Source organism: Acomys russatus, chromosome 25 (assembly GCF_903995435.1).
Source record: "Acomys russatus chromosome 25, mAcoRus1.1, whole genome shotgun sequence".
In the NCBI taxonomy this organism is placed as follows: domain Eukaryota; kingdom Metazoa; phylum Chordata; class Mammalia; order Rodentia; family Muridae; genus Acomys; species Acomys russatus.
In genome coordinates this window covers 1839374-1911462 of record NC_067161.1, presented here as the reverse complement: position 1 = coordinate 1911462, position 72089 = coordinate 1839374, and the positions used below count along the sequence as shown (strand labels likewise).

General features: G+C 43.1%; 1 protein-coding gene across 1 annotated transcript; it reads right to left on the bottom strand.

The window, feature by feature from the left end:
- Positions 1-47958: 47958 nt before the first annotated feature.
- LOC127208597 (sperm motility kinase 4A-like) lies at positions 47959-64886 on the bottom strand. Its single transcript, XM_051168089.1, has 2 exons — positions 63443-64886; positions 47959-48137 (listed from the first exon to the last, which is right to left on the bottom strand). Exons 1-2 carry the CDS (start codon positions 64884-64886, stop codon positions 47959-47961), a joined length of 1623 nt encoding a protein of 540 aa, XP_051024046.1.
- Positions 64887-72089: the final 7203 nt, after the last annotated feature.

Sequence of the window (72089 nt, the reverse complement as noted above, 5' to 3'; positions counted from 1 at the left end):
TTGGCTCAGTTTCTCGGTGGTAACATGCTCCCCAGTTCTGGAAGAACTCAAAACTTGTTGGAGAAACTGACGAGAAACAGAACTGTAAGCCAATATAAACCTTCCCTAAGGTACTGGGAAGATAGCTCAGTGGGCACGCTGTCGTGCAAGCAAGAGAGCCTGGGTTCAAATCCCCAGTACCTTCTTAAAAAGTGAGGCATAGTACTGTAGGTCTATTGCTCCACATCTGGAGCAGAGACAAGGAGATCCCTAAAGCCCACTGGGCCAACCAGTCTAGCCAATCAGTGAGCTCCAGGTTCAGTGAGAGGCTCTGACTCAAAATCTAAAGTGAAAAGTAACTGAGTAAGACACTTGATATTGACCTCTGTCCTCCATACAGAGGTACACAACCTTGCACACACATACACATACACACAGCCACATACATATACATACTGCATGCAAAAATACACACATATACCATAATACAACTAATGAACAAATGCATGAATACATAGATAGATAGATAGATAGATAGATAGATAGATAGATAGATAGATAGATAAAGCTTCCCCACTAATAGTTCTTAGATCTGGAAGAAGAGAAGTTGTGTGGCCAAATGAGTTTAGGAAGGTCTGGGATCTCTGCTATAGAGCTCCACCTACTTCAGTTGCCCAGGAAAGAGAGGGAGGGTGTGTGAACTTCTTCAAATACTTCATATCATAAGAAGCTTTTAACTAGGACAGATTCAGGACCTTGCATTCTGTGGAAACCACAGTGCAGTGGTAAGTTGCAGCTGTATTATTGAATAGAGTCCCACACTTGTTCCTCCAGAGTGTACCGTGGTATCACTGAAGAATGAAACTCCAGAAAACCCTGATTATGTCTCACTGTATCTAAAGCAAAGAGGCAGCGGATGTGATGCTGTCCAAACATGCCCAGCCCCCAGAACTGGGGTACTGAATTCTGATCCAAGCAAGCTGCAGTGCCTCTGCAAGTCTTCCTGCCACCTTCCAGCTGCATGCCCTGGCTTTTACGTTATATCTCCCAGCATGCACTAGGACATGAAATACAGAGAGAGATGAGCAGAGCTTGAATTTCTATGGTGCCTGGATATCCTGTTCTATTACTGTCAGTTCATGAAAATTAAGAACAGAGAAAAACTGACGAGAAAAAGAGCACTTTTATCAACGAAGATATAGTGTGGGAAAATGATTTGACGGGCTGGGAAAAGGCCTCATTAATCTTGACCTCTAGGCACAAGCTGGGCACTGCTAATCCCTTTCCATCCACTTCTTCAGTGGCTATCCCACAACAGCCCTGTCTCAGTCATTCAACAGAGAGATCATCTTAATCATACTCTGGGAAAGGAGTGTTCCATGTGTGATTTCTGCCCTCTACAGTGGTCTGCCTCATCGTTTTCTCAGCTACTTCATATGCTGCCTTCCCGTGCTGCTCCTCGCTTGGTTTATGAGTGCTTGTCCAAGTCTGCCCTCTGCCAAGCTTCCTCTAATGAGCAGCGCCAGGAAAGCTCCTGTTCCCTTTGTGTTCCTGACCATCCTCCACCTTATGTTTGATCTCAACATCTCATTGAAAATTGGATATTGGTAGTTGCCTGTGACGATAATGAACCATTCATGTCTCAATTTGAAAAGGCATTTGAGACACCTGTTTTCATTAGTAATTATAGATAATTGCTATGGTGGAGAGTTTTTTCTTTAATTATTGCACAGAAAAAGGTCTTTAAGAAATGGAACAATTAATTTCCTGAAACCTTACTGAGAGCAAATTACGCCGTTAGCCCTCACTTTGTGAAGTATTTGCAGGCAATAGAGCTTGGCTTCTTGCACCAGGAAGAAGTAAATCATGTTTTAGAACTAGCCTCCTGGCGTCTCCCAGCCATAGCTAAGTATTTTTTCATGTCTTCTTCAGCGTTCAGTCATCCCTTCTGTTACTGGATGACTGCATCAGCTGCCCTGTTAAATGCCAGGATTGCATTGTATTCATTTTATTTTATTGTTCATCACTTTATTCATTCACTTGTTCATTCGATGATTACATAATCACGGTGTACATGGCACTGGATATTTGAAACACATGGTAGTTATGCAGCCACAGTAGACAACGCAGGTCTGCTCTACTAAAGAAGTGTTCCTGTTCTCTAGCCTGCTTCCCACATCTGAGTTTGCCTAAATTGTATGAGTCAGAAGCAATCCAAATATTTATCAAAAGTAAGAAACTGCTAAATGAATCGTAATAATCTGTAATCATTAATAAATGTATTTCTCAAAAAAAAGATACAAGGAAGTGATTTTTGATACATCGAAAGGCGTTAAAAAAAACCTATTGAACAATTTCAATTCTGCAAAATAAAAGAAACTGGAAGAAAGACCAGGGAGATGGCTCAGTGAGTAAGTGCATATGCTGTGCAAGTGTGAGGACCTGAGTTCAAATCCCCAGCACGCTCATAGGAAGTTGGCATGGCTATGCACTCCAGCCTCAGGGGTCAGAGATAGGATACCGAGAACTCACTGTCCTGCTAGCCTACTTGAGAAGGAGAACTGCCAGTTCAGTGAGAGACCCTGTCTCAAGGAAATAAGGTAGACACACACAGGAAGGTAAGAGACTATAAGTGGAGAAGGGGGACGGCAGCAACCACCTTCCCATTAGCAAGCCCATATCTAGATACTTGAAATCAAGATCTTGATGAGTGCCTGTGATTCAGAGCTTTGGAGGCTGAGGCAAAAGGTTCTCAAGGCTGCCTGGGAAGCACAGCAAAACTGTCTCAAATAAAGAAAAGTAGCATAAAAGATTTAGAAGAGATATCAACATTTGGTGTTAATTTCATCAAAATGTGGGAAGTGAGAAGAATGGAGTAATCTGAATCTCCTTCATCCTGGAAAGTGACCACAGCCTCCAGGAGGAGGGGCACACAGCATGGATTAGTGCTGCAGAGGTGACATAGGTGGAATAGGCCCATCACAGGGTGACAACTACTGCATAGTCTCAGTTACTCACAGTGTATAAACTAGTCAGGTTCTCAGAGCCAAAGAGTAGAAAGATGGTTACCAAGGGTCTTAGCGGAGGAGAAATAGTAATTAAGAAATTAAGAAATAGTAATTAAGTAATTAATATGAATTTTTAATAAAGATAACAACACTCCAGAGTTCTGCTATATGAAACTGTACCATGGTCAAAAATAATAATAAACACCTTTTGTTAAGAAAGGAGTATTTTACTAAGAATTATTACTACAATAAAAGAAGATATAAGCCAAAATTAAAGCTGTGAGTATATCCAGCAACTACTGCTAAGGCAGCAGTTGCATTTGGGGTTCTCTGGGGTACACTTTCCTGTACTTCTTAATTCCATACAATAAACAGGCATTGCTTGTACAACTGGGTAGAGAGGTTGAGGGGTAGAGAGTGAGGAGGAGTGTAGAAGTTAGGGCCACAGGTCTGGGGTGAGGACATCATGGTAAGAGCATCCGGTATGCAAAACCAGGCATGGCCACACATGCCTGTATCCCTCAGCACTGGAGAAGGGAGACGGTGGGTGAAGCAAGCTCACTGGCTAGCCAGGCTAGCCCACCCGTGAGCTTCTGGTTCAGTGAGAAACCTTGCTTCAAGGGGATAAGCAGAGACTCAGCGTTGTAAGATACAGAGCTAAGCTTCCAGATGATAAGATGCCGAGAGATAACAGTACAGTTCCCCAGGACCCAGAGCTGGAGACAACAGGAAGTCAGGTCCTTCCACATCTTTCAGTGGAATCTCGTTACAGAGCCTCAGCCTGGAATTCTTTTGTGCCATGCTCCAAGCACACACTTCTCAAGAGATTCATCCTCAGATGGATCCAGGCACTGGACTGATCAGATTACCTGCATGATTGTAATGCGTAGTCACCAGGACTGATTCTCAACCTGGCTGTGCATCAAAATTACCCGGGAGATCTTCCTGGTGCCACCCGAACAGTCTGTTTTTATTTATCTAAGTGCAGTTTGGTTTCCTGAGTTTTTAAAAAAGCTCCCCAGATTATTCTAGAAAGCAAACGATTAGGGGGATTGTCTCTCTTTATCCTTGTGCAGAAGTGGCTCAGGGGCCAGCAGCGTTGGTACCACCTGGAGCTTGCAGGCCATGCAGACTCAGCCCCCTCCTCCGATGCTCTACTGTGCAATCTCTGTATTAGCACACTTGGGTAGCATATGTGTGAAGTAAACAATTTACATCATCCCAGACAATAAACTTGGGATCTCCAGCACTCTTTTCAGTCAGAGTCCACACCCTTTCATCTCTAGGGCACCTCCATCATCTTGAGGAGAAGGAAACCTAACTTGAGTTTCACAGACGACAAAATAAGACTTTGTTCTCACCAATGAAAATCCAGACTTTTAGCCACCTCCCCCAAACCCACCCAGCAGGCATGCGTCTGCTCCTAAAAGCTGCAGGAGTCTATTGGGATGGGCAGAACAGACCCAGAAGAGGACATTTCACCACAGATCAACTTCAAAAGCTCCCTCCTGCTCCAGCTCAGACTTCCTTACAATAAACCAGCAGCTGCTAACGTATCTGCACTTCAGGGTCATGGAAGTCAGCCAGCGTGCATGTAGTCTCAAGGAACTAGAATAATCAGCCCCTTTGCTCTTGACATTCAGGGCTGCCACACTCTGAAGGTGCAGTTCCTATCTCCAGCATCCTCATGAGGGATTCAGGTCACACCAAACACCCTGAACCTCCTGCATTAGAACAGGATCAAAGGGAGGAAATGGCACGTCTTCAAGAGCCCAGTGTGCACTGTGATTACTTGCTAAGACTAAATTTTCTTCTGTGTTTGCAGCATCTCTGGAGAGGAATTCCTAAATACCATTTGTGTCATTAGCCTTGGGTCAAAGCAGTTCTGAGCCTGCCCTGAGGTAGGAGATAGGCAGGTGGTACTCCCTGTTCTGTAGCCATCTCCATCTTCAGCATCTTCAGAGGCCAAGTGGTGCAAGCAGAGGTACAGGCGAGGTCTCCTGCATCCTGACATGTTCTCCAGAGCAGACATACATGTCACCAGTATTCTTGCCTTCCTCCCTCTGGAAGGAACCCCACCCCCACCCCTATTCTGGCCAGATACAAATCTGTATGGTTTCAGAAGAAGTGACTGGACTAAAGAATGAAGGCAGGAAGTTAACTCCTGAGAACATTTTAAAACAGTCCGGCAGCATATTCCTCCTCACAGGAAGATCCTGTCTGACTTAAACCATAGAAAGAACAGTGGCACTGCAGGGCGATCCGTACCTGAAGCCCCAAGTAATGTATGACTCCCTTGAGTCCTTTAAGCCATGTGAGTTTGGCTTGTTAGTTGCAAACAAATGAATCCTAGTTGGCTAATGGGTATTTCTGTTCAATTCTTGTCCATGGCACCACCTGAGCTCTGTTTGTCACATCTTCTGCACTGGAGACAGCATATCATAGCAATGCGCTCTTGCCAGCACCAGTGGGGAAGACCTCTTCTGTGCTTTTATGGGCTTAGGTTACAAAGGCTTAGGGTGAGCTTCGACTCTACAGATGAAGGAACCAGTGCTCAGAGATGTTTATCAAGCTCTCAAAGCCACCCAAGAAATAAGATAAGACCAGAATTCTAGTCTAGATCAATGTACTTTATCACCATGAACCTAATACCCACATCTCAAAAAAGAAAAACCTTGGCCAGACTACACTGGGTGGGAAAAAAACATTAAAACTTTAACCATCATTAAATTCAATTTTACACAGATCCAAATTTCTTGTGTGTGTGTGTGTGTGTGTGTGTGTGTGTGTGTGTGTAGGTGCTCATGGAGTCCAGTAGAGGGCAACAGATCCCCCTAGGGTCCAGGCAGTTGAGAGCTACTCAACATGGGTGTTGGGACTGGGTGCTTGGGTCCTCTGCAAAAGCAGTAAGTACACTGTACCACTGAGTCAGCTCTCCAGCCCAAAGCTTGAAATGTTGAGAGTTCTAAAAACATCAGACTAGGATCCTCACATGGCAAGGCCTTGCTGCCATGAGGAAAAGCTGTGCCCGTGAACCACAGCACCTTTGCTCACCTCCCCGGTCCCTTCCTGGCTCCTCTTTCCCACTTTAAGTTTGCTTCTTGGCCCTTTTAGACACTTGTGCTTGCAGACTCTGTTGTGAGTGCTGGGGTGGGCGTGGGAGGCTATGGTGTTCCTCCTTGTCATTGACTGTGCTGCTAATTTTGTCAACTTGACACAAGCTAGAGTCATCTGAAAGGAAGAAACCCCAGTTGAGAAAGCGCCTCCATAAGACTGGGTGTAGGCCGGACTGTAGGGTACTTTTTTTTATTAGAGATTGATGGGAAGAGCCCAGCTCATTGTGGGTGGGGCCATCTCTGGGCTGGTGGTCCTGGATTCTATAAGAAAGCAGGCTGAGCAAGCCATGAGGAGCAATTCAGTAAGCAGCACTCTCCATGGCCTCAGCATCAGCTCCTGCCTCCAGGTCCCTGTCCTGATTTCCTTTGATGATGAACAGTAGAATAGAAAGTGCAATCCAAACACACCCTTTCTCCCCATCACCCAAGTTGCTTTGGTCTTGAGGTTTTACCACAACAACAGCAACCCTAAGACAGCGACATATCCTCCAGTTTCCAGCACAAAATTAATGGGAAACCACTCCTTTTTCTACCACGTGGGAAGGAAGATGAGGAGATAAAACCAACCTATCTTCTTGACATTGCATATGACTGAGTCTTCAGGAAGGCCCAGATAGGGACAGAGGAAAAAGTGGAACCAGTTCTGGGACACACAAGCCATGTGGGTCTCCTTAATCTCTGGAGAGGAAATGCAGAGGCTATGGCACAGTTTGGTATAGAGAGATTGCTGTGATGCACAGAGCAGGATTTGTTTGGTTCATAGTACTTCAAGAGAAAAAAGAAAAAGAAAAAAAGAAAGAAAATGCAACCCATGCCCCGGAGCAAGAAGGGAGAGCTAACTCAGAGATAGAAACAAGTCAAACATCCCTGAGACAGATGAGATGATGCAGCAGGACTTATTTTCACAGAGGTGGTGAGGAGTTGAGGGGAGTGCACAGTCTGTCACCGAATGTTCACTGTGTGCCAGGCTCTGTGTGCTCTGGACGCAAACATGAAATGCCATCCTTGCTCTCCGAGAGCTCACACTCTACAGGGCTCCAGATGAGATGTGCTCACTCCAAATGCTGTACATAAAAAAGTATATCAGAGAGTGAGTGCTGAAGTACCTACAGCTGGAGCACGGAGAGCAACGGCGTCTGAAGGTCTAGATGATGAAGGTGGCAGAGGCCAGATAAGAGAAGTCCTATGTTCCATATTGATTCTAGCCCTCATAGTGAGCTCTGGCACTATGAGGATCTGGACTCCATTCCCTGGATCTTATATGACTTTCTGGTTGACCATAGGCAAATGACATGATTTTTTTTTTTTTTTGCCTCAGTTCTTCCATCTGTGGAATGAGAAGGTAACAGGAATTATCACACAGGCCTGTGTTCAGATGCTATCTTGGTTCACATATGATCTGTCTCACCTAAAACGGGAGTACTGAAAACTTGATCCCCAGTACAATGCTCAGAGGCAGGTCTCTGAAGAAGTAATTGATTGTAACGGTTCTGGCTTAATCAGTAGATTCATTCATCCATGGATTCATAATTTGGTGGCATTCTTGAGAGAAAGTGGAAACCACGAGATGGGGCCTAGTTGGAAGAGTAGGTCCCTGAGAGTGTGCCCTTGAGGCATAGACTTGTCCCAGGCCCCTCCCTTCCTCTTTGCTTCCGGGCTACCATGAGGTAAGTACCGTTGTTCTACCATGCACCTCCAGCCAAGATGCTGAGATCCAAGGTAATGGGACCAAGCAACCACAGACTGCAGCCTCCAAAACTGTGAGCCCGACATATGGCCCCCCATTTAACTTGTTTTTCCCAGTTCTTTTGTCATGGAGTGGACAAACACAGATGCTGTTTGTGTCTTGCACTGAACAATTTTTAAAGACAAGTCCTGCAGAAATTCAGTCCTTCAGCTCCCATTGAAGATCTCTTCTGCCTGCTTATTCCCACCCCATTCAAGAGACACATCAAACGCCTAAGGAAGACAGTTTCAAGAGTTCTAGACTTAGAAATGAAGTGTGCGACTTATTTCTCAATTTTCACTTCTGTGAATGTGTTGATGCTGTAGGTCACTCTGAATCACTTGGGCTCTCTATGAACAATGCCTGTGACAAGAGGGGTGCTTTGGAGCGGTGTTTTCAGGGTGATAGCATTTGGAAGCTATCAGAAACACTTCCTCAGACATACCAGAAGTTGCATGGTTAAGACCAGTGCTAGTCATTTAAGCCTCCTGCAAACAAGGAGGGTAGAAGTAATGGAGGTAGGAAGGCACTGGTGTGCACTCGTGGCTCACACTGCAGCAAGAGGTGGGTTGTGTGACAGCTACATCGGCTGAATTTGAAAGAGTGGAGACCATGGAGAGAGGTTGGTCAGTCATCCCACCTGTCCTCTCAGACTGGCACTGCGCCTGTCACTCCACTGTGCCTGTCACTCCATTGAGCCTGTCACTCCATTATGCCTGTCACTCCACTGAGCCTGTCATTCCACAAGCACTTGAAACCTGACAGCTCTGTGACCTTTTTTGAAATTTTCAAATTGTAGCTTACAATATTCTTAGCATTTAGTAGTGTATGTGTGTTCACATGTGTGTGTTCACATGTGTGTGCATGTACATGTTGAGGCTAGAAGTTGATGGCAGATGTCTTGCTCAGCCACTCCCCAAGTTACTTATCAAGGCAGGGTGTGGTGTCCCTGAAGATGCTATGGTTGGCAGAGAACTGAACTGTGAGATCTGGTTCAGCATGACTTAGTTAACCTGGCTGCTTCAAAGTTCCAGAGCAGCAGCCCTCTGCCTGTGGGTCATGACCCCTTTGGGGGTCAAACAATGTTTCACAAGGGTCACATATCAGATAGCATGCATATCAGATACTTACATTATGACTCATAACAGCAGCAAAATTAGAGTTAAGAAGTAGCAATGAGATAACTTTATAGTTGGGGGTCACTACAACGTGAGGAGCTACATTAAAGGGCAGTGGCATTAGGAATGTTGAAAACCTCTGGTCTACAGTCTGACATCAGGCGGTTTATTTTACATACAGTATGGGTTTGGACAAAAGCCTCCTGGTGACAGTTATCTCAACCCCATGTATGCAATAAAGCTTATGGCCCGATGACATCAAACCCTGTGCAAAGTGTGTGGCTCTGCTGTGAAGATGAGTTCTGTAGCTCAAGAGCCTAGGATCTGGCATGGTCTCTGACTGCGATAGTGTAGAGGTCACTAGGGTAGAAAATACATGTGAGAGTGCTGAATCCTGACTACTGGACCGGGATGCTGCAAACGGGGCACTTCAGGGCTCTAGGAGGGCGATCCTAGCAAAGACCCCTAATAATGGGGGATGCAGATCTGAACCAGCCACCTTTTGTAACCAGGAATCTTAGTTGGAGTTTCTATTGCTGTGAAGATACAGCAGGCCCATGACATCTTTTCTTTTTTAAGTTTTTATTGATTCTTTATGAGTTTCACACCATGTACCCCAATCCCTCTCATCTCCCCATCCATCCCTTCATGTTCACCTACCACCCCTGCAACCTCCACCCAAAAGGAAAGCCAAAAGATTAAACACACACGCATGCACACACACACACACACACACACACACACACACACACACACACGCACGCACGCACGCACACCTCCTAGGTTGTCATATCCAGCCTTAATATGAGGCGAGGTACCTAGCCTTATTGGGCTTAATAGGCCATATTTGGTTGATATCCCAGGGAGGACTGTCCTTTTCTGCAGGAAAATTGAGAAGAAGTGGATCTGGGGTAGGGGAGTAGGGGGAGGGACTGGACAGGAAAGAGGGGAAATGTAGTCAGGGTGTAATGTATGAGAGAAGATCACATTTTAAAACTGTGTACATGTGACATCTCCCCTAAGGACGGGTTCTGTCGACTGAAGAGCAATGTTCAGGATAAAGGTCTAAGGAGGAAGAATTCAGGATAAACATAATAGCCTGGGGGGTTCAGGTATGACCGGGTCCTGTAGATAGCACAGCCTAACAGGCTATTAACTGCGTGTACACCCAGGCTTCTGGGTGGGAAACAAGACTCCACACCCCGTCTGCTGGGGAGGCAAGCTGCGTGCCTACCACTCCTGCTCTCCCTGTGCTGCTGGCAAGCTTGCTCTCTCTACAACAGGCTCTCTCGCTTAGCCTAGAGTCTAGTGCAGCCAGGCCAGCTTGCTTCAGGGGTCGCTTGACTCTACTTTCTGCCAACCTTGCCTGACTTGCTGTGACTTCTTCAATGCAAATTTAATAAGCTTCTGCTATGTGTCAGATCCTTATATTCATGATTTTACATTTTAGTATAAGCAAAAGAACATTTAAATTCATTTTATGATTTTATGTGTATGAATGTTTTGCATGCATGTGTGTATATGCCCTTGAAGGTCAGAAGAGGGCAGCAGATGCCATGGGGCCAGAGCTACAGATGGTTGTGAGCCGCCAAGTGGGTACTAGACGTCAAACCTAGGTTCTCTGCAATAGCAACAAGTATTCTTAGCTGTTGGGCCATTTCTCTAGTTCTCAAATTAATTTTTATAAATTAAAACTAAATCTGTAATATGCCTATTGGGGAACAACCTGATACCTTCTCAGCCACTGCTCTCCATGACTAAATCTTATGGAAAGAATGGGGTATCTCTTAGAGGCAATGTGTGGTTTGTAACGAGCTGAGTTTGCTAGCTCAGTGAAGGACTGAAAGTGATCCTGTGGCTCAGATGTTCTCTTTCACATGTAGCTGTGTGTGTACATGAATGAGTGAGGGCATGTACATGTCACAGCATGTATGTGGAAGATGGAAGGCAATCTCAGGGAGCAGTCCTCATTTCCGGCCTTGTGTTTTATGGCTCCCGAGTCCTCACCTCACATTCCGCTGCAGGAGAGCTAAGATTACAGATATGTATCCTGCTCACACATTCCTGGGTTCATGAGAGCTCCTGCTTGTGCAGAAAGCACCTTACTTGCTCAACCGTGTCCCACTCCTCAAGTATAGCTTAAGAGACAAAAGTCATTCTTAAATGGATCAACAAAAGGAGTAGAGTCTAGAAATATACCCATGTAGATATGCATAAATGATATTTTACGAAGATGCCAGAGCAAGTCAATGAAAATGAAATCACTCAAGGAGAGGAAATATCTGTAAAACAGGATGCAGAAAAACTATCTTATGTAAAGGAGTCTCACCACTCAACAAGAAGAACACAAACCAATATCAATATCTGAGAAAACAACCAAAAAGGCATACAGAAAGTAAATAAGGAATATTTTTATTATTAGTGGCACACAGACACCCTCTTACACTCACTCTAAGATGGGTAAACTTATAAGCACAGGCTGCTTCGCATTGCTGTGGCAAAACACCAAAGAAAACAACTCGAAGAGGAAAGAAGGTCTGTGTGCCTCCTGATTGGAGAGATTTCAGTCCTTGGTCAGCTTTCGGGCTGTGCTTAGAGCGGTTGCCATGGTGAGGAGTATGTGGTGTAACAGAGCTGCTCAGCTTCTGGTGCTCACCAAGCAGAGGGCAAGAGCAAGTGAGCAGAGACAAGACACAGCCCTGGGCGCGTGGACCCATCGCTTCCACATAGAGCCTACATCCTTCGTCTACAAATTTACCAATAAATCAGTCCTGTGATGAAGCTGGCTCCTACTGATCCAACAACCTCTCAATGCTGCCACCAACTGGGGACCAAGGCTTTGGAGACATTTAATATGCAAACCACAACACAGGACATACCAGGTTTGTTTGTTTGTCTGTTTTTAGTTATCATTAAATAAACTTGTTTTAGACAAATTTAGACATGTATGTAATGCATTGTGATTCCTCTCCCTCTCCATCTTCTCCTATCTCCATCAACCCCCCTCCAATCCTATCCCACATGTCTTTTCTGTCTTATGAGCCACGAAGTTTAAGCAGAGCTGTCCCATGGGTCTATAACTGTCTCCAGGAGCTTGACAAGTTCACTAGTGGGCACCCAACTGATGACCATCATCCCACCGCCCCCAGGATTCACGTGGTAATAGTTGGCAGGGATAAGTGGAGTCCTGTGCCCCATCCCATCCATGACTGACTGCTGACTGTCCTGTGTAACACAGGGAGCTACAGCTGCTGTGATGTCACACTGGTGATGCTGGAGTAAGGCCAAGAGGACAGCATTTCTCTCCTCCCTGTCTCTCACCTCGCACATGTTCTCCAACACCTTTTCCGTGATGCTCCTGAAACTTAGAAGAGATATAGATGCTTTGTTTAGGACTGTGCTGTGTGAGGATGTAAAGAAACTAGAATTTTCAGGCTGGAGAGATGGCTCAGAGGGTAAGAGCACTGGCTGCTCATCCAAAGGTCCTGAGTTAAATTCCCAGCAACCACATGATGGCTCACAACCATTATAATGAGATCTCATGCCCTCCTCTGGTGGGCAGGCACACATGCAGACAGAGCACTGTATACATAATAAATAATCTTTAAAAAAAAAGAAAAAAAAAAACAAACAAAAAATGAAACTAGAATTTTCCTACACAACTGGTGAGAACTTATCAAGGTACAGCCATACTGAAATGTAGTCTGGCTGGTTGGTTAAAGATTTAGGCATTCAACATATTTACCAGAAGGAGAGATACACACCCTTATCGGGAGTAGTACACATGCAGGCTTAATCTGCTTTCATTTCAAAATTATTTATTTGTGTGTGTGTGCATGTGTGTGTGTGCATGCATGTGTGTGTGTGTGTGTGTGTGCCACAAGAGTGTGGGTACCCATGGAAGGTAAAAACATGGCTTCAGATCTGAGGAGTTAGAGTTATAAAAAGTTGTGAGCTGCCTGATGTGAGTGTTGGAAACTAGAATCAGATCCTTTTGAAAGCAACAAGTATCCACTGAGCCTTTCCTCTAACCTCAACGTTTTGTTAAAACAAACAAAAACAAAAAAACAAAACAACAACAACAACAAAAAACAACAACAGAAAATGTAAGCACCCAAGCTCGAGCTCAGGCCCTCAGGCCACCTCTGCAGCACTTTACTGGCAACCTTTCTCCCCAGCCCCACGGCACCAGGGGTTTGGTTTGCTTTGTTTGTGTTTGGCTTTGTTTTTGGAAAAAGTTTCTACAGATGTCTACTTTTAAATGCACAGGTATGGTTTTGAAACCTTGACATTTGAGGCCAGAAGGCAAAGTAGCACATGCTGTATGAGAAAACAATGTTAGAGGAAAAAACAGTAATGGTTGAAGAGGAAGAAAAGGCTAATCACACACGCCTTTAATCCTAGCACTCGAGAAACAGAGGCAGGCAGATCGATGTGAGTTCGAGGACAGCCTGGTCTACAAAGGGAGTCTAGGACAGCCAAGACTCTTATACAGAGAAACCCTGTCATGACAAAGCTAAAATAAAACAAAAGCATAGCTTTTTAAATGCCCCCAAAATCGCAACTACAGTCAACAAAATTTACTATGTCAGTAGAAAAGTTTGTGTGACTCAAAATGTCTTTTGTTTGGGTACCTTTTGTTTTCCGTTTGTGCGTGCATGCGTGTGTGAAGCATGTAGTGTGTGTGTGGCGACCAGCACGTGTGTGCCACAGTAGGCATGTAGTATAGAAGTCAGGGGAAACACTTGGAAGTTGGATCTTGCTTCTTTCCACCGTGTTGAGACTGGGTCTCCTGCTCTGGTGCTCCGCTGTGGATTCCAGGTCAGCACACCCTGGAGCTCCCAGGAATTCCTCATCTCTGCCTCACACACTGCCACCGGGGTTCAAGGATTACAGATGCTCACGGCTCCCACATCTGGCTGCTGCTTCTTTGGTTTAATGTGGGGTGCAGGAACCAAAGTCCTCAGGTTGTCAGGCAAATACTCTTCCCCACGGAGCCATCACCCCAGCCTTGAAAGAGTGGATCGTTTAATTAGCTGGTTGGTTTTATTATAAAATCATTTCTGTCCATCCTGAGACATTGCTGACTTGCAGGTATGTTTCACTCTCGCCTGCCTTTCCTACTCACTCAACTTCCTCTCTTGCTGTGGCCTACCTTAGCCTCTGTTGACCAGGAAAGCTGGCTGGAAGGTTTCCAGGTCAGAGGTGGGGGAAGTGTTGGTGCACTCAGAGCATTGTATTCCTTGTCTTTGTCTCAGAGAATGAAAATTCAGTTTGGTAATCTTCCCCAGCCTGGACTTTTTTTTGTTTTGTTTTGTTTTGTTTTTTTTAACTCAACCAAAATTCTATTTATATAAGTAATGACCATATTCCTGTAAACAGGACTGGTCTAATTTTCATATTGTTTCTAGGTCCATTACGGTATTGATAGCAGTTGGACTGTGTGCTGAAAATACCCAGAATTGTCAGTCCATAGAACCAAGCAACATAAATAAATAACGGGGGGAGGGGGGATGGAGAATCATCTCAGCACACTTGCATTACAAACATAAAGCCCTGGGTTTGAGTTCTAACACTGAATAAAACTGGATGTGTTGGTGCACACCTGCAATTCCAGGATTTCAGGGGTGGAGACAAAAGGTTCAGAAAGTTAGGATCATCCTTGGCCAACCTGAGACCTTGTTGTCACACAAATTGAAAATGTAAGAACAGCACTATCTTCAGGCATTCCTTGATTTGGGAATGGAGTTGGGGCCTTCTTTGTTTCACTTCTTGGCTCTGCCAGCCTTTGGGGGCTTTCATTTTCCCAGACTCTTGTTTAGCCCTGACTGTTCCAGCCCATAATCTCATAAAGCACAGAAAAGACCATGCAGCTGACTTTAACCCCTCCCCCAGCAAAGGCTTCTTGTGCCTCACTTTCTCTCATGATGTCACATGATCATCCTTGACTCTGTTCCAGATCTGATACTTATGGCCCAGGACCAACACTTACCCTGTTAGTTGGGGTCTGCCAGAGGCAAACCACAGTACACTACAGTAGATGACACTGGTGCCCTGCTGCTGAGTCCATCTCAAGTTGCTGGGGCTTGATTCATGTGACATCCTTTGCTGAAAGATTAGCTACTTCCCCAGACATGCTTGGGGAGGGAAGGCTTTCCATGGGGGTGGACTAGCTCACATGGGGATGAACAGCCCAGCTATCTGCCCTCCAAGGAGGACACTCTGTACCAGATCCATGCTCTAAAGCATCCCGTGGGATCAGGCTCAGTGGGACTTTCCTCTGGAACCATTACCTTGTATTTTCCCTCTACTATCTCTCCTACGGCTCCTTTATCCACGGCAGGCGTGTCTGGATAGCAACTCTTTTGAGAAGCCATTACTCACGCAGCTCTACTGCAAGTGCTGCTTTTAGCCAACCCAACTCAAGGCATAGTACAAGCATGCCAGGAACAATTTAATTGACCCAGATTATGATGATACCGTCATACATCAAGGACTATATTATGTACTGACCATGGTGATCACACACACACACACATACACACACACACACACACACACACACACACACACACACACTATTCCTCTACTGTCTCAGAAGATGGCCATCTTTAATCCCTATTTTGAGAGGAGGAAGCTGAAGCTTGGGGAAGGAATCAGAACTGACCCACCTCTCATTGTTAAAAGTAGGCAAAGCTGCATACCGAGCATCCCTCCTTTACCCCAGCTGTTGCTGACAGCAGTCCCATCTGCAGGACTGTCCTATAAATGTATATCGGACACTACTAGCCCTAGACAGGCCACCTCCTTCAGTCCTCACAGCTGCCCCATGTCACAAACAGAGATGAGAAAAGGTTAAAGAGCATTCCAAGGGACCACAATCTGGGCTTGAAACATCTACCTGGAGGTTCAACATTCTGCGTGTACTTAGGTCCTGCTAACTGAAGGCCTTCCAAATGGCTGTAAGAAGCCAACTTTTATACAGACACAGGAAAACTGAACAAAGGAGTTTTCAACCCTCTCTGAGCACTGACTTCCTAAATAGGTAAGAAGCGCTGAGAAGCCTGGGTCATTAACCACACCTCAGTCAATTTAAGTCAATTCCAAAAATTGCCAGAGGCAGATATCATCTATCTCTTCATGCTTTTGAACTGAGGGAAGATACTAAAAAATCACATTTTAAATTGTGAACCATTTTTCTAAGTAAACAGAAGTTAGCTCTTTTAAAAAAAAAAAAAGTATTTGTCACAATTTCCCTATAGTTTATTTATGGTCTAGATCTCTATTGTCTTGGCTCCCTGAAAACACGGTTGTCTCTGTCTTGTTCGTCATTGTACTCCCACTGCCTTGCCCCAACATGCCAAGAACTTGTGCTGTAAAGATCTCTTTAAATGAGTACATCTTCTTCTTCAAGGAAGGGCAGAGCATCCACACCAGGCTCGGTGTCCTTGATGCCGAAGTTCCTTTTAAGGAGAAAATTAAATGATCAGGTTAGAGGTCTGCCAACTCCCCACGGTTCTACCAGTGATTAAAAGCCAATAGTTCCATTATTTTGTTCTGTTCTGAGCTTTCTAGAACTTTAATTCCGTCTTGTAAATTGAGGTCAGAAAACTGGTAGAGAATCGAAATCCTCTGGGCTGTTTCTTTCTTCCGGAGACCACGGGAGCCATCAGCGCTGTCTTAATGAATCTCCACTCTATTAAACCGCTATTTCCTTCTGCGGCCTCTCTTGCTCAGAACAGAGGCAAGCTGTGGAAAGGAACGGAAAACAGAAGGCAGAATGAAGCTGAGACACATCCTCCAAGGGGGTTTCTCATTTAATTGATTTTTTTTCCTGAACAAAATGCTCTCAGATGGCAGGCTTACATTGTCAAGGGAGTGACAGGTGGGGAAAACATAACATCCGATAATGGTCCAGTCTAGAGAAACTCAGGTATACACTGTCTGTTTGGAGCACCAAGTCTCTTGCTGCTGCTGGGAGCCTGGAAAATTTAAACTTAGAAAATCAACTTAACTCAAATGGGAATTAATTAATCATCTTCGCTCCAGCCTCCTATCACTATAAAGTTCCTCATTCTATTGTTTCATTATCTTCTGCAAACTGAGGTGCCCACCACTGGTCCCCCACCACCCCTCCACTGCAGTGTAAAAGGAGTGCTGATGTGATGGGCTTGCTCTGCACCTGGATCATCTGAGCATGCGACAGAGATGAATTCATTTCAGCCGCACAAGGACACCACAGGGCAGGGGGGACCGCCACACTGGTTTTGCAGAGGAGGAAACAGGGGCTTAAACCAGCAAGTGGTGTGCAAAGCCTCACATCCTAGGCAAGGGAGGGGGCGAGACCCCAGCTCTGGCAGCTCCCCTCCATCTGGGATACCAGCCTCTTCTTCTTTTCCTCCTGGAATCCTGAGTTGACATCAGCCTGCATCCTCTGCGAGGGCCCAGTTGACTCGCAAAGAAAAGGAGAGTAGCTCCTCTCCTGTGGCTCCCAGAGTGCTCTTCAGACTCTTCCGGTCACAACGTGAGTTCTTCATCATCACTTTTTACGTGTTCCCCATGCAACTTGCTCAAAGATGGAAAGACCTGTTCTCCTTGAAGTATGCAGGATGTTTCTAGTAATTCCTGTCCTACAGCCTTATGGGGTTTTATCCTTCTAGGGGATAGTTAACAGTATCAAAAGGCTTTTTTTCCTGTCACTGTTTCGGGAGAGAGGGAAAGCTATTGGCTTCTACAGAGTAGAGTTGAAAGAGCTAAATACCCAATAAGACAATATGTAGGACGAGCCCGACAAGAAAACATTGTCCAGTGCTGGCACTCAAGAAAGCTGATAAAGCTGGAGAATCAGCTTAAGTTCAAGGCCAGCCTGGGCTACATAGAAAAGCTCCTGTCTCAAACAACAAAACAAGCCAGATGTCATGCTCAGCCCAATAACTCCATCTATTTGGGAGGTTGAGACAGGAGCATCACTATAAGGTCAAGGCCTGTATAGACAACAGATGAAGACCTTTGTTTTAAACAACAACAACAACAAAAAAGGCAGAAAAAATGCAAAGGCTCCAAGGTCAATCTCCAGTTGTGAAAATCAAAGACAAGAATTGTTCATTCTATCAGAGAGACTGGTTCGATTAGACTGTTATTACCACTCCGGGGGTCGGGGGGAGGGATGCTGCCGAACCCCAAGCTCACCCTAGAGCCTGGTCACGGCATGCACATTCAGTGCTGTGGCTTTCAGGTCATGTATGGCCTCAGGTTGCCAGGGGGATATTTGAAGGCCCAGGCTCCACCCTTGAGCACCCAGCTGAAAACTCAGACAGTCAAAGATGGTAAAACCATCAGGAACCTGCTGGGGGGAATCTGAGCAGCTGCAACCTTCTGCCTTTTGTGCATATGACGTGTGAAGAACACAGACAAAGACAGGAAACCTTATGTGGCCGAATATCATTCCAAAGAGAAGCTGCACGGATTCCATTGTACTGCAAACGCTATACCCACTGTGGAGAGAAAGTATTGTCAGAGATATAGGGCTGCTTAAGTCCGAAGAAAAGGAAGTGTGAATCGTGCATGGCCCTAAGCAAGCAGAAGATGTGTTGTTAAGCTGTTTAAAGTAGACTATGAAGAAAGCCCAGGCTCAGAGGGAGGAAGATTACACTCAACAGTGATTTGGGAAGGTCTAGGAAGAAGCAAATGGACTATCGATAGTTACTTAACATTTATTACATAATTTGGGAGACTTAAAATAATGAAGTGCTGTGCATAGTTTGTGACAATTAATAGTTCTGGAAGAGTGTCAGTTTTCTGTCAACTTGACACAAGCCTGGGCATTCTTAGGATTGGCCTGTGGCCATGTTGTCAGTCATTTTCTTGATTGCTGACTGGTGTGGAAAGTCGGACCCCTTGTGGGTGAAGGTGTCCTGGATAGGTGGGCCTAGGATCTGAACACAACGTGGGAGACTGAAGCTTCAGTTTCTGCTCAGACCCGGCTTCCCAGCTCCCACCACAGCTTCCCTTGATGATGGGCTGACACCTGTCACCCAAGTAAACCCGTTCCTCCTGCATTGTGTTTGGGGACAGTGATTATCAGAACAGCAGAGAAGCAAACCAGGACAAAAGAGTATCAACTGAGACTGTGCCAGGGAAACTGGAAACTTAAGAAATATCCTATGACAACATTCGGTGTTATCCAAGCTGCACATGCGCGGCATGCAGACAGCCATTTCTTACTCCTGTGTTTGCAGCAGACATTAGTAATTGAGTGCAGATCTCTCCCTAGTTTGAACTACTAGACTGTTCTCAATGGAACATCCCTACTATTGCCTATAAGTTGAACAGCACTGCATGAGAGCAGACTGTTCTCCCAGCAAACGGTCCACGGTCCCATTTGCTTAGTTTATCTCTGTCTTGTTCTTCCCCCATGCCTCAGCTCTCTCAAAAACTGAGAATCCCCCCATTTTCAGATCCCTGTACAGAGGGAAGAGCCTATCCTCAACGGTTGCTAGACAATTTCCTGAGTTATTTTAACATCTGTGCTCTTAAAACGCTTTATGGTGTTTTATCAATTTAGCGTCTCAGGTCAATTAGGCACAAATATGACACTTGCTTTTCAATTAATAGCTAATAAGCTAGAACCCTCAAATGAATTTCTGCATGTTGGAAGTTGTAAGGTTTGATTAGCATAGGGATTTTTTTTTCCAGGGAGAGATTCTGGTTTCTATCTTGGGAAATGCACTGGAGAATCCCAGTGTGCTTGACTAACAACGACTAAACTGAACAGACCTAACTAAGGACAGTGATGGATCAGCTCAAAGTCACAGCAATCATGGGGCAGTTTCTCTTTATGAATGTTAGTATTCTTCCTGCAGCAACTCAGGAGGACAAGGTCACAGGGTGGGACAGGAACCTTCTCAAGGACGATACACTAATTTGGCTATTTCAACCATAAAAAGCATCAGTTACCTAGAAACAAGGTATCTATCTTGTGTGGTAAAATACTGGGCCAATTTGCCAAGGAGTAATCTAATTCCATATTGCTGTCCAGGGAACAGTATGATGTTTCCCACTGAAGTTTTACATCAAGCTCCCAAATTGGACTTTAACAGAATCCCATCTATGCAGTGCAGTTTGCATGCTCACTAAGAAATGAGGTACTTCGTATTAATCAGTTTCATTCAGTGTAAATTAAATGTTTGTTGCAAACGAAATACTATTTCAGCTGTAAAACATTCTCTGTTTCAGATTGACAACTTATAACTAGCCTGAAAATGTGTTTTATTTGGTTCACACAATATGGTAGAAATTGTGTTTTCTAAAGTCTTGAAGTCTAAAAATTATGAATGCTTACACATTAAATCATATTTTAAAATAATAATTTTTAAGAAGCTGAAAGAGTAAACCTAGCAACACTGAGTATCCTTTCACCAGAAGACACTGGGCATTTTCCAGTTACAACTAACTTCACTTGTTTGTCATGTTTCCTTCTAAACCCTGAGGTATTGTGGTTTGCAATTTCTGGTTTAGCTTAATAAGTCAATCACAAAGGAATCAAGCATGAAATTGAAGATGCAGTCACCCAGGAGTGTATTTTAATTTAAATTTAACATTAACCAATGCTCCAGGCTAATGATGAACATTATCAAGGTACAGAGAGAGAGAGAGAGAGAGAGAGAGAGAGAGAGAGAGAGAGAGAGAGAGAGAGAGGAAAGGGGGTGGGCAGAAAGAGAGAAAGAGACAGAGGAGGAGAAGAGACTTGGGTGCCTACTATGTGCAGAAGTGATGTCATGTGTTTTCATAACAACAGGCTCTTACTTGGTTTCAGATAGCCCAGAGACACACAGAACAAAGCCATAGGAGGGTGCACTGCAGAGAGAGAGTCACTGGCTCAAATTATAGGCCTACTGATGGGAAATATTTCTTTCAGAGTTTTTAAAGGTACCTTTTACAGGCTTAGGCTGGAGAGAATACAGATGAACAATTTTCCTTTTGAGTTTGAAGAACTATTTAGGAAAAATCACACACACATTTAGAGAGACAGAGAGAGAGGGGAGAAGGAGGGGGGAGAGAGAGAGAGGGAGAAAGAGAGAGAGAGAGGAGAGGGAGAGAGAGAGAGAGAGAGAGAGAGAGAGAGAGAGAGAAAGAGAGAGAGAGAGAGAGAACTGTACTACATATTTTTAGGAGAGATACTAATTCTGCACAGTGGCTTGAAAAAGTGGGTCACTCGGAAGACACTAGGGAAGGCCTGGAGGGATGGCACGGTCAGTAATGTGTTGTCTTGTAAGCCTGAGAACTGGGAGCTCACGTTAAACCATACTATCCAAATTCTGGGGAAGTGGAGACAGGTGGTGAGTCTCTTATGCCTGCTGGCCAGCCTGTCCTGCAAGGCAAGTTCCAAGTCAATTAGAGACTCTGTCTTAAAACAAACAAACTAATTAAATAATTGTTGATGCATGGTACCTGAAAATGATAACTAAGGTTGTCCTGAGCCTCCATAGTCACGTGGACACTGGTTCACTTGCACCTGTACACACACACACACACACACACACACACACACACACACATACACACACACACACACACACACACACGCTTAGGGAATACTTTGCTTTGCTTCCAGCCACTATTTACTAGCCCCTAATTCCAACACCTTCAAAATCATGATGGTAACAAATATGTGCTGAAAGTGATTTCCATCCCATGGACACCCATCTAGAGAATGTCCCCTTGCACAAGAATATCTGTGCTTCGGGAGAGGGTCAGCCTAGATCATTGCATCGCCATTAAGAGCTCAGAAGAGTCTCTCTTAGTTGTGCTGATCCAATTCGTGTTTGACAGGATGCTGAAGAAACCTCTATTCCTCAGAGTGAAAGAACCAAATCGAAAAAGAGCTCACTAGACTGGAGCAGGAAGCACAAGGCAAAAGATGAGTACTGGCTTGTCTAAATATTGCTTTGCAAAAAAAAAAAAAAAAAAAAAAAAAAAAGAAGAAAGCCATCAGAGGTAGGAAGACAGTTTAGTTTGGTGAAGTGCTCGACACACAAATATGAAGACCTAAATTCAGATCCCAAAAACATCAATAAGGAGCCAGGCATGATGGTGCATAACTGTAATCTCAGTCCAGAGGAGGAGCCTCTGGGGGCTTGCTAGCCAGCCAACCGAGCTGAAAGGGAAGCTCCAGGTTCAGAAAGAGACCCTGCAGAGAAAGTGGAAGACACCTATGTTGGCCTCTGGCTTTTACACATGGGGACATAGGCAAAAGACCTAGAATACTGGAGAAGTTTGTATGAGCAAGAAGTGACACATAGGGAGACACTAATAGAGAAATGGTGCTGGCTTATAATAACAAACACGTACCACACACTAGCTAAAGCCACAGAGGAAATGTGTTAGATCACATGTACCACAGTCTGGGGAGGAATTATTAATATTACCCAGATTTTTAATAGTTAAAACAAGTGTTGTCCCAATCTAAGTGGCTTTCAACAACAAACATTCATTTTATTTTATTTATTTATTTCCTATAGGTCCATGGGAACCTGGACTTGGCTGAGCCAGAAATGTTCAAAACTTGTGTTGATTATGAGAGCTCTACCCACATCAAAAGTCTGCAGCAGCTGGAGCAAAGTCACCTCACAGCTGGAAATACAGACACTTTGAGGGTTCTACTTGAACACAGACTGTGAAGGTCATTTCTACCCACAGGATATTGGCCATTACAGCCCTGTGACTAAGGCCACCATAGAGCATTCTATCCTGCTTACAGATGGGTACAGTGGCTAAATGAAAATGTACATGCATGTGTAATTGTGTGTGTTTCCCTGTATGTTTGGTTTTGTGTGTGTGTGTGTGTGTGTGTGTTTTGTGCATGTGTGCAGCTGCATATGCCCGAGTGTGCATATATATGTGGAGGCCATAGGACAATACTTAGTGCTGTTCTTTAGGTACCGTCCACATTATTTTATGACAAGATCACTTGCTGGCCTAGAACTACCTGACTAAGTAAGAGTGGCTGGCCAGTGAGCTCCAGGGAACCTCCTGTCCCTGAATACTCAGGCTTGGGAATTAGAAGAGTACACACCCACATTAGCTTTTAGTGTGGGCATAGGGTTGGTTGTTTTGTTATCCATCCATCCATCCATCCATCCATTCATCCATCCATCCATCCATCCATCCATTCATCCATTCACTCATTCTTCATTCAGGTCCTATGCTCATGAGCCAAACACTTTACTGGATGAGCCATCTCCCCAGCCCCCATGGGTATATGACTCTACTGTAGGGAGCTGAACTGCCTTCTGGCTTCAGTGTGTCAGCATTCATTAACTCAAATTATGCTAGGTGAGATCTCTCTTCCTTCTCTTGGTTTTCCACCATGCTGCCTTAAGTCCTGAAATCATTCACAGCTCTTGTTCATATTATTAGGAATTCCTATTCCAATGTCTTCATTGTTATAATCTTACTCTTCCAGAAAGATAAAAAGTACATTTGACCTTATAGTTAATTCAAGCACCTTTCATAAAAAGACCCAGGAATTCTTCTACCCAAATCATTAAACAGCTTAAACATTCACCCTCCTTGTCTCAAATCACTGATTTTTCTATATGTGTCCATTCTTTCACTGTAGTTGTGCCAGCTTAGTTTTTAACACAATGTCTTCTTCCCATGTGGCCCATACTAACTTCAAACACGATCCTCATAACACAGCCTCCTGAGGGCTGAGACTGCAGGTGTCTACCAATTATCACCTGCTATACTGCAATCTTTACCAAACCTATTGAAGTAGAAACTTGCCTTAAATTAGAATTAAAAAATATCAACACCTATATCTTCATTTTGTTAAACCATCTCCGGAAGCCAGCGCAGACGCCATCAAAGCAGTGCCTCCTCCCTACAGTAAAAGTCAGCTCAACCTGATGATATCAAAAGGCTGTTTTGATGATATTTTGGGGAGCTGGCACTCAATAACCCCATTCTGAGGTACACGCCATAAAGAGGACAAAGCGGCCATCACACCTTCCAGGTTTATCTTATTAAAATCTGAGCATCCCTTAAAGAAAACAAGGAAAATCTGTTTACAAGTTCCTGCCAAAGTCCTGAGTAAGGCCTCGGCATATCAAATGGAGTGTCCCACCATAAAGGGGTGAGGCCAGAGAAATCTTGGGCTCTGATGGTTCACACCTGCACCTCTCCGCCACTGCTAGTGGTGTGGCCAGACTATATCCCTTCCATGTCACTAAACTGAGAACAGGGATATGGGGTTCTCAGGAGGAAAACATGGCATTGCATGCCATAAAGAGGAGTGGAGGTTGAGTAGGTGAAAATGAATGTTTGCCTATGTTCATTACAGAACTTAGTGCATCCCAAGTAGGAAAAAAGCTGTACTGCCATGGTTAATACTGACCTGTGACTGCTGGGGATTGGATAAGATCAACAGGCACCAAATGAATGGTGATGCTTCTTGTGTTTGCTCCGGATAAAGCTATAGTGTCCTAAAAATACTTTTGGCCTTTGGCCCTGGTCTGGGCTTAGCCTTCCCTAAGCTCTTGGAGAAGTGCCCAAGGTGACAGGTGAATCTTCTTTCATAACAAGATGATAGGTGCTTTAGAAAGCTTCAGGTTGAGGCTGGTCACCAAAAAACAAAAAACAAACAAAAACAAAAAGCAAAACCTACATTAAAGTAAACAATACTCAGGGTTCTCAACTGTGGTACCTATGTGCAAAGGCCAAGAACAAGAACCAAGTTATGTCATCTGTAGAAAAATGAGTGCAACCAGAGATGATCATACTAAAGGAATCAAGCCAGTCTGAGAGAGACAGTCACGGTGTGTTTCTCTGCCATATTATTCTTGGGCTTTACGCAGGTACATAGAATTATAGTGTGTACATGTGGGGGGAACCCTGAAACTGTCTAGAAACAAAGGGGAATAATGGGAAGGGGGAACAGAAGAGGGAAAGATGGGGTGCAGGAGTGACATGGCTAGTGTCATACCTGTATAACATGTTCTTGTGTGGCTCCATCGTGTATAATAAATGGATACAAGGGAAATTACAAGGCAGGAAGCACCATTTAGTTCCCCAGCCCACCCTCCAGCTAAGGAAGGACTGAAGACCAAATTAGCCACTGGTGGCCCATGGTTGAATCGCTCAGCCTCCTCTAAGGATCCTAAACACGCTGACACATGGCTGCAGATTCTGGGATGGGAGCATTCAGGAACGCACTGGAAGTTCTTTGCTCCTCCACCAACATGGCTTTTCTGTTTAGCCATTTATGAGTCATGTTCTTCATGGTAGAATTGGTAGGAGTAAGCAACATTTTCCTAAGCTATGTGAGCTGTTCTGGAAAATCATTATGTCTGTAGGAAGGGTTGTGGGAACTCAAACGTGAAGCTTAGCAAGTATGTTTAGCTAAAGGCAGGATCCTCACACCTGGTGTCCCATGTCAGGGCAGTCTTGTAGGACAATCTATCAGCCTATAGGATCTGACTGACTCAGGGTAGTTTTGTTAGACAATTGGAGATGGGGGCATTGGAAATGACACCATATGTTAGTGTCAGAACAGAAAGAAAAGATGTTCCCATGGAGAAAACCTTACAGGTCTACCCATACAAACTTAACTCACTCCTGACTCACCTAACTCAGTGCTACTGAAACTGGATTTCACATGAGTTTTCTGCACAGCACTTAGGACTTCAGCAACATTTGACAAACTTCCTCACTAGATTTTGACTGTAGCAAAAATCCTATTCTAAGCACTGAGACAGATGCCAAAACTATGTCCCAAAACGGCCCCAAAGTGCATGAGTGTTAAGAAAAATGACTCAAATTTAGAAATAAGGCTGAAAGGAATTAATAAAAAGAGCACAGCACAGCCCTCAATATTATATCAGGGCACTATGTAGCATTTTATATTTATGTATTTGTGTGTGTTGTGTACTTTTGCATGAGTGTGTGCCTTTGAGTATTCCCAGAGACCATGAGAGAGTGTCACCCACATGTCCTCCTCACTCACTTTCTCTTTCTTTCTTGGTGGCAGGGTCTTTTCTTGAACTTGAGACTTGTATTTTTCTCAGCTAAAAAACAACAGCAACAACAAAAACCCAGAAAACAAAAACAAAAACAAAACAGAAAGTCCCACTGATGTCCCCGAACATGGGTTATGTGGGTGCTGGGATCTGAGCTCTATCCTCATGACTATATGTCAATAGCTACTTAAGTCATCTTTCCAGCTCAGGGCAACTTAAGTACTGGCTCAATTTTCTTGGAAGATATATCTGCTGGGTATAATAATCTAGGTCGGCAATTGTGGTTTTTCAGGACTTGGGATTCATCTTTTTATACCTTTCTGCCTTTAAAACATTATGTTGAATAATTCAGTCTTCTGATAGACCTGCCCTTGTTATTGTAAGTGATGTGATCTCCTCTCCCCCCCCCTCTCTCTCTCTCAGAGTTTAATGTAATTACAATATTTCCCCTTCTTCCTTCCAAATTTTCCCATATAGTTTTCTTCATTCTCCTTCAAATTTCTGGCCTCTTTTTCATTAATTATTATTTCATGCATTTATATTTGTACATTCATATATATTCATAAACAATGGCTAATTGAGTTTATATATTATTAGTTGCATGTGTATTTTCAAGGCTGACCATTTGGCAATGGACAACCAATTGGTGTACACTTCCCTGGGGAAGCCCAGCTCTACTGCTTTCAACTTTCCTCGGTTGCTTGTAGCTCTTTGTGTAGAGTTGATGCTTCATGGACTTTTCCCCATCCAGTTTGTCATGTTAGTGTCATCCTTGTTAAGCTCACATTTGAGCTGTCATGTTGGTAAGACTTTATAGGTATAGCATATGATGTCACTAGAAGACACGATCTCACAGCCAAGTCCCTGCTCTGCTGGCTCTTACAACCTCCCTCAACAATTTTCCCTAAGCCTTGGGCATAGGAGCATTTTGTAGATGTGTCCACTGGGACTAGACCACACCTCTGCGTTTTGATTAGTTGTATTTCTATTACAGAGAAGTTTCCTTGATGTGAGGTAAAGACTGCACTTATCTGTACATATAAAGACAAATGCTTATTTATTATTATTATTATTATTATTATTATTATTATTATTATTATTATTATTATTGATTATACTAATTTAATATAATTCTCCTCCAATAACCATGTCTTTACTAGCACTGAGAAATGAACTAGGTTTCTAGTACAGGCAGAGTTTCCCTCTGGGTGAGTTCTCAACTCCAATTATTGAATGGTTGATTACTGCCAGGGTATATGTGCCACTACCGCATACACAGGGTTATTGTACCATGCTGCCATTGACGTGGTTCATGGGCGTTATGGCTGGGTGTACTGTCCGTTGATTCCCTCTTACAAAAGCTTGAATTGTGTCTGATACCATGAAATCTAGTCCTCAGAGATGGGGTGTTCCAGTCAGTTCCAGCTCAAGGGTTGTTGGACCTTGTTCCTGAAGTACATGGTATCTTCAGCAATAGGTATTTACCTTCTACTTCTCAGGGTAACCAAGAGCAACAGCAATAGGCTATGTGTTTTTGGGAGTCTCTTAGACAGCCAACAAGTCAAAAGAAGAGTTTTTTTTTAAGTTGTCTTTTACTCTTCAAGGGTACACCACCCACTCAGATGAGAAAAGTTCCATATATATATATACACATACATATATCCACACACACATATATGAGGTTTTTAGAGGTATTTGTTAATAACATGCTTCCTTGTGGTTTTTTTTTTTTCAGATATCTATATTGTTATTTTACCATCTCTCTTTCTGTTGTTCTTAGCTCCTTCCACATTTCCTAAGAAGTACCCCCTTTTTCCCATTTCTCCCATGAGAACATTTTTATTCTACAATTTGCCTTTACCTTATTCCCACTTTCTTCTGCTCCTACCTCCCTCTTCATCCCTAAGGAGGCCCCTTTTCTCATGTCCCTGGTCAGTTTCTTGTACCCTGCTACTACCTTCCCCTATTCCTTCACAATCCCCCTATCCTGGCAATAGTCCCATTTTAGTTCATTTCTGTAGTTACTATAGGCCATGTACCAAATAAGAGAGAACATATGTCATTTGCCTTTCTCAGTCTGCGTTACCTCACCAAATAAGATCTTTTCTAGTTTCACCCATTTATCTGCAAGAGTCATGATTTCCTTTTTCTCTACAGCTGAATAGCATGCCAGAGTACGTATATTTACCATATTTTCATTATCCATTTGTCAGTTGTAGGACATTTAGATTCTTTCCACTTTCTAGCTATGTGAATAGAGCAGCAATGAACGTGGCTGAATGTCTGTATGGTATGATGTCAAGTCCTTTGGGCATGTGCCAAGAAGTGGTATAGCTGGGTAAGAGGCTGTATTTGGTTTTTGAGAATTCTCCACACTGATTCCCATAGACTATGCACCAGTTTACAGTCCCACGAAGAGTGAATGAGGGCTCTCGTTCTCCATCATTCCCTCCAGCATTTGTGGTCAGTTGTTCTATTTGCAATTCTGAATTGAGTAAGATACAATGCCAAAGTTGTTTTGATTTGCATTTCCCTGATTTCTAGGGATGACAAAGATATTTTTTTTAAATATTAGTAATTTTTTTTTCTTTTGGGAGCTCTCTATTCAAATCTCAGGCCCACTTTTCAAATAGTTCTTTTGATTTTCTTTTTTTTTTTTTACTTTGATTTTAAGTTCTTTTATATTCTAAATACTAAGGCTCTGTCAGATTCTCTCTCACTTTGTGGGCTTCCTCTTTACCCAGTTGGTTCTTGTTCTTGTTCTTGTTGTTTTGCAGACGCTTGCCAATTGTCAGCCTTAACTCTTGAGCAAATGGAAGTATTATCATATACCTGTGTCATGTAGGGTCATGCCTATGTTTTCTTCTAGTAGTTTGAGTGTTTCAGGTTTCACATTTAGGTCTTTGATCTATTTGTAATTGATTTTTGTGCTGGATGATAGATTTGAGTCTAATTTCAATCTTCTGTATGAGGACATATGGTTTCCCCAGCACCAATTTTTTGAAGATGCTTTCTTTTTTCCAAGACTTGTTTTTGGCCTCGTTCCCAAATATTAAGTGCCTGAAGTTGTATGCACTTGTGTTTGGGTCTTCAGTTTTGTTCCATGGTCTTCATGCCTGTTTTTTAGGCCAAAAGTATTTTGCTCTTAATACTATGGCTCTGCAATATATCTTAAGATCAAAAATTGTAATCCTCTCTCATTCATCTTTTTGCTTAAGATTGTTTTGGTTATCTATGATCTACTGTAATAGTTCCATATAAATTTTAGGAAATTTTTTTCTATGTGTGTGAAAAATTATATGGATTCTTTGTTTGGGATTGCATTGAGTCTTTAAACAGCTTATAGTAGAATGGTCATTTTCACAGTGTTAACTCTACCAATCTATGAGCATGGGATGTCTTTACATTTGCTAGTGTCTTTTTCTCTCTCTCTCCTCAGAGATTTAAAGTTTCAATTGTACAATGTCTTTCTCAGTTAGGTTTATTCCTGGATATTTTATTTTCTCTGAGGCTGCTGGGAACTGAGGTGTGTCAATGATCTCTTTTTTTTTTTTTTTTTTTTTTCATGTTCACTGTTGGCATAAAGAAAAGCTATTTATTTGTCTAAAGATCTCTTCAAAACAGATCTTTCTGTATTCGGCATTTTTAATGTGTTAACTATAATACATTTTGGAGAGCTTTTTTTTGTTGTTGTTCTTCTTTATTTGGTGTTCTGTGGGCTTCTTGTACCTAGAAGGGCACCTCTTGCTCAAGGTTTGGGAAATTGTCTTCTATATCTTACTGAAGATAGCCTCTGTGCCTTCACTATGGTTTTCTCATCCTTTTCCTAGGCCCACGCTTTGTCAGAGTATTCTATACCCGCCCTGTGTTCTGTTCATATTTTTTGAAACTTCTCACTGCCCTTTGATTGATTCAGTTCCTCCACTTTGCCTCTTAGCCCTGACACTCTGTTTTTGACACAATCCATTCTTTTGGTAAGGCTTCGCTCTGTAGTTTTTAATTGACTTATTTCATTTTTCATTTCCAGCTGTTTCAATTTGAGTTTTATTTCAAATTCAAACTATGTTCTCGTGTCTTGGATTGGCTTCCTTATTTTATTAATCTCTTTTGTGTCTGTCTTCTTTGAGTTGTTTGACCACAGTCATAAACATTCCTTTGAATTCTTTGTCTGTAAGTTCTTCCATGTCATTTTCATTAGGGACCATTACTATGGGTTTATATTGTTGGAGATGACATGTTACTTTGGTTTCTCATGTTGGTTTATTTCTGTGTTAGAATTTGTACATCTGGAGTTATTTTTTTGCTTTGGTTGTTCTTTTATGTTCAAATCATCTTTCTTTTTTCAACAGAGGTATTTATAATGTTTAAGATAGGGCTAATTGTAGAAGGGTTGGGATGTCAATTTTCTCTGTCTACTATTTAGGATTACAGTCTCTATTTCATATTGTTTGCTTTTCAGCTATACTCTGGTTTGATCGAGTATCTTGTAATAAGTATCCTCCAGCACTGTGGACAGGTCCTTAGTTTTAAGGCTAGATAGGGCAGCTGGGGGCGGGTCCCTTTGAGACCACTGCCAGGGCTCTGGTATATTCTTAAGGGAACTCTACTAGTTATTTGTTCTAGCAAGAAGTCTAAAAGCGATTTAGGGCAGGTAGAATGAGAACCGTCTCAAAAGCTGGAAGAGTGGCTGGGAAGGAGGTAGTAATCCTCGTCAGGCAGTGACAGGATGGTATAAATGAAGAGGGATTCTGAAGGGGACAGGTAGCCTAACCTGTATTTAAGTACCATATAGGCAGGCTGGAAGGTGCCTTTTTTGTGGGGGGAGGGGTGTCTTGAATCTGGAGAGTCCCAAAGGGAAACAGAGCAATCAGGAGGTAGTTGAGCAATCAGACTAGCTAGAAAAACTAGCTTACTAGCTCTGTGTTGAACAGAGAGATTCTGCCTCAATTTAAAAGGTCACGTATAAGTCATGGAGGAAGACGCCCAACATCAACCTATGATCTCTACACACATGTGTGTTCACACATGGTACATGCTCATACACATTTGAGCATACATATGTGTGTGTGTGTGTGTGTGTGTGTGCCAAATTTATACACACACACTTGCCAGAAAAGAAAAAAGACTCATGGGGAAGAGGACGAAAAGGAAGAGGGAGGTAGGAATGAAGAAAAGAAAGTCTGTAGAGTAAAGAGAGCAGGTTTCTCCATCTAGTGGAAAACTGAAGAAAACCTTACCTGCTGTAAAGGTTTGGGGAAAATGTCCCTGGAAATACAACAAATTAATGGGGATCAGTGAAAGGAAGGAAAGCTTGAAATGAAGTCTGCTGCTGCGAGGCCCATAGTCCAGAGGTTTAAAAAAGTAGGCAGTCTTAAGTACCGTTAATAACCATTAATATGAAAAAAAAAACCCCAGGGACTTCCAGGAAGCCCCACATCCCCTAAAGAGAGACTAGAAGGGATGCTTAAAATCCCATCCCCAGGCAGCCTGGCATATGGCTTTGACATCTGCATAAGTTTTCAAGTGGCTCCCACAAAAGAAATAGCTAAAGGGATCATCCCAGAACTAATCTGCGCTACTTTACAGCTCAGTCTCAGAGCACAGGAAACATCTCCAGGATCTCAGGATGTGAGAACAGTTTAAAAGCCTGACAGGAGAAAACGGCTCTCCAGAGATAGTGTCACAACAGGGTCTAATTAAATCAGCACCATTAAAGGCATTGGACAACATGTGGGTTCCGCTTTGTAGGGAGGGGTTTTGGGTAATAAGCACAAACTGCTTTTCACTTGGTTTCAAATTTCATAAGGCAAGGGGAAATTAAAGAAAAAGAAAAGGCCTGGTCTGACATTGCCAGGATATTAAGCCATTCAACAAAAGAACTGGAACACAGCAAAAGGAGGGGGCTTTGTTAGTAAGCTTTGACTTGGAGAGATTCTGACAAAGTGCTTTGCTCATGTTCAGTCAAATTCATGTCAGCTGTGTGAAGAAGTCAGTCTACAGTTTGACACAGATGAAGGAGAGTAGTTGAGAATTACAATCATGGTGATTATGATGATGATGTGATGGTGTTTGTTGTGGTGGTAAAAATCAACTCCAGTAATACTCATAATGATTTTGGTACCTGGCTCTGCCATTTCTTGCTTTGAGACATTTCAAAAGTAAATTCAACTTTGTCTGTGTTGGAGAGGGATAATGGTCCCTACCTACTATGGCTTGAATGCTTGCATGATCCCAAATGCAGACACTGAAAGCCTATTCTTCCATCCTCGAGGCGATCAAGTTCGGAGGTAGAGCTTGTGGGAAGTGAATAGGATGAGTCCATGACCCTGAAGATGCAGCTCCGTGAAGACAATCAGAACCTTGTAGGAGAACACTGTTTCAGCCCTGCAGTGATGGCTTGGCAGTTAGGACTCACACTGCTCCTGCAGAGGACCAGAGGTAAATTCCCACCTGCATCTGCACCAAACAACAACTTGCAACTCTAGTTCCAGGGTACCTGGTGCTCCTTTCTGGCTTCTGTAGATACCTGTACATACTTGCCATTCACACACACAGGCACACATACATACATACACACATACATACATACATACATACAGTAACAAAAACAAATCTGAGAGGGAGAGAGTAGATTCCTCTTCTAAGCCAGGTCAGCAATACAGAAGAGAGCTTTTGCCAGGACTCAACCACTCTCATGCCTTGCACCTGAGCTCCCACTCTCCATAGCCTGGAGAAACGAGTTCTCACTGTTTAGTGGTTCACACAGGTATTGATATATATTGCTACAGAAGTTCAAGCTAATACGCTGCCTCATGTGCCACTCGGAACACAAAGTGGGGTGACACATGCACAGTGTATGTCAAGAGTCCGATTGATAACTGTCGCTATTGCAATTATGATAATAATGTTAGGGATCATAAAGCTTGCCTATAATTTTTGCTGTTACCAGGGTCTGACTTAAAATTCTACAGGGTCTGTTTTTATTTTCCTACCGCAATTTATCTTCAACTGGTTTGGAGGAAGATGGCAGTGCACTAGGAAAGAGCACACATCTCGATAACCCTCACTGAACTTTGAGAATCTAGAGGTGGGTGCGATATATTTCCAGCCAGGAGGTGATATAGCCTGTTTGCTCACTCCAATTTTTTTGTCCAGTTTCAACACCTAAGTTCGTCAAATGCCTGCCATCCTGGGCCAGCCTGCCACAGTTGCTCTAATTCTTTGCCAGATTATAGACTACTTATGAGTCACAGAGCAAGGCCAGATGCAGGACTAGAAGCCTCTTCACATCCAGCATGGTGTCCACACCTGACTCCACTCTCAGCTGCAGAGCAGGACGCACTCACAGAAGCTCTGGTTTATGCATCCCAGGGCATGAGGTGACCCCTTCTTTCTTGCAGTTGGTACAGCGAATGCGTGAGACACACCAAGGTACTCCTACAGTAGGCTGTGTGTTTTCTGTGTTTCAGCTATGACATAAGGACAGCTATTGCTTTCTGGGAAAGTAAGCCTACGATTGGCAGAGATGCCAGATGGAAAATACCTGAATTTTTTTTCAGTGTAAAAATGTCCCTGTTTACAAATGTGAGAAACTAAACAGAAAGCTCTATTGGCCAGACAGAACCCCTTCAAGGACCGGATGAAGGTTGTTGGTCAGCAACTTATCGTCCTGACTTTGAGCAAGGCTTTGTACCCGAGTCTTCGCAGAGGCAGGCTCCGCTGCCTGCACACCACTGTGTGCTCTTACCTCTCTTCAAATCCAGTTTACTCTTCTTATGAATCTGGTGCTCCTGTCCAATGGTCCTGAGGCTGTGGAGTCCAGCATGGGCAATGGGGAAACATAATAACCATAGTCTTGAGGTTTTTAAATGGTGCTTTGCCTCCTGCAATAGGCAAGAAGTATACATTTCCTTGTGGCTCTGTGTCCCCAGTAGGAATTTTCCATTTCTCCGAAATACAGGCCATTACCCCATTTCCTGCCACATGTGGTAGGTCTCAATGTGCCAGTTACATCATCGAAGGAAAAGGAGTTTGGGGTGCCCACTCCTATGCAGCTGGTCTACAATTAAGACAAGGGCATGACTACAGCTGTGTCCATGCACACACAGCAAGGCTGGGGCTTCTGTTGCACTTATTGCACTTATTTCCTTGCTATGAACCAAAGAAGTACCCAGCCCTGCTCTAGAAGGGGTCCACGGATATCTGCAGTCTACCAGATGGAGAGAGGTGGGAGGGGTAACCTGCTGGGACACCCTAAACCCAGCACAATCCCAAATACCCTTAGAGATCATATCACTTAGGTGAGTGTTCTCTTCTGCTCTGAGCACTTTCTCCATCTTTATTTCTTTAACTGGCTGAGAGAGAGAAAACCCACCAAGCCTTGCTGGTATTGATCCAATGTGTTCCTTGCATGCTTGCCTCATTTTGGAAGATGCCAGGGCTCTGTCCTGGAACTTCTGCCTTCTGCCCATGGCCCTTCTATACTTGATCATTTTTCAGGTCCTTCACTGCATAGTCATCAGCCTGTACATCTTTCCTCACTTCAGACACATATGCATCTGTCTACTCACCATCCACTCTTGACGTCTTATAGACACTTAAATATGAACAGGTTGGGGCTAGAGAGATGGCTTCACAGTTAAGAGTGTCTGATGCTCTTGCAGAGGACCTAGGTTCAGTTGTCATCCCACTCATGGCAGCTCAGAACCACATGTAACTCCAGTACAAGTGATCCATTGTCTTCCCTGGGCCTCAGGAATGCATGTGGTACACACACATACACTCAGGTAAAACACACACACACACACACACACACACACACACACACACACAGAGGCATACACATAATTAAAAATAAATGCAATCTTTAAAAACAGTATTCAAAAGATTAGCGCTCCTTAAAGACCTACTGTGGAGATTTGTCTCCATCAGGATAAGTGCACTTCTGTTCCACCAAATTAAAGTCAGAGAAAAATTATGTAAGCCAAGAAAAAATGTCTGTAGTGCTACAAAGAAAAAAAAAGCGTGGAGTTTTTTTTTTCCCCACTGTTTCAAAGAAATAAAAAAATTGCCATTATATTGGCAGAAAATTTGGTGAGGGGCACAAAGTAGCAGTTCCCAGGTAAGGGAGGGGTGCTAAATCACTAAAGAGATGCTAATGAAGACATCTAGACAAAAATTTTCACCCAATAACCTAGAAAAACATTAAGAAATTTGTCAAAAGCATTAGTGAGGCTCCGGGGGGGGGGGGGGGAAGCAGGTAAATCAAGGCAGTCCTGGGAAGGTGGTTTTGCCACCACTGTGTAAAGGGCAGATCACATACTCTATGACCCACTAGAAGTTTATCTTTTCCCTCCAGGAATGCTTCAGTATATATGAACAAAAAGGTTTATAGATATCAGTCATAAAACCTAGACTGCCAACAACCAACAATCCAAGTCTTCTTCAGCAGAAGGCTGGGTTTTTTGTTTGTTTGTTTGTTTTCTTTTCTTTTCTTTTTTAAGTGGGCTAGGACTGTTGCATTCTCCAAGTAACAGTAATACCTACTTGAGGGGTTATGAGAATTCAAGCTACAGAACATGCATTTTCTTATTGCCTTTGTTAAAATGGGGGTGAGTGTTGTAGATATACATTTGTATGTCTAGATTTATGCATGCACTAAATAATTTATTTTTTAAAAACACTCAAGAAACTATTAAAAATATCTGTTCTAAAATGGGAAATTTGAGGTGGAAGATCACCTTTAATATCACCTACATTTTCAAGGTATTTGAATGATTTATATGTTTTTAATCTTCTAATAAAGTGTGTTTTAAAAATATCACCCCACACACAAAAGCTGGCAACTGTAATCCATAGGGGTCCCAGGCTCCCCATTTTTTCAACCAAGTGCATAGCTTTGTTCCTTTTTACTGTGATAACCTTCTTCCTGCCAATCTGAGTATGAAGGATCCTCCTCCATCACCCAGGCCCTAATACAATCCCTTCTTGTCCGCCAAAAGATAATCACATTTAATGGCTTGTCCCCCTCTCCCCAGGCTTGGTCCTCAGCACAAGCTTTAGGATAAAGAACAGTCCTGGGGAGCTTTTGTCCCTATTTTAAAATTCACAGTTCAAAAGCTCAGCAATGACCTAAAAAAGAAAAAAAGGAAGGCTGAGTGAAAATTGTAGGCCCAGGATGCTTTGCATAAAAATGTAGTCATGTTGGGCATATTAGGATAAGGGAAGAAACCATACACCTCAAGGACAAGTGCTCATCTTTGTTTTTGAGCTGAAACTCAAATCCAAGCTTACACATTGAAGCAACAGTTCCATTGAGCTTTGCTGATTGTGATGGTCATGAAAATAGGCCTGGGAATGCCTTGTGTTTCATGCTAAGTTTTCATGGGTACATGTGGTTTACATCCATATCCAGTGGAAAAATCAAACCTCCTAGGTACTGGAGAAGTCAGTGGTCAGTGTGGGAAGTGGGGTGAAAGCTGAGGTGTCAAAGAGAAGAAATCAATGTTGACTCAAAAGTTGACTTAAAAAAAAAAAAAAAGATTTAAAAGCACCCAGGACAGCAGCTATCTGACCTTCACCTAAGACCATCAGAAAACAGAGATATTTACACTATGTTTCACAATAGTAGCAAAACTACAGTTATGAAGCAGCAATGAAAATAACATTATGGTTGGGGGTCACCACAACATGAGGAGCTGTATTAAAGTCCACAGCATTAGGAAGGATGAGAAGCACTGCTCTAGGGGAGTAAGGAAGCATGTGTCTGGATATCTGTGAGGGAGGTTCCAGAGACGGCCCTGACCTACTGCGTCCTTGGTGGGTTTACAATGTGCTTGAGTTAACTGAATTCGGTAAAAAGGAGGAGGTGGGGTCCACTTAGAAAGACGTCACCATGGGCAGAGTGGGTGTCCTTGGAACTGTCTCTTGCCCTAGCTTCTCCTTAGGCCTCTTTCTCTGCTTCCTGGCCACTGTGCTGTGAGCAGCTCTGCTTCACCACACGCTCCCCACCTGATGGACTGAGCCTCTGGAACCATAGAATATTTTCTCCACTCAGTTGTTAGGCATTTGGCCATAGGGGCACCAAAGTGATTAGTGGAGGAAGTGACAATGACTAGGAACAACAACAGAGGTCATAAAAAGTTATGGGAAATGGTTTTAGATTTTTGCGGTCACACAGATATTATTAGGTCAGCTATCTCTTTCCAAAATGACCGGTGAGGGAGTAGTGTCCTTAGTAAAGCTTCTAAGTCTGCCAAGGTCAGTATTCCATGTCTTAGGATCATGGATGCAGTTCTAAACCCCAGACTCTCACCACAGTTCACTGTGTCATTGGCCTGCTCTTGTCTCCTCCTGAAGTACCAATCCCTGACACGCCCAGCCAGCCTTCATCATTTCCAGCCAACTTCCCTGAGAGCACAGTTGCCATCTTTGCTCTCTCAATCGCACCAAGCTCAGAGTTAGGAAGACTGGGGAGATGGCTCTGGGATAAAGGGCTTGACGTACATGCAGCAAGAATAAGAAGCAGATATCAGGTTCTAGAACCCAGAGCCCACATGGCTGCTAGGTGGATCTGCTAGCTTATTTGTTGTTCCAACGATCAAAGGGTGGGACAAGGGATCACTGGCATAAGATGACTAACTAGACTACCCAGTTCAGTGAGATTTGCGCAATTGAGAGACCTTAACTCAGTAAACCACATGTATGAAAATTCACATACATGCATAAACACTATATACATCTACACACATGCACACAGTACTTTCAGCTCGCCATGGGCACTGGTGACATGTCAAGTGCTCAAATGGTTACATGTGGCTAGTGACAATCACAGTGGACAATACACGTAAGGAATGTTTCTGGACCACAGTGAATGCTGTTGGATAAGCTGGACTGTGTGACTTCAATGCACTGTAGTTTTTGTGAGATCTGAGACCTCATCTAAAGCATTTCCGACAACCGCCATGTGTGCCTGGGATATCACTTGTCTTGAGGCTCCAAACCATTGAAAACCCCAATTTAAATGGTGCAAAGAAAGGCACCAGTGGCAGCCCATGAGGGCCCCATGTGTTGTGTCTTGTTGCTTTGGATTGTTTGATATGTCACACAGTATAACGTGCTCTACATGAGATATACACTTGTCCAACATCTGAAATAGCTTTCCTCAGCCTCCAACAGGGGTATAAAACATGGGACTCTTCAAAGCGATAACTATATGCTCACAAATCTTTCAATAAATGAAACAATAACAGAAAGTCCTAACAGGAAAGTTGAGAGGTACCAGGACTGTGGGAATGTGAAGATGGTAGGTCAGAGAATTAAAATCCATGGCACCTGGAAAGCAGCTATGCCACCTGTCCTTTCCTGTGACTCTTCTGCAAGGTGGCACAGCTCAGCTGCTAGTGGAAAAACTAGCAAATTTTTTTTAGCAGCTACTGCTTCTGCAGGCACTGAGCCATAGTCTGTGTCCAGACTGAGCCAGACCAAACCAGGCTCTACCCTCTCCAGTTTCTCTCATCACATTTAAAACACAATCTGACACTTTTCCAGGGTGACCAAGAATGGCACTGGTATTGCTTTTCTGTCATGATCTCCTGTCACCCAGTATGTGCCGCTCCCTGACTCTCTTCCAGGCCTTCATTCATGCCCAGGACACTTCCTCCCTGGCCACTCTAACAGCTCTTACCTCTACAAATGCTTCATTCCGCACCACTGCATGAGCAGCCTCGTCCTGTCACTCAGCTTCTGCAAGGTTCATGACACTGATTTAGAGTAGGACCTTCTTCTCGGGCCATCCTCACTCTCCTGTCTCATGTGTAGTTCCCTTGTAGCCCTCATTACTCCTGGAATTGCCTTCTCACTCTGTCCAGGTTGCCCAGCAGGAAAGCCTGGGGATTCTTGTACAAGGATTGACTTCCTGAGGCACTGTCTCAGACAAAGCTTGTAAGGCACCGAAGGAAGTAAACCACAGCATGAAAAAAAATGAGCAGAGATGGAATCTGGTGATGTCTGGTCCTCTGCTTCCCTTTGGGAGCCCTGGAGCAGAAAGCTTTTCTCTCTGAGTCAGCTTACTTTGTGCAAGGGAGAGGATCTCTTGTCCCACACAGCCACCAGTCATTAACTGATGGCTGCCCTGGGGAAATGGACAAAAAGCTTTAGGCAGCCCTACTTATATAACACCAAGACTCTACACAAAGATGTATGTGTGGGCTGCTCAGCAGGAACAGCTAGGGGATGGACACCCAGGGGCCTTAAGAGAGCCTTCACAGCATGCCACGTGCCCCCAGGGGTCCGAAGAGAGCCTTCACAGCATACCACATGCACCTAGGGGCCCTAAGAGAGCCCTCGCAGTATGCCACATGTACCCAGGACCCTAAGAGAGCCTTCACAGCATGCCACATGCACCCAAGGGCCCTAGAGAACCTTCGCAGCATGCCACGTGCTCATTTGTTAACCTGTCTGTCCACTCTGCTAGGCTTTAAGTTTCATGGCGGTAAGGATACTGCCTGCCTCATTCACTGGGTTCTGCCCGTTGGTGTATAAGCACTAGTAAATAGTGGTTGGAGATATAATGGGTTAATTCAGTCTCACATGCTTTACTTATTTCATCTAGACATTCCATACAGCCATCCTGGAAGTCATGACTTTCAAGTCCACATCCCTTCCAGCCCTAGAGCCAAACATGTCTGTGAGCTAATTAACTCAATGGGGTGGCTAAAAATAAACCATAAAGGCAAGCTTTTCTGCAGCTTTTACTCTGAGCCTGCCCCAACTTCTACAACTTCTGCCACACATATCAACACTTTCTTGTGTATTTAAAAACATTTATTCCCCCAAGGCTCAGGCCATGTGTAAGACCAAAGAGCCACAGAGAATGAATGTAAGGGACTGTGTTCTGCCATGCTCAGGTTTTTGTTGCTATGCATGTTATGATACATTTTAAACAAGCACTAATGGCTCATACAGGGTGTGTGTGTATAGTTTCCTAGAAGATGCATTAAGGGACATTACAGCTACATTGCATTTTTATATTAAATTTCTATGGATTACTTCTGTAATCCCAGCTCCAGTGTCTTACTTAAGGCTTCTGTTGTTGTAATAAAATATCATGACCAAAAGTGATTTAAGGAGAAAAGGGTTTGTTTCAGCTTATAATTCGTAGGTCACACTCTATCACTGAGAGATGTCAGAGTATAAACTCATGGCAGGAATCTAGAGGCAGGAACTGAAGCAGAGGTCGTGGAAGAATGCAGATTATTGAATTGTTCTTTAGAGCTTGCTCAGCCTGCTTCCTTATAACACCCCAGACCACCTGCCCAGGGGAGCACCACAGTGGGCTGGGCCCTCTCACATCGATCATTAAATTTAAAAAATGCCCCACAGGTTTGTCTATACAGGCTAATCTAAAAGTGGCATTTTCTCAATTGAGGGTTCTTCCTGTCAGATAACAATAGCTTGTATCAGGTTGATAAAACGATACACCCAGTTCATCTAGGGAAGAACAGGTAATAGGATCACTGAGGCTGTCTGACCAGTCATTCTAACCAAGTCAGTGAGCTCTAGGTTCAGTGAAAGTCCTTTTCCTCAAAAGTATGGTGAGCAGGAGATCCAAAATGGTGGTGTCAAGTACACACAGTATCTGAACAGCCAGATAGCAGTGAGAGCAGAGCAACTGTGGACTCCCAAACCCTAATATCTGTATTTCCCAGGTGAGACATGAGCCCATGGTGGGGAAACTCATGGGTCCGACCTCAGGTCACCTGGCTAAAACTGAGAAAAGCTCCCGGGCTTCCGCCAGCTTGGCCTCAGCCTCAGGCCACACACCTGCTCTCACCTTCTATAAATACCTTCGAGGTACTGGGGGCTGTGCAGCTCCAACCACAGGTGCCCGCTCTTACGGCCACATTGCAGATACTTTCTGAGTTCCTCAGCTCTCAGCCCCAAACTCGGACATTCCCACGGAGTAGAGACCTTCTGATACCCAGGCAGGCACCTCTAACCTTGGGCTGCCCGACTCAGTGAGCACATTGTCTGGGCAGTGGGACATTTTTAAGCCTGGAGCAAGAAAGCCAGTAGCAAGGCAGCTGACATCAGGACTTCTCTTGGTGAGAGAAGGTTTCCCGGGCTCCTGGGACGATCACCTGGTTCCCAGGATCATACATCTGAGGACAGCCTCTGAAAGTCCCTGAGAACTACCTGGTAGTCCAAGACCATTACCAACAATCTGAGGAAGGCACCTACAATAACATCCAGCTTCCTGGCCAGGGCTCTTCCCGCACCCCCTTCACAAGAACTCTAGTGGGCAACGGGATCTACCAGAGACAACCAGATGGCTAAAAGCCAGTGTGAAAACAAAATCATCAAAAACCAGAGCAATATGGACTCCTCAGAACCCAGTTATCCTACAAGTAGTCCTGTATCCCATAGCAAACTGAAACGCAAGAAAATGACATTAAATCTATGCTTACGAAAATGATAGTGGAGGAAATGCATAAAATCCTTAAAGAAATATTAAAAAGTACAGGCACTTTGAGGCATTTAAAGAGGAAATGAATACATCGCTGAAAGAATTACAGGAAAATACAAACAAACAGGTGAAGGAATTGGACAAATCACATAAAGAAATGGAGGAAAACACAAAGAAACAGGTGAAGAAAATAAATAAAATGGTTCAAGATCTGAAGATGGAAATAGAAACAATAAAGAAAGCACAAACTGACAAAGCCCTGGAGAAGGAGAACTTAGGGAAGATAATAGGAACTATAGGGGTAAGCATTGTCAGCAGAATACAAGAGATGGAGGAAAGAATCTCAGGTGTCGAAGACACAGTGGAAGAAATCAATGCATCTGTCAAATAAACTTCCCTAACCAATGCCAAAATAAAAGATTCTAAGGGTCATTGGTCATTAATATCTCTCAACATCAATGGGCTCAACTCCCTAAAAAAAAAAAAAATAAATAAAGATTAAGAGAATGGATGCATAAACAGGACTCATCATTCTTCTGCATACAAGAAACACATTTCAGCCACAAAGATAGACATTACCTGAAAGTAAAAAGCTGGAAAAAGGTTTTCCAAGCAAACAGACCCAAGAAGCAATCAGGAGAAGCCATCCTACTATCTAATAAAATAGACTTTCAACTTAAATGCACCAAATACAAGAGCACCCACATTCATAAAAGAAACAACACTAAATCTTAAATCACACATCAAACCCCACACATTAATAGTGGGAGACTTCAACGCCCCCTTGTCACCAATGGACAGATGATCTAGACAGAAACTTAATGGAAAAATAACGAAACTAAAGAGATGTCATGAATCAAGTGGAACTAACAGACATCTACAGAACTTTTCACCCAAACACAAAAGAATATACCTTCTTCTCAGCATCTCATGGAGCCTTCTCAGAAATTGACCACATCGTTGGGCACAAAGCAAGCCTCAACAGATACCAGAAAATTGAAATAATCCCTTGTATCTTATCAGGCCACCAAGGACTAAACCTGAACTTCAAAAACAATAGAAATAACAAAAAAAGCCTACACACACATGGAAACAGAACAATGTTTTACTCAGCAACAACTGGGGCAGTAAAGAAATAAAGAAAGACTTCCTAGAATTCAGTGGAAATGAAGGCACAGTATACCCACACCTACAGGACATAATGAAAGCAAGTACTAAGAGGCAAGTTCATTGCATTAAATGCCTTCATAAAGAAATTGGAGACATTTCATACAAGCAACTTAATGGCACACCTAAAAGCTCTAGGGAAAGAAGAAAGAAGCAAACACACCCAAGAGGAGTAGATTGCTGGAAATAATCAAAATCGGGGCTGAAATTTAAAAAAACATACTAGAAACAAAACAATTTGCAAATCATTGAAACCAAGAGCTATTCTGTTGTTGTTTGTCTTTCGGTGTTTTTTAGTCAACAAGATAGAAAAACCCTTAGCCAAATGACCTAAAAGGCAAAGGAAATTTATCCAACCCAACAAAATAAAAAATGAAAAGGGAGACTTAGTGACAGACAGGAAATCCAAAGAATCATTAGGTCTTACTTCAAACGCCTATATGCCATCATATTTGAAAATGTAAATGAAATGGACAATTTTCTTGATAGATTCTATTTACCAAAACTGAGTCAAAATCAGGTAAACAGTTTAAATAGTCTTACAACCCCTAAGGAAAATAGAAGTCATCATCAAGTCTCCTAACAAAATAACCCAAAATAACAAACAAAACAAAAAAAGCTTAGGGACAGATGGATTCAGCACAGAATTCTACCAGAACTGCAAAGAAGAGTTACTACCAACACTCTTCAAATTATTCCATAAAGTAGAAACAGAAGGAATATTACCAAACTATGAGGCCATAGTCACCTTGATATCTAAACCACACAAATATCCAACAAAGAAAGAGAATTTCAGATCAATTTGCCCTATGAACATTGGTGCAAAAATACTCAGAACAAATAAAAAATATCATCCACATGACCAAGTGAGCTTCATCCCAGACATGCAGCAGTGGTTCAATATATGGAAATCCATCAATGTAATCCACCATATAAACAGAGTGAAAGGAAAAAAAAAAAACACATGATCATCTTCTTACATGCCAAAAAAGCATTTGACAAAATCAATACCCATTCATCTTGGGAATAAAAGGCAGGGATAAATAGAGAAAAGGCAATATATAGCAAGCCTATAGCCAATACCAAACTAAATGGAAAAAAATCTTAAATCAATTCCATGGAAATCTGGGACAAGTCAAAGCTGTCCACTCTCTCCTTATCTTTTCAGTATAGCACTAGAAGTCCTAGCTAGAGCGATAAGACAACTAAAAGAGATCTGGGGGATATATCGGGAAGGAAGAAGGCAAAGTATCATTATTTGTAGATGACATGATAGCATACCTAAGAGGCCCAAAAAATTCTACCAAGGAACTCCTACCACTGATAAAAAAATAACCTTCAGCAAAGTGCACAATCAACTCAAAATCAAATACAAAATCAACTAAAAAAAAAATCAGCAGCCCTTCTGTATATAAAAGACAAAAACAGGCTGAGAAACAAATTAGGGAAACAACACCCTTCACAATAGCCACAAAAACAAAGTATTTTGGTGTAATCCTAAGCAAGCAAGTGAAAGACTGGTATGACATGAACTTCAAGTCTGTAAAGAAAGAAATCCATGCTCATGGATTGGCAGGATTAGCATAGTAAAACTCACCATTTTATCAAAAGCAACGTACAGATTCAATGCAATTCCCATCAAAATGCCAACACAATTCTTACACAACTTGAAAGAACAATTCCTAACCTCATATGGAAAAACAAAAAACCCAGAATAGCTCAGACAATTCTGTACAATAAAAGCTTCTGGAGGAATCTCCATCCTGGATCTCAAGTTGTACTATAGAGCAACAGTCATAACAGCTATATGGTACTGGCATAGAAATAAGCTGGTGGATCAATGGAATTGAGTCAAAGACCCAGAAATAAAACCACACACCTATGCACACTTGATCTTTGACAAAGAAGCCAAAACCATTCAATAGAAAAAAGACAGTATCTTCAACAAATAGTGCTGTCTAACTGGATGTCTACATGTAGAAAAATGCAAATAGATCCATATTTGTCACCTTGCATAAAACTCAAGTCCAAGTGGATTTAAGACATCAACATAAAACCAGACACTAAATATGTTAGAAGAAAAAGTGGGGAAGAGCCTTGAGCTCATTGGCACAGGAGACAACTTCCTGAACATATTACCAATAGTTCAGGCTCTAAGACTGACAGTTAATAAATGGGACCTAGTGAAACTGAAAAACTTTTATAAGGCAAAGGACACTGTCAGCAAAACAAAATGACAGCCTAAAAAATGAAAAAGTTCTTCACCAAGCCTACATCTGACAAAAGGATAATATCCAAAATACATAAAGAACTCAAGAAATTAAACACCAACAAACCAAATAATACAATTAATAAATGGGGATCAGAGCTAAACAGAAGCTTCGCAACAGAGGAACATAGAATGGCGGAGAAACACTTAATAAAATGCTCAACTTCTTCAGTCATCAGGAAATGCAAATCTGACTCTGAGATTCTACCTTACACCTACCAGAATGGCGGAAATCAAAATCTCAAGTGACAGCACATGCTGAGGAAGATGTGCAGAAAGGGGAACACTCCTCTATTGCTGGTGGGAGTACAAACTTGTACAACCATTTCGGAAATCAACCTGGCAGTTTCTCAGAAAATTTGGAATAGTTCTACCTAAAGACCCAGTCATACCATTCCTGAGTATATACCTGAAAGATGCTCCACCATACAACAAGGACATTTGCTCAATTATGTTCCTAGCAGCCTTATTCATAATAGCCAGAATCTGGAAACAACCTAGATGTCCCTCTGCAGATGGATACAGAAACTGTGGTACATTTACACAATGAAATACTACTCAGCTATTAAAAACAAAAAAATCTTGAAATTATCTGGCAAATGGATGGAACTAGAGACAACCATCCTGACGGAGGTATCACAGGCCCAGAAAGATAGGCATGGTATATACTCACTTATAAGCAGATATTACTCATGTAACACAAGAAAATCATACTGCAATCTACAGCTCTAAAGAAGCTAATTAACAAGGAGGGCCCTGGGGGGATGCTAAATTCTCATTAAGAAGGGCAAACACAACAGACACTGGATGTGGTTAAAGTGAGGGAACAGGACAGGAGCCTACCATCGTTGTCCTCTGAAATACTCCACCCAGCAGGACATTGAAGCAGATGCTGAGACTCACAGCCCAGCTTTGGAGCAGAGTACAGGGAGTCTTATGGAAGAGTTGGGGGATAAAAGGACCTGAAGGGGACAGGAGTTCCACAAGGACAAAAACAGAACCGGCAAATCTGGGCCGAGGGGGACCTGTGCAGACCAATATACCAACCACGGACCCCCTGCTCAGATGTAGTCAATAGGCAGCCTGGTCTCCAAGTGACGCTCATAATATGGGGAGTAAAAGTTGCCTCTGACATAGACTCTGTTGCCCACTCATTGATCACTTCTCCTTGGTGGAGTGGGCTTGCCAGACCACAGAGGATGAAGATGCAGGCAGTCCAGATGAGTCTTGATAAGCTGGGGTCAGATCATAGTGGAGGAGGGCTCTCCCTCTCTGAGGACTAAGGGAGGGGGAGGAGGAAAAGGTAAGGAGGGTAGTACCAGGAGGAGCTGAGGGACACGACTACAATCAAGATGCAAAGTGAATACATTAAAGATAAATAATAGTTTTATGTATTGTAGACAGCAATTGAGGAAAACACCTAATGTCAACCTCTGACTTCCACAGGCTTATGCACTCACACTCATATGCCCACATGCACCCAGATATTTTTTAACTACGTTGAGGAATTATCTGGCCAACAATAATATTTCAATGCTTCATACCATTCATTCATTGTTAGAAACTCATCAGTCATGTTAAAGAGTAATGTTTTAAGACCTTTCTCTTTTTTTTTAATATAATATTTACATTATTTTCATAAGGATTTTATACAATCAATTTTGATCATATTCATCCCCACTCTTTCCCCTAACTTTCCTCAGATTCCCTCGCACATCTCTCTCTTAACTGTATGGCGTATGTATGTATGTATGTATGTATGTATGTATGTATGTATGTATGTATGGTGGCATAAGGTTATCCTGTAAATCAAATGCTGATCTCTGTACCCCCCATATTTTGCCGCAAGCTTTGTTCTGAGAATCTTCTTCTCAATGTTATATAAACACTGTTCCCCAATTGTTACCTGGTATGCTAATAAAGCAGCTTACAGCCAATCGCTGAACAGGGAGAAAATAGGGTTGGACTTCCTGCCAGGTAAAGGAGGAGGAGTTAGAAGAGGAAGTACAGGGTTTAGCAGAGGTGCAGGAGAGATGAAGAAAATTCAGCTGGAGCAAAGAACTAAAAAGCAAGAAACTTGTGGATTTTGGCAATGATGGAGTCAGAATAACATAGAGGGTTTGGAACAGACTTACACTGCTCAAAATTTATAAAGCTGTTATAAAGCTTTATAAACAAATATAAGAGTTTCAATTACTTTTTTGTGATAGCTGTGTTAAGAGTAAAGCTAAGAGAAACAAACACAGTTTTATAAAAATAACTTCAACATATATATGTGTGTGTATGTGTAGAAATGTATACATGCATACATATGCATATATAGATATATACATATATACATAAAAATTATATATATACACACACATGCCAGAGTCTACACCCTTAAAGGAAACTGAATCTACCTTCTCTAGAAACCATCAACTGTCCATAGACCATCAGGGTTTAGAGCTCTTCTGTCTTGCACAGGTCATGTGATGGCAACCACAGCAGCAGTGATTTTATGAGTACAGAAAATTCTCAATGATTCTTGGACCTTTGTATCAGCACCACCTTCAGTGTGCTGCTTCCCTCCCCAGGATCTTACAAAAAGAATCTCTATTTTAGCTGATCCCCAAGCTGTTTCTGTGTGGGTGAGGGTTTTAGAAGCTTTGCCCTGGTGCTTGCATGCAGACTTTGCCATTGCTCTTCCCTTGTGGAGGCAAATCTGCCTGTAACACAATTGGTTATTCTCTAGATTACTCCTACCTAGAGCAATGGAGGAGCAGAAGGAGGGCCTAGATCCCTCTTCTGCTTTATAAGAGTCAGTCTGGGAGAGCTGTGCTGGGGCTTTGCACCTGTAGGCCCAGCATTCCAGAGGCTGAGAGTTCAAAGTTAGGCCAAGCCACAAAGTGACTTCAAGGCCAGCTTGGGCTACTTAGTACCCCAGAATTATTTCAGAAATAAAAAAGAAGCATCAACTGGGGTCTTCAAAATTAGATAACTTTTGCTGTTTGGTTATAATGTCTCCTAACTTACATCTGGAACAATTAAATTATTTGCAAGGTGTAGCTCACAACAGAAATGTGGGAATCCATTTTATAGTTTCATGTGTTCAGAGCTTGGTCCTCGGCATGATGATGGGAAAGGGTGTGGTCCTCAGCATGATGATGGGAAAGGGTGTGGTCCTCAGCATGATGATGGGAAAGGATGTGGTCCTCAGCATGATGATGGCAAAGAGTGTGGTCCTCAGCATGATGATGGCAAAGAGTGTGGGGCCTTTAAGCAGTAAAGCTGAATGAGAAGTGATTATGTTAATCCAGGAATGGTGCACTTCTTTGATCCCAGTACTCAGGAGGCAGAAGCAGGCCGATTTCTGAGTTCAAGGTGAGCCTAGTCTACAGAGTGAGTTCAAAGACATCCAGGGCTACACAGAGAAACCCTGTCTCAGTGAGAAAAACAGGAGAAAATTCTGTTCTCCGGAAGGCCTGATTAATTCCACTGGAAGGGCTGATATGAAAGACCTAACGTGGAGTTGCTCACATTCTGGATCTCAGTCTGTCTGTGTTAACTCATATACACACATTCCTGTCACTATGATGTCATCTGCCATAAGGTTGCAATCAGAACCAGACTGATAGAAGGACCTTGCCCTTGAACTCCCGGAACTGTGAGCTAAACCAACTTATTTCTCATTATACAGTGTCCGGCGTCAGGGATTTCAGCATACAGTAAGAGCAGGACTAAGACCCTTGTCTTGGTTCCAAGTTTCCCAAAAGGGGTGGGATTTCTGATTCTAGACAGATAGTCTTCCACAGACATCACAACCCCAACTCCTCTTTACTCCTGAATATCATACTTCTGTGGTTTAACTGTGTTGTCGTTTTGAGGTAAATACAGGGACTCTCCAGAGGCCAGTGATCCAGGAGCACACTGTGAATCTATATGAGAAAAAGTTTACTTTGTGTATCTGAACAAACAGTGTTGAAACTTTTCTGTTCCTGGAGAGTGATAATTCCTGGACTAGATCCTTTGATTCTGAAGATGGCAGTGCTGGAAACTGAATCCAGTACCTTTTGCATGAGAGGCAGTGCTTTTTTTTACTGGGTTGCATTAGTGTAATGAGACAGTCTTACTATGTAGCTCAGACTAGTGCAGGCTCACTGTACAGCCCACACTGCCTCAAACCCATACTCCCCTGCCTCTACTTCCCATCCACACCAAGCTGAAGGGGTTTATTTTTTATTATTAAAAAAAAAAAAAAAACAAATTCCAGTCAAGGTGGGAACTGATGAGTTTGGTAATTACTGTATACTAAAAATTTCCAAATTTACTTGATTATTTGTTAATCACAGGGAATACATTTAAAATGCTAATTCCCAGGCTCATTTCCTGAAGAGTCAAATACAGAAACACACAAGAATATATAAGCCATTGAGCCAACTTCTTGCTAAAGGTGCAAGGCTCTAAGCTACCCCATCATCTTGTTTCCTGAGTTGTTGTTTTTTTTTTTTTTTTTTTTTTTTTTTTTTTTTTTTTGAGTGTGTTGCTCAAGTATTCTCCAGCTGAATTTCTCCATCTGAATACTAGGTATAAAAATATCCTTATTACAAGGCTGATGTGGCAAAAACTAGAGAGCTAAACTATAGGAACATGCTTCATAACTCTATCAAGTGCCATGACAGATTAAAAAAAAAAAGTCCAGTTGTCAGCTAACTTTGTTGTAATGGTTGTTGGTTTGTTGGCCTTCCTGATCCGGTAGGAAGAGGTCCAGAAAAACCCACAACTCTTGAGGCCTGGGAAGGTATCCCAGCTCTGAGGTAGGGCACTGTCCCAAGGGAAAGGCATCTAAGTCATGGCAGCAAATGTTGTTTTTTGGTTGCCCTTTCTGGTACTCAGATGGAAGGGTATCCTGGGACTCAGAAGCCCAGGAACCACACAGCTCTGAGAGTAGGCCTCCTCTGCAGAGGCGGTCAGCTCCTAGGGGAGGGTTTACATCAACCTCTGATCAACTGGGGAGCATAGGAGCCTGAGCTCTGCTCCTTTTCTGTCATCTTCTCTTCTTTTTTTCTTTTCTTCTTCCTCTGATGAGGGAGTCCCACCAGGTGGTAAATCTCCTAAAGAGGTTTATAAGAAGGATGAGTCCAGGAAAGAAGAGACAAATTCAGGAGTAGCAGCCTTTGCTCCCAGGAGAAGGCAGCAGGGAGCTGGGCAGACACAGCTTTATATAGGTGCAGAGCTTAGGTGGCAGAGCTTTCTAGGGCTGGATTTCCAGAGTTAGGATTTCAAGTCCTGAGTTTTGGGAGTTGGGGACTGATAGGTCCTATTCAGGGATTGGTCAGTTGTCCTGATCAGGGATTGGTAGGTTTTTGTTAAGACTTTTCATCTCAAATTAGCATAATTGGGAATGAGTCCTACTGAGGGACTAAAAATGACAGTTATAGAGGTCTAGGGGAGGAGCTGGGCATCCTGAGCTTTCTGAGGCAGTGGTCTGGTCACTTTGTCCTTGAGGGGAAAAGTTTACAAAGCACACAATTTACAAAGAGTCCATGGCAAGGAAGCCTTTCCCTGCAGCATGAATAGCCGACAGAGATTGAAGAGGAGGTGCTGCCATTTTGTCCCCTCCTGTCTCCACAGCCCCAGAACAAAGGAGAGCCCTGAGGTGGGAAGGAGGGGCTGACAGCATGTCATGCCACTGAAGTTTTAGTGGCCCTCTGCTCAAGAACTAGACATAGCTCTTGGGGGGCAGTGTATCAGGAAACCCTTGATTCTCTGTGGCAGGGAAGGCAGCAGCAGGTCACTACAGCTGGCTGGGGTGGGGCAGTGGGCCTCTACAGCAGCTGCTGCAGCTAGAGGAACCAGCAGGCTGCCTGAGGCTGCCGTTGCTGCAGTGGACAGTAGCCAGGCCAGGCAGCATGGGGCAGTTATTGCATCATCGACAGAAGTCCTACAGTAATGTCTCCCAACTTCTATCTGGGACAATTAGATTATTATCAAGGCATAGTTCACAACAGAAATGTAAGGAGCTGACTTCAAAGTTTATTAAGAATTCATAGATGGAGAGCAGACTATTAAACCAAATGTCCCTTCTAAGCTTTAAGATCTGGGTGCACGACATGTGTCAAGCACATGGAGTCAGCCTTCCTAATTCCAGCTGACTCTAGAGCTCAGTCCTGCTATGTGCTCCAGTTTCATTTCTGTTGTTGTGATAAAATGTCCTGATTAAACAACAACAACAAAACAAAAAGGAAACGTAAAGGGAGGAAGGGTTTATTTTCGCCCACAATTTCACATTACAGTACATTGCTGTAAGAAAGTCGGGGTGGGAGGAGTTTAAAGTAACTAGTCACATAGCACTACATCAAGAGCAGACAAAGGATGAGTGTACACATGCTTGCTTGCCTGTGATCCTCTTGACTCCTCCACTCTTACAGAGTTCAGGACACCCAGCCTAGAGAACAGTACTGCCTACGGTGTACTGTGCCTTCCCACATCAATTCACTCAAGACAATGCCCCAACAGACACTTCCCCAGGGCAGCCAATGCAGGTAATCCTTCACTGAGACCCTCTCAGGGTGATTCGGGGCTGTGTCAAGGTGATCACTAATGCTACTCCCACACCTGGCATTCAAGATTAGTGAAGAGGATGGTAGCATGAGGCTCACACCTGAGAAACTCTTTGCACTTACAGAGCTTGCTCCACATAGAATGGGTCAGTGTGACTCAAACTGGCTTTGTTGTCAGACACTTGAGAGATTATAAAAAACCATGACCCATGATGAGGCACACCCAGAATTCCTGTAGTTTGTAGGTAGAGATGTGAGTTTAAGGCCAGCCTGGGCTACATGGTGAGACCCTGACTAAAAAAAAAATAAAAACAAATAATCAGCCGAGCATGGTGGCGCATACCTTTAATCCCAGCACTCGGGAGGCAGAGGCAGGTGGATCGCTGTGAGTTCGAGGCCAGCCTGGTCTGCAAAGTGAGTCCAGGACAGCCAAGGCTACACAAATGAAAACACAAATAATCAAAAAGAATCTGGACTCTTATGTTCTTCTCTTTAAATGTTCAAACATGAGAAATGTGGCTCTATCAAGGTTAGGGGTGCCTTAAAATGCATGATGCTCTAGGCTCAGTCTGTATATAGAACTACAAAAGATAAAGAAATAAATCATTGTGTTCAATCTTTTTTTAAAAAAAAGCATTCCTTCTGCAAATTTCTAGGATCAAAAAAGAATCTGGAACACTTTTGGTAAAACATTTGTTTCTCACATGGCTTTGTGAGGTAAGGGAGGCATCAGTAGCTCCCCAAGATCAAGAGAGGTTTGGTCAAGCTTTGGGGAAAGATAAAGCTGGAATGGAATGCCAGGCATCCAAGACAAAGCTTTGTTAGAGCTTTGTCATGGTATAGTTTGTGTGAACACATGTGTGCATGTGTGTGTTTGTGTGTGTAAGAGACAGAGACAGAGACAGAGAGACAGACAGAGACAGAGACAGACAGAGACAGAGACAGACAGACAGACAAAGAGAGCGACAGACAGAGACAGAGGGGAGTCACTAAAAGTAAACCTTCCCACAGCTCAGCCAGGCTTTTTGTGTACATCCAGAAATGCTGACCTTTATCTGATGCTAGCCTAGCCTCAAAATACATTTCATTGGTGGCCTCTACTCAGGACTACTTTTCAAATCTTGCTCTTTACGTCAAAGGGGAAGTAAAGACTGCCTGACCTCACCTCACCAAAGGCATGCATTTACGACTAGTTCATTTGCTCATCCACTCTGTTTCATTCTCTGGCAGTCCTTTCTGCACCTTCAAGCTAACATGGCCTGGGAAAGATGAAGGCACAATAGCATGCTGTGCATCTCCTCAAACCCCCCAGGCCCTATTTCACTTGGTACAGTAACCTCAGCCTACACAACATCCTACAAGGACTCACAGAACCAGTCTCCCCCCCCCCTGCCTCACCCCCAAGACCTCCTTGGCAAGAATGACCCAAAATGTGTTCACTCAGTCCCAGCTGTACCTGCTGACGTTTGCTGTGTCTCACATGCCAGACCTGCTCCTGCCTCAGGGCCTTGGCACACCTGTTCCCTCTGACTGGAATACTGGTCTCCACACTCCATATGGCTCCCTCCTTTGAATCTTTGTTCAAATCAGCATCTTTCTACTGAGGCCTTCGCTGATCGCTCCTCTTTGAGTTGGCACCCATGGCTCTTCCAGTGCACATTATTCCCGCGTTTGATTTCCTTAATACTGTTGACTGCCTGTTTCAACGTACGTAGTATGTGCTCCCATCCCTTGACACTCTGACATGAGCTAGGCCAAAGATTCATGCAACACCTCTTCAAAACATAGCCTGCGCAGATTAGATTCTCAACAAATGCTTTTTTTTTTTAATAGAATGAGCATGTTCATTCACCCACTAAACTGTAATTTCTAGACCCAGCATAGCCATTGATCATGCAGAAATAAGCAAGACCCATTTCTCCTGAAGACCACACTCCACTGTACGACAGAGGCCCAAACTCAAGTACATTCAGCTGGAAGACATGAAGAGAATACAGTAGAGATGTGCACAGGCAGGCATGTGTGTTTGTGTCTGCACCTCTTGTACTTGTGTATCTGTACATGTACATATAGTTTGTGTGTCCATTTGTGTGTCTGGAACATATCTGTCTGCACGTACATGAGCATGTATCTTGTGTGTGTGTGTGTGTGTGTGTGTGTGTGTGTGTGTGTGTGTGTTCTCCCTGTGTCTGCGTTATGTATTTGTGTGTCTATGTCTTTGTGTGCATGTGTCTGTTGTGCATCTATCTGTATGCTTGTATATACAAAAGCATTCTCGGTTAAGACCAAGATAGGAAGGTACTTTAAAGTTTCTAACTCCCTTTGTCTTCCAAACCAGTCTGTTTAAATGAAAAACATTTCTCTCACCCTTTTCCCACCAGATGTGTCTGCTTTCCCTTCACACCCCAAGAAGTAAATTGAGAAGCTATTTGCACACATGGAAGTTCATGATATTTCTTTCACCCGATACCCTGAGGTGACTGTTGATGTCTTCCTGCAGTACTACGAGAAGGTGTTGTTACTCTATGTTTTTCACAAGTTGGCTTCAAACCCTTGTGGCCCAGCACATCAACAACCAAGCCAGAGCTCAGGTCTGGCTGAGTGCAAGGCTGAAGCAGCAGCTCCTGCCCACCACCACCGAGACACAGGGCAGCAACTGAAGAGTCCAAAGCAACGCAGAGAATTCATCTTTCCTCTAGATCCAAATGAATATTAATTTCCTTTGTCTTTGCAAATACAAAAGTTGACTAAGACACACATCATAAAATATGCAAGAGAAAACGTTCACCTTCGTTTCAGCTTTGTATTGAAAATGCATATGAATGACTTTCTTCCCTGCTGCCTGTGTTGACCAGAGATCATCTCTGCCCTTGGCCAGTATCATTCAAAAAAACTCTGGGCCAGCGGGTAATCAAGGACAAATCCCCACCAGGAACCTGACAGTCCTAACTCTGAGCATCAACCAACACTGCACTTTAATTTTTTTAGGAGACAAAAGGCCCGGGAAGAGTGTCCTGTCTTGCCAGCCTAGATGAGGAGACAGGTTGAAAGGGGAAAATTGGAAAGTTGCGCTCAGTGGATCCAACAGGACAAAAGAAATCAACTGCCTATCGATTTCCAAAAGGAACCTGAGACCTGCCGTTCCTGGCTTTTTTAAAGTTGGCAACTTTTGACCTTTTTTTTTCCCCCGGAAAATATCATGACCAGATATTTCCAGGATGAAAGTGTATGGAAAGAAGAGAAAAATTAACTGTAATCTCCTGGAAACAATGGTAACTGTTCCAGTTGAACAATATCAGTCCCTGTGGGGGGTGGGGTTGCCATGTGAAAGGGACACGAGCAGAGCAGCTTCAAGTGCTTTCAGGAGGATTTCTCTCTTTGACTCAATGTTGGGGTCCTGGACATTCAGTATGGTGCTTCTCTGATAAACTGCTGATACATCTTAGATAACTCAGAAGACGTGTTTGAGAGATTGTGTCTCCTCCTGTCTGGTGCCTCACCTCTGCACAATGAACCTTATCAGACCATGTGCCAAAAGAGACCTTACTTTCTCAAGCCGTCTTTGACAGACATTTACCACAAGGAAAGTAACTAATAAGAAGTCCTCAGGCTGGGGACGTGTCTCATGCAGTAGAGTGCTTGCTGTGCAGGCATGAGGATGTGAGTTCACATCCCCAGAGCCCACATAAACAGCTAGATGTGGTAGTATCTGCCTGTAAGCCCAACACTGGGAAGCAGAGACAGGAAGTCAGTGAGCTTCAGGTTCAGTGAGATACTGTCTCAAAAAATAAAGTGGACAGGAACTGAGGAAAATATCTGACCTGATGTTAACCTCTAGTCTCCACATGTATGTGCACACACACACACACACACAGGTATGTGTGCATGCACACACAGAGAGAATTAGAAATAATGCTTGGATGGATGGATGGATGGATGGATGGATGGATGGATGGATGGATGGATGATCTTTAAGCTTTACTTTGCCTCTGGGATTCTATTCAGGCCCGCTGAGAAGGCAGGTCTTGCCATGTCTACTCTGTAAACACCATGAGAGTTAGATGCACTGTCTTCTGTAGACTGTCTCTCCAGTTCCCTACACACACATAGCTGACAGATGAGAAATGAGCCTCACTATATGCTATATGCTTATTTTGTTCTTTCAACATTCTTGCCTTAGTTTATAGAGAGGGGTACCCATCGCTCTACTGAAAGCATTCTCATTCTCTCATTCTCTCTCCCTCTTTCCCTCTCTCTCCTCTCTCTCTCTCCTCTCTTCTCTCTTCTCTCTTCTCTCTTCTCTCTTCTCTCTCTCTCTCTCTCTCTCTCTCTCTCTCTCTCTCTCTCTCTCTCTCTCTCTCTCTCTCTGTCTCTGGCAGAAACAATGAAGAGCCCTGGGATATTCATTTTAATATAATCCCTTTGAACCTCAAAACACATTTGACAGAAAATAGGACCACACGTGCAATTTTACCCTTTCTTCCAGCTAACGGCTGTTTACAAATGTTGCTCGCTCCAGCTTAGCTCAGGAAAGCTTTTCAAGGCTCTGGTGGTTAATTACAGCTGCCTCTGGGACTGTGAAACCTGAGCCACACTTGGAGATCAATAGCTTTGACTAGACTGGGAGGGAAGAAGTGTCACTCAGGCTAGAGGAGCTGAATGCTTGCAACCCCAGGAACCAAACTCCCTGTGAGTTAGTGGGCTTTCTCCAACTTCTATTTGCGATAGCTCCTGCAAACCTTAGCTGGGACTAAAGCAGCCTGTGTTTCTCAAAGAGAACCTGATGAGTTAGTCACAATTCCCCAGAGAAGCAGAAATAGTATTAATAAGCATAGCATACAAATGCATAAATAAATATAATGTGTAAATATATGTGATATAATACACAGTATATACTATGTGTGTGATAGATAGCCATCAAAACGTTTATTGTAAGGTATTGGTTTCCCCTGCAAACAGAAAAGCTGCTGGTAGGTTCCAAAGCCCCAAGAACTGGAGACTCAACGGTGTGCATTTCAAGATGAAGCTGGTGGCTTGAGAATCAATAAAAGCAAGTTCAAAAGATCACATAAAGTACCGGCTCAAAGAGTGAGACAAAAACATGTCTTATCCTTCCCCTCTTCACTCTTGGCTCTATTCGGGCCCACTCACATTAATTTTTGTTAGTGTCTCCATCTATTTGCACTCTAATTTCTCCCAGAATGACTCACAGGCACACCCTGAAATAATGGTTAGCCGGGTATCTAGGCATTGCCCAGTGAGCCCCGTTTGACACATAAAATTAACCTTAATTCTGTGGTGGAGAAAATACGACATGGTTCATCTATTTGACTCATATCTACTTAATGATTCCCTACTACATGCCAAGATCTATACTGGGCACTAAGTAAGGATGTGCAGTGAATGAGATCTGACCATCCAAAACCTCATATAATCACAAAGAGAAATAGAAGACAAATAGAACAAGAAAATATAAAGGGATTAGTACCTTTCCAAATAAATTAAAACGGAATGAAATAATAAAGCATGGGAGTGCAGTTACTTAACATTGGGTAAGTAAAATGCTTAGTGACGAGAAGACATGGGCTTTACAGAGCCCTGAAAGCATGCTGGGAAGGAAAAGCAATGAGAGCAAAGGTGCTAGACGGTACATTAGTTAATTTTCTGACCTCTGTGACAAGAACAACTTAGGAGAGGCAAGGGCTGTTTTGGCCCATGGTTTAGAAGTCCATCAAGAGCAGAAAAGACACAGCTACTACAAGGTCACTGTCCTAGTTATCCTTAACTGTCAACTTAGCACAATCTAGAGTCACATGAGAAGAGACTCTCAATTGAGGGATTGCCCAGATCAGATGGGCTCATGAGCATATCTGTATGAAATTATCTTGATATAAGATGGCACAGCCCACTGTGGGTGGCACCATTCCCTGGGCAAGCAGTCCTGGACTGTGGAAGCACGGGTCTGTGGGTGTGCTAGCTCGTGTGGTTTCTGCTTCAAGTTCTTGCTTGAGTTCCTGCCCTCACTTCCCTGTACTATGGTGTGTAAGATGAAATAAAGCATTTTCTGTCCTAAGTGTCTTCTCATCATAGTGCTTTATCTCAGCAACAGAAGTCAAACTCAAGAAGGTACAGTCTAACCAGGAAGCAGAGAAAACTCAGGCAGGAAATGGAACTAAGTTACAACCCTCAGAATTTCCTCCTCCCTTCAACCCACTTTTTCTGGCTAGGCCCCACCTGTTAGAGGTGCCACAACTTTTAAAAAAGCACCATCAAGTAGGAACCAAACTGTGCATGCCCTCGAGTTAGGGGGACTTTTCACAGTCAAACCACAGCAGATGGGAGACTTAATAAGTGAAAGCAGACTTGCAAACAATATTAAAACGGTCCAGAATTGCCTTGAAAGCCATGTCAGAGAGTTCCACTTGAGCCTAAGAGGTACGGAGAGCCTTCAAAGCGCTCTAAGCAGGAGTATAATGTGGTGAGTTTTGTGTTTTCATAAGATTTCTCTGGCTTTTTGTAGGAAACAAGCCATACAGGGTGTGTGAAAATCATAAAACCGCCCTGAAGGGCAGATCAAAGGGACCTTGATGAGCCTGAACGTTGAGAATGCTTATCTTGTTTGCTATCCTACCAGAAAAAAAAACTTCCTCTGTACTCTCCTGGTTGGGGCGGGGTGGGGGGGGGCAGGGGAGAGAAGCTGCCTCTGGGTGGCAGAGGCAGAGCAGAGCATCCAAGCTTCAAGTTTATGCACTTGCTTACAATGTTGTGTGGAAAGAGGGAGTGAAGGTGAGAGAGAGACAGAGACAGACGGAGGGAGGAAGAGAGAGAGGGAGGGAGGGAGAGACAGAGGGAAAGCTGGTTGCATACTGATGCCTGTGCATAGAACCTCTTATTAAACAGTACAGGACTTAAAGTTCACAATGTACACGTTTTAGCATTCCCATGCTCTCTTGGGCTGGGATTTTGTTCATTTGTGCACTTTTACAACCTTCCCACCAATTAAAATGTCAGCTCTGGATGGAGGAGCTTGTCTGCTTTCCTCTGCTACTGTAGCTAGAGAGATAAGAGCTCAGAAATACTGATACTTATTGTTAAATGACTGGATAATGTGAAAGGCCGGAAGGATAGCAGCCACGTATGACAGAGACTGCTCATTACGGGAAGGCTTTTTATGCATTGTTTTTATGCATTTTAACTTTTGCCAATTTTTACTAAGTGGCATGTTTCTAAATGGAATGGGTATAGTTTGGGTAAGTTCCAAGTCATCAGTAACATTGACAATAAGTAAAAAGTGCAGTCAAGTTCAAGCTTGTTCACATGAGCTCACAAGGTGACTGACACAGTGCTTCATGGTTTTATTCATGCTACAACATTTATTGCTAGCCACCCTGAAACAGCCCTTGTCCCAGGCAACAGAGAAAACTGCTAAATATAACTTTCAAGAAGAGTAAAATCATGCAGATGCAAATTAAAATATGCTAAAGAATTTACTTATGAGTATCCTTGTTATCAGTGTCAACTTGACATGGCCTTAAGGTATGAGAGGAGACCCTCCTCTGAGGAACTGCCTACAGCAGATTGTCCCATGGGCATGTCTGTGGGGCACTGTGTCCATCATTACTTGGTGCTGGACAGCCTAGCCCCACTGTGGGCAGCAACATCCCTAAGCTAGTTTCTGCATCAGGTTCTTGCTTGAGTTTGCCGTGGTCCCCCTCAGTGACAGCTCCAAGGGTAACATGAAGCAGACCCTTGGTTCCTCAAGTTGCTTTCGGCCATCATGTTCTTATCTGAGCAACCAATGAAACTCTGACAATGTGCAAGTAACTGATTGCTAGCATCTCAAAGGAGTGGGCAGACTAGGTACACATGCCAGGAAAGCTGAAGTGACTTTGCAAGCCGGAGGCAAGGCTGGCCTCTTCCACAGCCAAGGAACACCACTGCACAGAACTAGACCTCTGGTCCAAGCAAATTTAGCATGTGGCTAAATGGAAATTATTTTGTTACTACTAGTCATTTATAGCTAAAAAGAATTGTCAGATAACTCAATAAAGTGAGAGGTCACAGAATAATAATAACCGAGAGGAGCGGACTCAAGACAACGAGTCTTCTATGGACTGTAATTTTTTCAGACATAGGGGAGATAGTTACGATATTGTTTCTCACTTCTCATTAGTGTTTAGAAAACCCAGATCCACAATGGGCCTACTTCGTTCTGGATAGGAGGGGTATGTGTCCTTGTCCTTTCCTGTTTATAAGGACGCTTTGGGAAAATAAAGACTCCTATATATGTATTGCATGAATACATACATATGCCTCCACACATGAATGTACATATACCTCTACTCATGAATATGCACATACACCCACACGCATAAATAAATATATATACCTCCACACATGAATGCATATATATATATATATATATATCACTCTACACATATAAATTCAAATTCCAGCTTGCAAGTCTCATGTCATTATGGCAGTAGAGGGCAATGGAAAATACTAAACCAATCCAGGACAACCCTTTGTCCTCTTTTGGAGGGTGGCTCTTGTTCCCTTTGCCTCGATTCAAGTCCCTGAACTACAGTACCCGTTCTACCAGCTCACCAGTTGGGGACTCCTCACAGTCTTGTCTTCTAATGTGTTGAGTTTATTCAGGGTTCTGAAGGTATAAACCAACATTATATACGATTTCCCAGCCTCTACAGGTGAACTGAGGGCCCAGAAAGCTGGTTAAGTTAGCGGTAGAATGAATATTTGTATTTGGATCTTTCCCCTCCATGATGCATAGGATGGAGGTTGTAAGAGTGCTGGCAACATTGTCTGGAAGATGGGCCTGTGGCTCGGTACCCAGGATGGAGAAAATACACACAACAACATAAGCTTAAGAGGGATGGACTGAGCTCAGAGAATACCAAACCTTCAAACATTCTGCTTAAATCTCTTGTGATTTTAACATAATTCCTTTTTTCCTCTGACTCGGCCCCATTGGTGAGACAGGGGGCTCTATGTCTTCCTCAACATTTCCACCGAGAAACCTTTTGTGCTTCCATCTGCTAGTGTCCTTCCTCCATAGTCATATGATGTAAAGACTTCCAGCAGAGATTTGCGGTGCTCTTGATGGGGATGGGTGTAGTGTGGCTTCAGTGTAGCAACACTTTTTACTATGCACATAGGTATCAAACCTTGTATTGTAATGCCTTCAATCGACAATGAAAATTTAAAAAATCAAAATGTATGGTTGTGTTCATGTCTGAAAACTTCAAAGAACAAACAAACAAGCAAATAAATAAATAAAATGTATGGTCCTCCAATCTAGGCTCTAGGGAACCTAGAATATTTGTCTTCTATTCAGAGATTCTTGGTGGAATCTGGAATCAGCTTTGTGGGTCTTTCTTTTCTTTCTATTTGTGTGTGTGTGTGTGTCTGTGTGTGTGTGTGTGTGTGTGTGTGTGTGTGTGTGTGTGTGTGTGTCTGTGTGTGTGTGTCTGTGTGTGTGTGTCTGTGTGTCTGTATGTACGTGCGCGCAGGTGACTGCAGAAGTCAGGAGAGGGCTTTGTGTGTCTGTGTGTGTCTGTGTGTTTCTGTGTGTCCCTGGGATTGAGGTGTAGGAGGTTTTGAACTGCCAGTGAGCTCCCGGATTCATCTCTCAGCCAGTGCCCAGCTTTACATGGCTGCAGGGGATCAAATATCTCGGGTCCTATGGCTTGTAAACTACTCCCTCAGTGACTTCTGTTGTCGGTTGTTGCTGCTGCTACTGTTCCTGTTAATTTTAGTTGTTCAGTGGCCGATTTTTTTTTTTTTAACCTGGTATGTCAATGGAGAAAAATAGTCTTCCCACAGTCTCCAGCTCACTGTGGTTTAGGATTTCTCCATTTTGCAGCTCACAATGGAGCAAAAGCAATCCACAGTTACAAGGAACACTCCATTTTCTCCTGACCTTTTCTCCACCCTAATTCATGATCCTCTCTTACCACGCTGATTGGTAGCCATGCAGTTTGGGAGCAGTAACTGGGGATGTAGCTTTATTGGTACAGTAGTGTCCTGGCAGGCACGAACCCCTGACTTCCAGACTGTCAACTAGAGAGCAGGAGTAGAAGCCCAAGGTCACCTTCAGCTACGTCAAGAGTTCAGTGCACACCTGGGATACAATGACATCTTGTCTCAAAGAAAACAGAGGAGCAATGAGGTGGCTCGGTGGGCAAAGCAGCCACTGTCCTAGAGCAACACCCTGAAACCGAAGCTCCAAACTCTGTAAAAAGAGCTGGGACAGTAGCGTGCATGTCTCCGGTCCCAGACCTTCTGTGCTGAGCAGGCAGCAGAGACAGCTAAAGGCCCCTAACTGGAAGGCCAGCTAGCCTGACTTACACAATAGGAAAACCAGAGATGCTGTCTGAAATAAGGTAGAAGCTGAGGCTTCCCATCTGACAGTATTTCTCAGATGCAGACACTTCAGAAAACATACAGGGCGTGGGGGAGGGGTTTGCTCTGACTTTTCAATTTACATGCTTATTGGAACCTAACCCACCAACAGTCAAGGATCGTCTGTACCTCATCATGGGAGTAGAAGTTTTTAAAAATGTATTGGCCATATACAGTCTTTCCTGAAAATGAGTTTAACAGAAACAAGCACAAGGTGCAGCGGACAGAAAAGGCACAGTCACCTTACCACACAGGCACACTTTTCTCCATCCAGTTCCTTCAGTGTGAAATGCAGGCAGCTAGTTTGATCCTGAATCCCCGATGCTCCCTGGAGCCATATCACCTGTTCCCAAGCCTAACTCAGGCCAGGTCCCTTCTTATGCAGATCCTTGCAGCCCTGCCTTGTGTCCCAGAGGTGTTAGTGGCAGGTCAGGTAGTGCTCTGGACACACAGGTAGGAGTTAGAGAAATTAACACATTTCCAAGGGCCTCTGTGAGGTAAGACCATCTGCTTAGACAATTGGAGCAAATTTAGTGTGGTGAAGCAAGCATACCAAGAGCAAAAACACAACATAACCCATATAACTGGCACGTTATTGGACAGTGGAGCTCCCTTCTGGATGCCATGATACGAAAACCAATCCAGAAGCTTACAAATCATTTTATTACAGTTTGAAAGAAAAACAGTCCAGGCAGCTTGGCAGCATGGAAGATGGTGAGAGGAGACAGTTGGGCCCAGGAGAGCAATGGACAGGATCAGTGCGAGCATGCTCGGGACACTGGGTGGCATCCAGAGAACACATAGAAAGGGTTAGCATGCCTTTGGGTTCAGGTTTCATTAAATATATGCTTTGGGCAGATTAGAATGTTATCTTTGCCCAGGGCCAAGGTAGAACCCAGACTCTATTCTTGTCCACAAAGAGATAGCTTTCCCGTAATGACCCTCTAAATAACGCTGCTTTCTCCACCCACTTTCTCGTGGTATTTTAAATTTTGATATAAGGGGCAATAATGCTTTCTTTTCTTAAAATTAGTGTCACCAGGGAAATGGGGTGTGAAGCTGGCCCCTGTGAGGATAACAGGTCACAAAGACAATGGCCTCCTTTCTGGCTCTATGAGGTATTCCTTTGCCTTTTTTTAAGGTTCTGAGGGTTATTGGCAAACTTTGCCTTATAAACACATCACTTATCCATGTCTCTATCATTATATGATATTCTGTCCCTATAAACTTTATTCTAAGATGAGTGAACAGTCTATATGATAAAGTTTATTGTAAAAGAGTGAAAAGTAGATTTGGGGAGCACCATAACCTACCATGTCATCGCAGCACAGAGAGAGAGAGCAGTGAGGGACACGCCCACAAGATAATTGGCTCTCTTGCAGGCATGTAGACAGGATGCTTTGGAAGGCTACTGTCATGCCTACATCTCTGCTGAATAGGATCCACCTGAAGACTCCTGAGCCCTTTGCTGCCTCTCTCCTGCCTCCATCCCAGCCTCAGGATGTCCTGCATGGGTCCCTCTCAGCAGCTGTTTGAGTCCACTCAAGAGTGATCCCAACACTGTGACTTCATAATTTACAGGGCTTCAGTACCTCCTGGCTGGCCTCTGACCTTCTGTCTCTTCCTGCAATCCCTCCCGTTGGGGCACCACTCTTTTCCTCTTGGGTGGCAGGCAGCAGCAGAGCTGTAGTAAATTGGCCCTAATCCTCTTCGTCCACCTCTTCCAGACCCTGCACACACCTTGGATTGTGTCTGCAGTCCCACTGTGCTGTGTCTCTGTGGGGACCTTGACAACATCAAGTATGGGTGTCCTCTTCTCTAGGCAATGGTGGGGAAATACAGGCAGGATAGCGCTTCTTTTCAGCCTCTTCCCTACCTGATAACTGTCCTCTAGAGAGTCACTTTTCGAGGATGCAAGGACTTGAAAGGCTGGCTTATCAGCTGCCCTCTTTTGGTACCCAGGGAAGTCAGCCGGATCTGTGGGAGTGGGGAAAGGTGTTAATCCTGGTTGCACTGACTCGGCTTGGCTGATGAAGTCATCCTGCTGGCGTGCCTGGCGTTTCAATAGGCTGTAAGTTGCCATGGGTTCATTGAACAATCTATAAAGTAAAGATTTCCAGATGTCACTTGTGTCAAATCCCATATCTACCATGGCTGCCATGATTGCAGGGTCCAGGCTCCTAGGGTCCATATCATCCCAATGGTTTGGTGAGCCCTCATCTCCTTGCCTAAGCCAAGGGTGCTCCATAATGTCCTTTAGTGTTGGTCTCTCTGTAGGATTTACAGTTAATAAGCATCGGATAATGTCCTGCAGTTCTTGTGAGAGGTATGAGGGAACATCATACCGTCCTAGCAAAACTTGGCTCCCTAGCTCTTGAAAGGTGGTACCTTCAAATGGCAGGGTCCCAGTCACCATAAAGTATAGAAGAACACCCATGTTCCATGTGTCCACTTTGGTGCCATCATAGGGTTGGTGCAGGAAGCATTCGGGGGCACCAAATCGTAAGGCACCACAGAACCCAGAAAGCTTCTTGCCCGGCCTGACTAAGGTACCCAAGCCGAAATCTATGATTTTGACTTTGCCTGTGGCATCCACCATGATGTTATCTGGTTTGAGGTCTCTATGAACGATGCCTAGGTCATGGCAATAGCACATGGCATGTACGATCTGCTTGAATATTTTCCGAGCCACGCCCTCCTGCAGGCAGCCAACTTGTTGGATCCAGTCCAACAGCTCGCGTCCGTCAGCCAGTTCCAGGATCAGAAAGATACTCTCTTTGGTTTCAATGACTTGGAGCAATGAGACGATGTTGGGATGGTTCATCCTCTTCATTATCTCCACTTCGGACCTAGCTGGGAAGGCCTGTTTTCGCCCCTTCCGCAGGACTTTTATCGCTACCTCAGCGCCCGTGAGGCGGTGCTGGGCCAGCTTCACCTGGGCACAGCCCCCCTGGCCAATAGTCCTCAAGATGGCGTATTGCGCCCGGAGAGTCTCATATGTGAGGGTAGGCACAGGGCTGGGCCCTACTGTCAACTCACCCCTTGGACCACACATCTCTGGTGGCAAGGCTACCCAAATAAATGTAAAAAATTTAAAAGTAGAGTGAAAATAAAATTTCCAAACATAGAACAAACCAAAACAAGTGTACGCTCTCCAAGATATATACACATCAACAAGGAAATAAAAACCAAATATTCAAAATAAAAACCAAACACCCAAAAGCAAAACACATTCACATACAAAGGCACACACACATACAAACAAGTTCACTCTCAGTCAAATTCCACTGAACACTGCACCAATCAGACCGCCTCTCAAAACAGCCACAGAAAGCCAACCTAGCTCCCCTTCCCTTTTACCTACTGTTCAGACTCCATCACAATGACCCCTCCTCATGAGATCACATCAGGACACAGACAAATTGCTATGGGCACAGCTCACAGCTCTTCACCAGCTCCTCCACTGTGACATCTCACCTTGCTACCAGCCAAACAGCCACAGGCAGTCCTCCAAAACCATAAACCAGAATAAAAATACCCCCTTTTAAGTTGTTCTGGTCATGTGTTTTATCACAATGGTTATAAGAACACACTAGTTTGCCTGCACTCAGCTAGAGGTAGATCAGAAGGGAATCCAGGACTGAGTGGACAGGGGAGAGAACAGCTGAGCTGCGGAGGAGACTGTCTTCCACCCAACATGCTTATTTTACTGGGAGAACAGGGACCAGAGAGATATAACTTGCAAGAGCAATGGTTGGAAGGCAGAGTGCAGCCCACGGATCCTGCCTCCACCACAGAGGTCTTTGTGCTGCTTCTAAAGGTGCCTGATGACGTCAGCATTCAGGTTGAGATCTTCCACCCCATGCTAGGGTGGCTTTCCACATGTAACGGCCTTTATATTTCTATATGCACACACAGGTACATGAGAATACAGGAAGAACCCTCCCACACAGGGTTACAAAACCTCATTGTTAAAGCCTGTATTAGAAAGTTGAATGAGAATCAAAACCCAACCATAGTTAATTAGCTTCTGTGCCTCCTTGATTACACCATTGTGGAAACTTTTGGCTGTAAAGAAATACCTAAACTGTAGACAAAACTAGAGCTGTGTGCACAATGAAAGAAATTCAGAGACAAGGATGTGAGTGCTTGATAATGGTACAGAGGGTCTCACAAAAGCAAGAAGAACTGGGAAAGTGTCACAGGCTCAAATCCCTTTTTTCTTAATTACTGCCTTGACATTGCAGCCCAGGAATAGAAAATCAAGCATCATTTTCGTGCCTAACCCCATGGTGATATTCCCTGAGTTGATCATTATTCACAGTATAAAACAGAACATAATTTTTAACTTTCTTCTACTTCATATTTCTGCATGTACTTACCCAGTAATATTTGGCCTGTCAAAGAAACTTATAAAACTTTAGTGTTTGTTTCATAATTTTTAAAAAACCTAGTCCTTTGAAGAGGTGTTTCTCCTGTTCTTCACACACATTCAAATTGGAGCCATTATAGTGATTGCTCAAATGTTGCTAAAAACTTTGAGAAACACACACACACACACATACACACTTGCATATGGATGGATGGAGAGAGAGAAAGAGAGTTTTGTTTCTTTGTGGGATCTTTTTGAGACAGGACCTCATGTAGCCCAAAATAGAGTCAAATTTATCATGTAACTGAGACTAACTTGAAGTCCTCATCATCCTGCCTCTGTTTCTCTAGTAGAATTACGGATATGTGCTGCCATATTCAAATTACATACACTGTTTTATACTTCCATTGTCTTCGTTTATCAACTTATCTGACTCTGGCAACTACTCACTCAGCTATTACCATGCCCATTTCAGACTCAGAAGGACCGAAGAGGAGGAAATGTGATGGGATTGCCCAAATAATGCCACACTATAGAAACAGCTCACCTAAAATCTCGAGGTCAAACCCTCTCCTCTTTTCCAAGTTTCCTATCTGTCACATGACAAGTTCAAACACAATCTGTGACAGGCACACACTTCTCTAGAAAGGAGAAGAAGTTGTTTTAAATAATATATTGGTGAAAATTGCATATTTGGAGTGTTTTAAAACTCAAAAAAAAAAAATAAGTACTCAAAGAAGAAAAAAATGACAGGTGTTCAGAAAAATCTAACAAAGACATAGTACAGGAAACCCCTTGCGCTATTATGGCTTAGATCTGAAGTGCCCCTTGAAGACCCACGGTCCTGAAGGTTCCCCATGGCTTTTAGAGAGTGCTTTGATCTCGGGGACTCTGACCTCCTCAATGGACTACTAAGTTAATGGATTAATAATTTGATTAATTGATAGTTGAGAATTACTGGGAGGTGGCAGAAACCTAGAAAATGAGGGCATACTCAAAGGAAGTAGGTCCCTGGGTACACCCTCAGGAGGATGTATCCCTACCCCTCCTCCAGCCCTCAGCCTCCCGTCTGCTCTGGTGTGTCCCAGTCTGCATTACCACACACGTTCCTCACCATGACACTCCACCTTACCATCGACCCTGAGTCAGTGGAGCCAACAGAGCATAAATTGACAGCTCCAATGCTGAGCCAAAACAAACCTTTTATCCTCGGAGCTGTTTTCTCAGGGGCTCTGTTACTGTGATGGAAAGCTGACTCAGCAACATTTGTTGAAATGAGAATAGAGGCGATAAAGGTCTAGAACATCATATGTGATAATAGCAGGAATGTCTAGACCAAAGGTTCTCTACCTAGGCTGGGGACTGGCACAGTGGTGGGGACAATGTCACAAGTTACCTAGAGACAGAGGTCAAGGGTGCAGCTAAACAGCCATGATAAACACAAAACTTCTGCTTGGTGCCTAGTAAATATAAATAATAGTATTCAACAGATTAACATAGCCACCCCAAGAATATTGTCTTTGTATTGGCCATTCTATCTCTAAAAATAACACATTCATAATCCAAAGCAAACTGAGGAAGACTCCAGGCCTAACAGTGAGAGGCTGGTGGATGGAGAACCTCAAAGGACCCCAAAGGAGTCCTCTGCTGGCCTTTTATTCTGCAAAATGTTAGTCTTATTCTGTGTAAATATCAGTCATGGGAGAATGCCATCATCACGTTCTTTTTTCAAAGCTTCTTGGACCCCAGATGGATAAGAATGTTGGCAAGTTTACCAATTATGTTCTCTGAGATAATAATCACCTTGTCCCTCATTGAAATCCTAGGTAACCCAAAGAAAACTCAAGGTGACTGAAGCCCCTTTTTCATTTTATATTTATTTCTTTTCAAAGTGAGAATAAAGGACACATTTGTTTATGGTTGAGACTGTTATTTGCTTCCCCAGCAGCTGTTACTATTTCCTTTCTTTCTCTCTAGGAAAATGTCTGTAATAATGCCCCATGTATCCCCTAGCCTGGAAGCTACAACTTATGTTTAAGCCATGCTGACAGCTCCCTTGCCTGTGGATGGACAAAAAGTGAATATATTTGGAGGAGAGAGCAGAGTTCAGGAGTCTGAAAGGTCATCCTCAGTCCTGACATCAACTTCAAGTCTAGAGGTCTCTATAAAATTCTTGCTTGGTCACAGTGATTACCCAGGACATACAGAATTCCATGGCCTGGAAGCTCTGAACCCAGGAGCCAAAATAAACATTTTCTCCAAGTCGGTTTGCTTAGGTATTTTGTTAGCACAGCATAGAGCAACTCACATAGCAGAAGCCTGGCAAGCCTGACTGAGGTGACATGTTAAATGGTACCTCCCTGTGTGACCATGAGCAATTCTCTCAATTTTTATGAGTCCCCATTTCCTTGTCTGAGGTAGAAACTGAACAAATAATTTACTTAATTGGTAGTATTTTTTGGGGAAAATCACATGTCAACTTTTGCCTTTGAAAAAAGGAAACCTAATTAAAATAGCTTGAACTATTCTAAGTAGAAATAGAAAGTTCACTTGGTGGCAGAAAGTATTTGTGCACATGATTTCAAGGCCACATGGCAGTTCTGGGGTAAGCAGCTTACCTACAGTATTACAGGGTCCCATTGGAAGTGCCTACCCCAGGCTGAGTGAAGATACATATCCATAGTTACATCTTAAAGAGTGGATTGGCCAGGTCTCTGTGAACTGATCAGTGTTCTGCTATGGAAAGATAAGGAGGAAATATGAGACATGCATAAGAATATTTATTTCATATGGGCAAAGGAGAGGTCCTATGACCAACAACAAAGCATTGCCAAGGAGTAAGCTTCGTATAAGAGATGAGAGGCTGGACAGATCTGCAGGGACCACTTTATACAATGTCTATGCCACATAAATGCAAACACATTGGCTTTTCTCTTGTCTGCCAGGGGACATAGCCAGCAGAGCTCTGTAACCTTCCCTCTGGAGAGGCCTAGCAGCCCCAGGAAGAGCCAGCTAAGAGCCCATCCAGCTTTTCTCCTGCCTGTCTGGGGACACAGCTTGCAAAGCTCCACAACATGCCTTCTGGAGGAGGCCTGCTGGTCCAGGATCATCGAGGCCTGTGGGACCCCATGAACAGCCAGGCTAGAGTTCACCCAGCCTATCTTCTGACTGTCTGGGACACAGCCAGCAAAAGAACATCCAGGCCTGCATGTCCCCAGGAACACCCAGGCAGCAGAAGTGAGCAGTCTGCTATTCCCAATGCTCTGCTTGCCTCCTGGAAGAGTCCTTTTATCATCAGGAACATCTAACCAAGACCAGGAACAACCAGATGGCTAAAGGCCAGAATAAGAACACAATCAACAAGAGCCAAGGCAATATGGCACCGCCAGAACCCAGCTACCCTACTACATCTGGCCCTAGACACCCTCACACAGCTGAAGCAAAAGAAGACGACCTTAAATCCAACCGTATAAAGATGATAGAGGCCTTAAAATAAGATATGAATGAATTCCTTAAAGAAATACAAGAAAATTCAATCAAATAGGTGAAGGAAATGACTAGGCTCCTTAATGAAATAAAGGAAAATACAAATAAACAAGTGAAGGAAATTAATAAAACTGTCCAAGACCTGAAAATGGAAATAGAAGCGATAAACAAAATACAAACTGAGGCAATCTTGGAGATGGAAAACCTAGAAAAGAGAAGAAGAACTACAGACAAAAGCATCATCAACAAAATACAAGAGATGGATGAAAGAATCTCAGGTATAGAAAATACAATTGAAGAAATCAATACCTTAGTCAAAGAAAATGTTAAATCTAAAAAGTTCCAGAAACTAACAAACAAACAACGAAAAAAGTTCCAGAAAAAACATCTAAGAAAGCTGGGACACTATCAAAAAATAATAAGAACAGTAGGAATAAAAAAAGAGAAAACTCCAAGCTCCAAGGACAAGAAAATATTTTCAACAAAGTCATAGAAGAAAACTTCCCCAACCTAAAAATGAGATGCCTATAAACTACAAGAAGTTTACAGAATACCAAATAGATTGGACCAGAAAAGAAAATCCTCCTGCCACCTAATAATCAAAACCCTACAAATACAGAACAAAGAATGAATATTAAAAACTGCAAAGGAAAAAGGCAAAATCACATATAAAGTCAGACCTATCAGATTATACATGACTTTTCAAGAGAGACTCTACAAGCCTGGGCAGATATGTTGCACACACTAAGAGATCCCAGATATCAGTCAAGACTACTATATGTAGGAAAGTTTCAATCAGTATAGATGGAGAAAACATGATATCACATGACAAAACCAAGTTTAAATAGTACCTAGACAAAAATCCAGCCCTACAGAAGATACTAGAAGGAAAACTCCAACCCACTGAGGCTAATTACACCCAGGAAAACACAGGGAATAAATAACTCCACATCAGCAAACCCAAAAAAGGGAAGCACAAATACACACATACCACACACATACACATTTTAACCACCAATATCAAAATAAAATGAATTAATCTCTCAACATCAATGGACTCAATTCACCAATAAAAAGACACAGGCTATCAGAATGGATGGGAAAACCGGATCCATCATTCTGCTGTATACAAGAAATATACCTCAGCAACAAAGACATTATATCAGTGTAAAGACCTGGAAAAATGTTTTCTAAGCAAACAGACCCAAGAAACAAGCTGGAGTAGTCATCCTAGTATCTAATAAAATAGACCTTAAACCAAAATTAATAAAAAAGATAGGGAAGGATATTTCATACTCATCAAAGAAAAAGTCCACCAGTCTCCCTTCTGAATATCTATGACACAAATGCAAAGGCACCCACATTCATAAAGGAGATGTTGCTAAAACTTAAATTAACACCAAACCCCACACATTAAAAATGGAAGACTTCAACACCTTACTCTCACCAATGGACAGATCATTGAGACAGAAACTAAACAGAAAAATAATAAAACTAATAGATTTCATTGATCAAAATGACCTAACAGATATTTACAGATAGAACATTTCACCCAAACGAAAAAAGAATGTATATTCTTCTTAGCACCCCATGGAACCTTATCCAAAATTGAGCATATACTTTGTCACAAGGCAAACCTCAATAGATACAATAAAACTTTGTATCTTCTCCCCCTCAGACACAGACACAGGGGAGGGGAATAGGGTGAAAACAGGAAGGAGGGAGGAACGGGAGGATACAAGGGACTGGATAACAGTTGAGATGTAATATGAATAAATTAATAAAAAAGTAAAAAAAAAAAAACCTTTGTATCTTATCAGACTACCATGGATTAATGCTAGATTTCAACAACAACAGAAACAAGAGAAAACATACAAACTAATGGAAAATGAACAACTCCCTACTTAGTAACCACTAGACCAGGAAATAAATAAAGAAATTAAAGGCTTTCTAGAATTCAATGAAAATGAAGGTATAACATACCTAAAATTATGGGACACAATGAAAGCAGTGCTAAGGGAAAGTTCATAGCACTGAATGCCTGCATAAAGAAACTGGAGAGTTCCAATACTAGCAATTTAAATGCACACCTGAAATCTCTAGAACAAAGAGAAGCAAACACACCCAAGAGGAATAGATGGTGGGAAATAAGCAAACTCAGGGCTGAAATCTATAACTTAGAAACAAAGAGAACAATACAAAGAATCAATGAGAAAAAGAGCTGGTTCATTGAGAAATCAACAAGATAGACAAACTCCTAGCCAAACTAGTAGAAGGCAGAGAGGATAGAAGATATCCAAATTAACAAAATCAGAAATGAAAAGGAGGATATAACAACAGACACTGTGGAAATCTAAAGAATCATTAGCTCTTACTCCAAAAGTCTGTATTCCACAAAAT

What these genes read in the sequence shown, in the direction of transcription:
- LOC127208597 (XM_051168089.1), bottom strand. Translation starts at nt 64,886, where the DNA reads ATGTGTGGTCCAAGGGGTGAGTTGACAGTAGGGCCCAGCCCTGTGCCT. An exon ending in ATTGCAGGAAGAGACAGAAG is followed by an intron (nt 48,138 to 63,442) that starts GTCAGAGGCCAG and finishes CTTCTCATTCAG; the next exon opens with CTTTACTGCTTAAAGGCCCC.